Source organism: Arvicanthis niloticus, unplaced genomic scaffold (assembly GCF_011762505.2).
Source record: "Arvicanthis niloticus isolate mArvNil1 unplaced genomic scaffold, mArvNil1.pat.X pat_scaffold_452_arrow_ctg1, whole genome shotgun sequence".
Taxonomy (NCBI): domain Eukaryota; kingdom Metazoa; phylum Chordata; class Mammalia; order Rodentia; family Muridae; genus Arvicanthis; species Arvicanthis niloticus.
The window spans coordinates 20,001-75,440 of record NW_023046090.1 but is presented as its reverse complement, the minus strand read 5'-3'; the positions used below and the strand labels follow the sequence as shown (position 1 = coordinate 75,440).

The window sequence follows — 55,440 nt, the reverse complement described above, 5'->3', positions numbered from 1 at the left end:
GGTACCATTTATCCGCCCAGGGGGTTTTTCTCTTAAAATCTATTAAAACTGTTCTCAAGTTTCCCTTTAAAAAATGAACCACTACATTTATATCTTGAATTATAAAATCTTCAATTTCACATTCATATGTATATGTTTTAAATAAAATTATAATTTTGAATATGAATTAATTTAAATATATATTTAAATTTATATTTATTATAGAAATTTATATTAAATTTAAATATATATTTGTCTCAACATTAGCGCCACATCTTTAGAATAGTCGGTAGGATCTACTAAGTGGATATAAGCCATGGCATGCATGTGACCCTTTCAATGAACATTTTATATATATATATATATCCATAAACATGGTTCTGTGTAATATCGATGCTTTATTCAAGGACAGCTTCTATGTTTCATTTTTGTGCCTTTAAATTATTAAAAATTACAAACAAAACTCTCAGCTGCCTTTGTTGGCTTTATAGTATGTAATAAATAGATAATACATTCTCATACAGACATATAATCAATATAAAAACATGAAGCAACAGCAGAAAAGATTACAGAATATCAAAGGGTAACAGAGTAGGGACCCAAGTAATAAGTAAATGAAAAGGGAGAACTCTGTATACAAAGTCACAGGGATTTTTAATTCAAGATTCACTTCTTTCCTAGTACCTAAATAGAAAACAAACACTTCAAACACAACTTATTAATTAGAAATATATCATTCATTACTATTCAACATTAAATCCTGAGACTTAATGTACTTAATAACTTTAAGATACTCTAAAACAATTAAAATATTCATTGAAGTATTTCTTTTGCTTGTGTACATTTGACTCAGTAGTATGAAAACTCCCTCACAATACAAAGTCTAAAGAAAACTTACCTTCATATATTTGTAAAGTATGTCTGAAACTTTTGAAAAGGGAAGAAAAATCACAGAAATATTCTGTTCTGTCAATTCATGTTACTGTGCTCAATTTGTGAAGGTCAGGTTTTCTAATAAATCATTTGAAAATATTTTCATCTTTTATTTAATTTTTAAAATCAATATCTTATTCCTAGGTTGATCATGAACATTCTATGTACTTGAGGTTGACCTTAACTGTCTGCAACTTCTACCTAAATTCTGGAATTAAAAGTATGACCGTATCACAATGTCCCATTTCCTTGGTGCTGCAGATAAAACAAGGAACACTGAGAATACTAGGCAACATTTTACTGACTGGGCTATATTCCAGCCAGTAATTTTCGTCTTTTGGAATTGAAAAGTACTTACAGCAGATACAAGACTAAGAAATTCATATTATCTTTATGGTAACTTCATTTTCCTTTATGAAGCTATGACAAAATTTGAAGCAACTTTTTAATGTAAATGGTGAAAGACATTCAAGGAGAAAGCAAAAAGCAGGGTTACTAGACAATAATATTGCTCAAGTGTGCTGTTGTGTGAAGATGATGATGAGGCTCCCTGTACACTGAAATGCTGCAGTGTAAAGAGCACTGTGCTCAGGAGCTGGAGAGATGGCTCAGTGGTTAAGAACACTGACTGCTCTTCCAGAGGTGCTGAGTTCAATTCCCAGCAACCACATGATAGCTCACTACCATCTGTAATGGGAGACAGCATCCGTGTAATCATATACATAAAATTAAAAAAGTAAATCTCTGCTCAGGGGCAGAAAGGAGGCTTCAGATGGGCAGGGCCACATTAGCCACTGCTGCATCATTTTATTGTTGGTAATGAAATCTGTTGACCATGACCAAGATGGGAAAAACTTTTTCTACAAAAAATAGATGATTTAATTAAAGGCCACCACAACATAAACTATCTCATTACTCTTCTCAACTGTGAGAAAGAAGAGGCTTAGACTTTTGGGTCAAGGTACAAGATATGTTCCATTTAGGATTGATGTTTGGATCCGTAAGTTGGAATTAGAAATGGATTATTGTACTCTTTTTATGAGCCTTTCTAAAAACAATTTTTGATAAGATGTCTACAATTTGATGATAAAATAAGACCAATACACACACACACACACATATATATGTATACACACACACATATATATGTATACACACACACACACACATATATATATACACACACACAATGAAATAATTCTATTAAGACAATATTAATTTCAATAAACAGTTTCAAATAAAAGGTTTAAGTATTTAGAAAGAATGTAATACTTCATGGTCCTAATAGTAAATACAAGGGAGCACTTACCATTTTTATCCATGGAATTTGGTTCTGATTGTTTCTTGCCAATATCAGCAAAAGATCGGACGATAGGAATCCTGTTAGTGAGTTTTTTCTGATTCTGGTGGTGATGCTGCTTCATCAGTGCCTCATGGACCCTGTGGCGTACATCTTCATTCAGCTGGCCTGAGCTGACCTGCTGGTCAAGGACCATATCTGAAGACAGGAAAAAGATAAGGAGCACAGCTTTTCTGTTTAAAATGGAGACTCTGAGTATTAATCATATTAAAACAGGAAGCAATTCCTTTGACAAATTCAATGGAAGATGTTTTAAATAAAAGTTTATCTTTTATAGGACTGCTACAAGGAAATGTGAATTTTTATTATAAATCACTTAATTTTAACAATAACTTATTTTTCTAAACATATTCAATGTATTAAGCAAAAACTTATGTTATTTATCAAATGGATTCATATGATCATAATAAAGTTGCATTATAGTCTGTATCCCTGTCTCTGTCTGTCTTTGTCTCTCTGTGTCTATCTCTGTCTCTGTCTCTCTCTCTCTCTCTCTCTCTCTCACATACACACACACACCATTTCCATTATATAGAGCATAGGTTTTTTTTTTTTTTTTTTTTTTAAATTTGTGGAATCTTCTTACACTCAAAGTTTATAACAGTATCAACTAGTTACAAAGTTCGGTTTACACTTTTCAGTAACAGAAAATGCAAATCACCCTAACTAAACTGAGTCCCTCTTTGCAACCCAGGTGAACTTCAAACTTACATTACAAATTTCTCAACCACCCAAGAACACAAATTATAGATGTGCACGAGCCACACACTTGACATTATACATTATATTTTAAGGTGTTTTTTAATGACTTTCTGGTGAAGAATAATTTTTTTTTGATGTTCTAAGTGGTGCTAGGAGCTATCCAGCTCTCTATCCCCCACCATTTACAGAGTAAACAAGCATTTCAGTTGTTACAAATTCATCTCTTTCTCCAACAGTACCCTTAGAACTTTTTTGATAACAAAGAACTATAACTTTTAAATGTAGAAGGAAAGATTTCAGAAAATTAAACTGAGTACACCGATATTTGTCATTCATAGTATCAAGCGTGCCAGTCAATTAAATAACAGGTAAGGGCCATTGAAGTTTCTTAATAATATAATATCACTGCACCGAGCATCAGTATTACTAGTCTGCTTTCAGAATGTCAAACATTAACTTTGTTTTGGGGGAGTACAAATTATATAAGGCAGATCCCAGTGAACTGTCTCCTGATGACATATTCAGTACACTGCAGGCATCAGCATTAGCAAACTTCCCCCTTATAAAACTCAGTGTTCTGTTTGCACGAAAAGGAAATGGACGATGGAGATGAGCTTGGATCACTTGGTAACATTCTAGCTGTGTGACCTTGCAAAGCTAAGTGCAGTATTATCACTTGAATGGTGGGAATAACAATGTAAGCATTGTATTTGCAGCTGGAATAATAATCTAAGACCCTTAAAGCACTGATGAGCAAGCTGAGGCCAATCAGCAAGTAGCTTCCCAGTAGATGGTTTTCTTTGCAATTTTCATTAAGTAGATTTCTCTGAAATCTGTGAAGTCTTCAATATTCTGCAGTTTATAGTTATAACAGTATCAACTAGATATTAAGTTGGGTTTGTCAATAACAGAAAGTGCAAATCAACTTAGTTAAACTGACTCATATGACTGGCTTGCAGAGGAGAAAACTCAAAATGAGGCTGCTCTTCATTCCATTTCTCTGTGATGCTCTATGCTTCCTCTTGAGAAGGTGCACTTTGGGCACAGTCTCGTTTCCTTTATATAATGTGGCTGCCAGGAGTAACAGGAAATATCTTTGTTCTTATCCAGTAGGTAATAAATTAGCTTTTGTCACTTTCTTTTATAAGAGGTTCATTTTTCACCTGGCATCGAAAAATTCTACTTGTGACTGACATGAACCAATCACTGTCAGCAGAGATGGGATTCCTACAGCTTTTTGGACAGAACAAAAATTGAATTAATTAGCCTCAATTTTCCTGCCATGAGCCAGATAATAAATGATTTCTGTCACAACTTACCCAACTCTGCCTTTGAACTACATTAAAGCTTCCTAAAGATTACTGAAATTTGAGTTTGATACAATTTTTATACTATAAAAGCTTTTTCTTTTTTCATTTTCAGTCATGTGAAGTGTCCCAAATCACAGCTTAAAAGGCCTACAAGACTAGGCAGCGGGCCATAGTTAAAACAAGGAATATAATTTGCTCTGTCACTTTCTGTTCACAATGAGAAAGAGTTAAAAATGAGTATTTGGGAGTTGGCAACGATGCATGCAGAGTACTTAGAAGTCATCCATTGCATTGAACGATGAAATGTAAATTCATATTTCAGTTCTTTGGAGATCAGTAATTATGACATCTTTGAATTAAAAAAATAAAGGAACTGAAGAACTGTCATCCTATTATGCTACTTTGAAAATTTGCTGTGACCACAAATGTATATAAAGTATGTATTTACATAAAATAGACATTATAAGAAAGTTATTAAAACACTAATATAAGAAAATTTCAAGGAAGATACAGAAATAGGATATTAAGACTCCCCTATTCAGTATGCTAAACAGAACCTAAACTGATCATATAAAAACCATATATTTAATATTATTACTAAAATTCTCCTGAGCCACAATCACAGAAGCACTACAAATTCCCCTAATGTCTACCTTTATACTTACATAGAGATAAGACATGTATTTCAGACAAATACATAGAGAAAGTAAATAGGGTTTAAAAAGTACTCATCTGCACAGTAGCCACAGAAACACAGTCCACACATCTAAGGCACGAGCACATTACAGACTGCATTAGTGAACAAGGAAGGCTAATCTTCTTGTTTAAGAATAAAGCATACTGGTGTGAAGCTTAAGCACCGAAGGTACGGACATGACTCAGTCATCACCCACATTGTTCTCTTCACCACAATCACACTTATCAGTATTAACTAGAAACGTAGAAAGGAATAATGAGCCATGGTGGCTTTAGGCCCAAAGTCGAGCCTTCACAACTCAGCAGGCAATGGTGCCTAACATAGTGAGCTTGCCAAAGCCCTATGCCAAGATCTTGTTAAGAAAAGAAGCAAGAAGGAAAAAGATAAATAGAGCACATTGTTCTGACTTCAAGCACTCTACAAAGCCTATCAGTGCTGTGTAAAAAGGCTTGAAGACGGAAGAGTCATTTTTTTCATCATACTTAGGTAATTGCTTTAGTATAATCAACTCATCATGATCACAAACTATCCTAAGAAGCCATACGTTTTGCAAAAACTATATAAATCTCTGCCTTCTTCAAATTTCCCATGCAAATGCTCTAAAAACTCATGGCCTTAACTTTCAAAGAGAAGATGCAGGAGTAAAAAAATATGAAGTGATAGGTTCTTCTTGGCTGCCAACACTAACTGCATACAAAGCAGAACACTTAATCTTGTACACTAAGGGTTACCATAATATTAACCTGGTTTTATGGCTTTGTTTTGTTTTTAACAGGGTATCAGCATGCATCTCTGGCTGGCCTGGAACTTACTGTGTAGGCCAGGTTGGCCTCAAACTCACAGAAACCTGACTGCCTACACTTAGATTAAAGGTGGATGCCATCACCCCTGGCATGAACCTGATTTCAAATAATGCATTCTCATACCAGTCTTAAGTTTGTATTCTGTGAAACAGGCTATTAAATTTATTCTTCAGTAAAAAAGTTAAAGTGACAAAAGTTGCTTCAATGAGTTGTGAACTATGATTGATTATTTGTCCATGATACTAACTTTAGCTTGATTTTAATTTCTTTCTAACTTTCATTGACAGAATCAGGGTAAAGTATTCACACTTCAAAGAGAATATTTCCATTTTTAATCTCTATAATGCTGAGTTTTAAAGAGATTAGCACAGACCATAAATTGTCTACAATGTATATGAATGTAAGTAGGAAACACTTTCAACATAATTAATCTCTGCATTAGAATAAATCATGGTAAGAAATTTTATACCTAGAGATTTGTGGATTTGAAAAGGTTAAGTAATATTCTGAGGGATAGAGATTAGATTTATTGAGTTCCCTAAAACATGGGGAAATAGATATGTTTTAAATTAACTTCATCCAAAAGAAAATCCTACTTTAATTATACCAGAAATTCTTGACAGACCTGCCAGATACAAATGGGATTTTCTGCTACTAAATCTAACAAAATCTCTTTAAGGAATTATGAGAGTCTGTTAAAAAAAATATCAAAAATCTGATGAAAAAAAAACAAAACAGAAAAATAATGACATAAAATATTTTACCACTCCAAAACAATATCTGGCTCCTTTACAAAGAAATGTCCAGAAAGCACTAATTCTACAGATTTTATACATTCCAGAAATGTCAGCTTTGGAATCCTTAAGAACAAACAAATATTTTTTTTTTTTTTTTTTTTTTTTAGAAAACAGGCACTAGCTATTACATATGTACCTAGCTTTTGATTTCCTAAAATAGAGAAATAATTGATGATTGGAAAAATTACTAGTCTTTAAAACATCATAATCATGAGCAAAACCGACTTTATGATTACAGGTTAATTCAAAGAAATTATTTTCTTATCTGCAAATATCACCTTTAAGACATTAGTTCTATACATCTGTTTTTAATAGGAGAAAATAGCCTCCATCTTACAGTTAAATACTGCTATAACAATAAGATAAAATGGTAGATAAGAACAAACTGCAAAGTTTAGAAGACTTAAATATATAAAGCATATATAGTTATCAAATATAATAAATTACATGATCATAACATGAATAAACAGAAAAGAAAATAAGGTATTTTAATGAAATTTTAATGAAGGCTGAAGTAAGTATCTTTTATATTAAACTCAAGTTGCAATTAATAAATCTTTTATTTACAACTAAAAAGGAAATGAGGCAAAAGTAGTCAACACAATTATGTCCAGAACCTGTAATTTCTGTATACTATTAGCTCTAAACTACTGTTATATCCTGAATGATACTGTACAAGCTGGTCTACACTGAAAATAGAACATTCAAGTGGGACTACTTTGAGTCAAACAAAAGACACAGACTGACCAGAGAATCACAAAGAAGAATAAAAAGCTATTTGGGGTATTGGGCCTACTGAACTATGTTCATTGAAAGAATAGATTCAGAAAGCATAATTGTGAAAAACTAGATTGAACACAGCTTGCTGTCCCTTAGTCTACTGAGCTGAGCAAAAGAAAGGCACCAGAGATAGGAAAATAGGCAATTAAATCTATAAAAAGTTAACTTACTAGACATTTCCTGCTCAGAGTAACTTCCTAATGAAAACATTAGAAATCACATTCTTTAAGAAAGGGAAATGAAATGATTAAAGGTGTGTTTTGGGGTCAGTGTTGTATGCCTGCGAAACTTGGCATAGAGCAACTACAAAACTTACTCTAACTAATCAATTATCAAAGCTAATTCAGTCACTTAATTCAGATAAACAAATTCCTTAGGGGAAATCTTTAACTATGTAAAGATTAGTTTCTATGTGTGTGGTCTAAATATGCTCATGAAAATAGTAAATATTCTTGGAGATTTGACTATTCTCCTGTTACAGATCATTATTTAGGAGTGAGATGAGGTTTATTTCATATTCAATTTATTTTATTTAAAATAAAGCGATAGAAGAAAATTATTTTAATGTTCCTTACACAGACCATGAGAACTTGTTTTTCACTGTTCATACATATATGGAATTGTCAGGAAAAAGAATAATAAAAGTCAAATGAACTTGTCAGTATTAAATAGACCAAGTTAACAAATGGCTTACCTGCAATTTCTTCTAAAGTGTTGGCATGCATGTCCAGTAGCACAGTTCCATTCAGAATGCAGCTTCTTAACTCAAACAAGCTATGTAATGAAAGCGTGGCCACGTAGGGTTTACTCCATCTTTCTCCTCCGTCTTCCACATCTTCTTCAAATTTCAACCACCTATATAAATAGATACTCTTGTAAATATATTAAGTACTCCAATGTTGAAGAATTATTCCATATCATAAAAAAGTTATAAAAAGAAAAGTCTCCAAATTGATACTTGTTTCCATGGGTTTGGGGAAATAAGAAAAAGGTAATCCATTTTACTCAGTTACTTTCTCTTTAAATTCTATTAAATAAGCATTTTTAGTGTAATAGATTAGTAAAAACAAAGATTTAGTTTTCATTAATTTATCTAGCCTTGCAGAAATGTTTTTAATGAAAATTTGCCAGTGGTCACTATTGTAGTACTAATTAAAAAAAAAAATTTTCCTTTGTGGAAAAACATTTGTAGCTGGATAAAAAAAATGGTGAAAGAATATTTAATTTTTTCTTTGTAGTTGAAACTCTTAAATTTCAGATTTTAGATGACAATTTCTCCAATACATCTTTAGGATACTTATGCAATTTGGCACTTATTTTGTAGGGAAAATTCTTGTTATTTTTGCATGGAAGAAAGCTATTCATGACAGTCAGTGGTAAGACCTGGATACACAAAAATTGGTCTTGGACATGATTCCATGGGTAGTCTGGCCAAGAATGAAACAAGAACTCTGAATCCAAGTGGAAACCACTGCCTTCTTAGTGTAAAGAAACACTCAGCAATGTGTGCAACCTTTTGTAATTAAGACAAATAGGAAAGATAAGGAAAGTCAATGATTTTACTACTCTGGCATCAACCATTCAATGATTTAGGGGCTTGATCTCTAGTCTTAACAGAGGACCTGTTTAATTCCAGCACTTTGATGAACTATAACCTAAATAGCCTTTCCTACTCTATTTCTCAAAACTCTGTCCTTATCACTTTTGGCCATATTTCCTCTTTCCAAATGGAAATACACACACACAGAGAGAGAGAGAGAGAGAGAGAGAGAGAGAGAGAGAGAGAGCCCCCTATCTGGTATTGCTGTTTATGTAATAAAAGACTCAACTTCAATGGAAGTAAACCCATGTGAGAAACTAGACAAAGAATCAAATGTATTAGCAGATAGTAACCAAGAGTTTGTTAGAAAGTACAGAGTCAAAATGAGTGTCAAGAAAGTCATGGATCTGTTCTAATGTTCAAGAAGCAAAATACTCTTCAGGGTATCATTATACACAGTGGGGAAAGTTATGCTTATAGAGATCTCACAAGGAATCAAAGCTCACATTTCATCACCAAATCAATCATTGACAATATCTCTTCAAAGAATGCTTTGTCAACATGGTTTTTCTATTTCCTTGTTTAATTGTATTTTTTTTTAATTCTATGATGTTGACCCTTGGTTTGCTTTGATGCTTATTGTAGCTGGCAGAGAAGGCTGTGGGAGTTATAGCAGAAGAAAGGGTTCCAAAATGCAGCCCACGATAGCCTTCCTTCCCGCTACTTCCCAAGTGCTGAAACTTTAGGTGTAGACAAACCCACCCAGCTAAAGAGTTCTTTCTATTAGTGTATGTGCATGTGTGTGTGTGTGTGTGTGTATGTATTGATATGCACAGAATCTCACATTTGGATTTGGTATTCACTGATGGGGCTAAACTGCCAGGCCTGTAAGTCTAAGGGATTCTCCCGTTTCTGCCTGTCCAGAGCTGGAATTATAGGCACATACTAGTCTGTCTAGCTTTTTATTTGAGTGTTGGGGATTGAACTCAGACGGTCTTAATGTTACTTGGCAAGTGCTTTACCAGCTGTGCTATATCCCAAACTCTTCTTTAATTTTTTTTATATGAGTGATTCTTAAAATTTTTTTGCCCTTTACAGATCCTTAATACCTCATACCCAACTGATGATTATTAGGGTTGGTTGTTTGGGGAGAATGGGACATTAGTAGTTGGTATCCTTTAAATTATATGAGTCCATGTGAATATAACTTATTCTAGTCCATGAGTTCATAGAATACATTATGTGTATCACTCCCAGGACTTGGCAGCACTTAACTGCCAAAATGTGACTACCCTGATCATTCTTTTTCTATGAGATAGGAACCAATAATTTCCAAGACAAAGACTGTTCTTGTACCAAAGTCTATAACAACAAACATATGGACCAGGTCAAGTAAAAATGAATATGATGATTTTTAGACACTTAATTATTATTTCTTGATATATATATATATATATATATATATATATATATATATATATATATATATAGCAAGAAATATATATATTATATATATAGCAAGAAATAATATGTATTATATATATATGACATATACTATATAATCAGTGTGTGTGTGTGTGTGTGTACACATGCCCACACAAGTGAAAAGCCACAATCACACTAAGTGGTAAAATCACAAAAATTGCTTCCTTAGTAGTCTATGTGAGACAGATTCTATTAAAGAATGTCCCTTGACATAGTTGAGAATAAGAAATCTGAACTTTATTTGCAACATACACATAAACTAAAGTGTTACCAAGGTAAAGTCTATACAAATGCTCTTGGTGTTTTTCATATGAGTAAACATGAAACAAATCAGCATGTTAATAAATTGATGAGACCTCCTGGCCAACAGTCTTTTTAAATCCAACTTGCTTTAACTTCATTTTCTCTGCTTAGCACTGTAAATCTCCCCAGTTTCATTTTGGCCAATTTTCAGCCTGAAATTTATATGTTAATATAAACCTATAGCAGAAAATTCAAAGCAACAACAAAAATTGATATGTTTAATTTTCAACCATGACTAAAAACAATCTCATCATGAAAAATGCTCTGATCCCTTTCCTTTTTATACTATTTATATGTTTTTAAACTGTCAATTGTGCAAGATAAAAATGATTCTTAGTAACAAAACAGCTTTTATTAAATCTCATGTTATTTTGTATGCTACTCACATTTAATGTGGTTTTCAAACAATAGGAGAAAGAAGGAAGGGGAGAGAGGAGGAAGGAAGTAACAAAGAAAGGACTGGAGAAGAAAGAAGAGGGGGAAGGAGAAGAGGAAGACTATGACAACTTCAGCAATACATGGGCTGGCACAATTTTCATGTTAGATTTAAAGACATTGGATTATACGGAGGTTTAATAGTTTCTGTGGGAAAACGGATGTTTCTTCCACATAAAATATTGTGACTTATGGTTTTGGAAGCTGTAGTTTTTTTTTTCTATCACACATACAGTTTTTTAATTACTTGATTATAACTGTACTAATTAAACAATAAAAAGTTTATAAAGTATAACTCAAATTCATTTTTAAAATAGAGGTTGTTATTTCTATATAATATAATCAAACTCCATTTAAAACAATACTTAGTACTGAAAGAAGAGACTTAGGCTTTAAGCAAAAGCAAAAGGGTAGTGGGCTTGATTATGGCTGGTATAAAAGCTTTAATTACATTAATTGCTAGCACCATTGCTTCTGTAATTGCTTTGACACAAAAAGGTAAGACAACTACTTTTGTTAATCATTTAGCCAAAAAAAAAAAAGGTTACTAATGTGTTGAGTATTCAAGAGGATTTAGATAGGCATTTGGAACATCAAATTGATGCTCTTTATCCTATTCAAATTATTGGAAGAAGGTTCAGAGTTTAAGAGTAAGGAACCATCTTGAGTGTCATGCAAAATATCAATCGAGTTGTGTTCTAAAATTTACAATGATAGTCATTATAATTAGGAAAAAGTTTAAAGACACTTGCAGGGTGTCTGGCATAAGTCTAACACCTTTCTGGATGTTTTAACTTTGCATAGTGAGATTATGAATTTAAAGAATGCTGCTCTGCTGAGCTTTGATGCTATAGATAATGCTGATAAAATTACCCATGGCTTGAGGTCTGTATTTCCATTTTTGTCAAGCTTCAAGAATAGCATATATAGCTTGATCAAGCTAGCCTCTTTGTCCTGGGAATACATTTATTCCTGCCCATTGTGTGAAAGCCTGGCTTTAACAACATCAACATGTTGACAGCCAAAGTACATGACTTGAAACTGAGTTATTAATTTAACAGGGTGGCAATCTAAAGACTGGTAAGATTCTGCACAGAGCCTTACCAACCTAAGACATAAGTGCACTGCTTTTGATAATGCAAATTTCATAACAGGTAAGGAAGGCATTCTTGTCAGAATGACCAAAGACATGCTCAGTTTTGTATATAAAAATAAAAAAGGGGGAAATGTGGAGAGCTTTGGGGGCTGCTTGCCAGGAATCTGACATGGGTCAAGGACAAGGAAATGGGCTACTTGGCAGGAATCTGACATTGGCCAAGGACAAGGAAATGGGCTTCAGGCAGGAATCTAAATCTTAGGCTAGAACAAAGAAGTAATTTCAGGCAGGAATCTGACCTTAGGCTAGAACAAAGAAGTAACTTCAGGCAGGAATCTAAATCTTAGGCTAAAACAAGGAAATAGGCTTCAGACATGAAAATGTCTTTGGGCTAGAAAAGGGAACTAGGCTCAGATATATTGGTCATCCTGATAAGCCCTTAGAAACAGTGATCATGGGAGTGATCACAGGCCTTTGTTTATTGTCTTGCTTGTTTTTTGACTATTTGTGTTTATTGTCTGGCTTGTTCTTTGATTATTTGCATCTATTGTATGGCTAGTTCCTCAACCTACAACTGACCTTTAATATTTGCATGCAATTAAAATGGTACAAAAGCAAAAAGGGGGAGGGGAGATGGGATGGGGGCTTTGGGGTGGGGAAATGGGTAAAGGGATGACATTTGAAATGTAAATAAACAAAATATCCAACAAAAATACTTATAGATACCAGTGAAAATAGGTGACTATGCTTGTATATTATTGGGTCATTTTTTAAAGTAAAATTTTTAATTAATGTTTTTTTATTCTTTTGAGATAATAAAGTTACATAATTTTCTCCTTCCCTTCTCTTTCTCTTACAATCCACAGTTCCCCCCCCCCTTTTTTTTATGGTGTGTAAGTGTGTATGCCTGTGTGTGTGCCTGTGTGTGTGACATGTTTGAGAATACTGGTAAAATATATGATTTGTGTGTTTTTATCCTTCCTGTGGATTCATGTCATTTCTGTCACAGAAAAGGTTCAGACCTGCTCCAGAATCACAGAATGAATCCCTGTGCCACATTTTTATATTCTCAACCTTCGCTTAGTCTCTGTGCTCTGACAATCACTAGACTGCTGTTGTGTCATTTCAAGAATACATAACAATGAAGTTGGAAAGTTTTTACACTTGGCTGGTTTTCACTTGAGACTCATCAACATTGTTGCATGTTTCAATACTTTATTCCATTTTTCTGCTGAGTAATATTCTTTGTATGGATGAATAAACAGTGTTTATTTAAGGGACTGTACTGTTCATATGGTTTTTGATTACAAACAAACCTTCTATGTAGAATTCATGTAGAAATTTAGGTGCAAACAAGAGTTTTCATTTATATGTAACAAAATGCCTAAGAGTACAACCGCTGTGTTAAATATTAAATATGAGCTTAATTGTATAAAAACTACCACAGTGTTTTACAGTGTTTTTCTAGCAATTACACTCACAGGTGGAAAGTATGAGAAGTCTAGTTGCTCTATATTTTTAACAGCATCTTTTATTTGCCAATGTTTTATGTTAACTGTTTTAGTGGTTATATAGTGACATGTCACTGAATATTTAATTTACCTTTCCCTAAGTATTAATGATGGTGAATATTTTTAAGCCATTTGCCACGCATCTGTCACACACACACACACACACACTCACAGAGAGAGAGAGAGAGAGAGAGAGAGAGAGAGAGAAATATATATGTATATATATTTCTGTGCGTGTGCATGTGAGATAGAGATAGAGATGGATATATTTTTGTGTTCGTGTGTGTGTGTGTGTGTGTGTGTGTGTGTCTATGTCCTCTATCTCCTACCATAACATTTACAGAAACCATGATTGACTCAAGCCATCCATGCATGTAATAGAACCTGGTGTGTTCTGAGACCTCCCGATTTTTATATTTTAATTTTTAAATGTAATCATTAAATATAAATTTGTAGCCGGGTGGTGGTGGCACATGCCTTTAATCCCAGCACTTGGGAGGCAGAGGCAGGCGGATTTCTGAGTTTGAGACCAGTCTGTTCTACAGAGTGCGTTCCAGGATAGCCAGGACTACACAGAGAAACCCTGTCTCGAAAAAAAAATAATAAATTTGTATGAATGTTTATATAATGCACACACATATATATGTATACTATTTTGCATATATATGCCATACAAATTCTTTGTGAAAAAATTTGTTGTGACTTCTACACATTTTTTTAATTTATTTTTATGTTTTTGAGCATCAATAGTTCCTTCTTTCATTTTATAACTTTTGCATATTTTCAAAAACCAGCTAGCCACACGTAAGTCTGTTTTTTAGTTCTTGATTATGATCCACATATCTATGTACTATATAAAATGACATTTTAAATACAAATCCACATGATACATTTTTTTCATTTATAATAAGTACTTCAAGTTGAGTGCTTGTTTCTGTTAGAAAAGAATGGAGTCTTGAAAGTTCTAAGCAGTTTAATAGCTAAAAATGATCAAATGTAAGATACATGCATGGATGGTTTGATGTACCTATAGGTTTTTTGAAAATTGTGGGAAAAGAAATAAGGTACTTTCCATAAAAGAAGGCTACAAGTTACAAATACCAAGTTACTAAGAATACCACACATTTTAAGATCCAGTGCTTTATGCCAACTCCAGAATTATGCCAAAAGCATTAAGATGCACTTAAGAGAATTTTTAAGAAGACTGTATTAAAAAAATAATACATATCATGTAAGTATTACTTTGTTTTTTGTGTTTCAATCCAATTTCATCATTTAAATATATAAATAAAGAGGTTTATAACATTGTACATCCTGTTAAACAACTTTTAGCCATGAGTATATGGTTAAGTTACAAAATGTTTCATTACAGTTAATGATCTACTGGGCCACAATTTGTTTCAGTTTTCAAATAAACTCTGTTGACATTTATTATAATAGTAAACCTAAGCAAATAAGTGTCTTAAATCATGAAGTCCATCTGATGGATAATACAAAAAATAAAATATATAATCCATAGGCCAAATAGATGAAATTTTGTATATGGTTACCCTCTGAGCAGATTGTTTTCATCCCCTCAGTCTGTCTGGATCTGTTTTGACCCATGATTAGCACATTGAATTCTCTTTTTACTAAATAACATTAAATAGGTGTTTCATGAATTCTTTGAGGATTAAGATGATGAAAATGTACCTTACTTGTATTAAAATACGTGGAGCAATTTTTTTTTTTTGCCATTTAACAACAGATATTTTCTACAGAAACTAACACTGCATATATTATTTAACACTAACTCAGCTTAACATTTTTTAGGAAGTTTTACTCTTTGATTTTGTCAAATACAAAGAATCTCCATAGCTCCACAATTATGGTTTTGAAGAAGGCAAGATACCCCCCAGGTCAAGCTTCTGCTTTTAAGAGAGTTGAAACAGAACTAGGAAATATCTTCTGTAAAGCAATTCTTAAGGGAGAAAGAAACTATCAAACCCAATGTCTAATGGCTCTAATTATTTTTTTCTCTCAACACTTTCTTTGATTTTTGAGATTATAATATAATTGCCTCATTTTCCTATTGAAATTCGTGGTCTGTTTATTCTCCATATATATATATATATATATATATATCTTCTATATCTAAAACTTTGCTCAAGTTTTACTTGTCAAAAATAATAAAAATTTCATTTTTATTTTTACTATTAGAGTAGAAAGTTACTACTCCCACATAAATACTAACAAGAGAAAGAAGCAGTGAAAAGTATATGCCAATTATTTATTAGAATTAAATTGCATTTGAAAAATTGGATAGATTAATTAATTAACCCAAATTACTGTTAGATGAACAATGGCAAGAAAACCAAAGCCACTTGTGTCACTTTAAAACTCACTAAAATTTAAATCTCCAATAACTGCATTCTGTTTTCTGTGAAATATTGCATCTCAGTTAAAATGTACCTACCTTTCTCTTAAATGTTTATTTTGATTGTTCATCAAATGTCTCTATAAACTTCAAACAGCTGTGCCATGCTTAAGACTCTAAAAGTATAGCAATAAATATGAGTCCTAGCTAGCATTAACAGAAGATGCTAATAATTAACCAGATAATATCTTTTATTCTTTATGGATGAACAGAGCAACACATTCTGGTCATTTAGAGTGAGCACATTATTCAAGTCATTTTATTAGAGCATGTTGACATTCTATGTGCTTAACTCTGACAGAGTGAAAGATGTTCCTAATATTCCTTCTGCCACTTCTTAGCTCTCTGAGACTTGGAAATTTATATTTCTAAATCGAAGGATCATTATATGATCTACAAAGTGGAAAATTCTAAGAATGATGTGGTACTCAAGACAAAAAATAGATTTAAATTTCAATTCTCATTTCTATTATAAAGGTTGAAAGCAATGATTCTAATAGACAATAACCCTACAAGTGTACTAGTGTCATGCATACATTGGCAGTAACCAAGAGCTTTTGAATTAGAATTAAGACTTTCTCAAAAGGAGAAAAACTGTGCTTGGTACTGGAAACTTAGCCAACTAATCAGTACTAGTGGAGTGAAATCATAGCTCTTGGAGGGGAACCTACACCCACTATTTAGTAAACAACCACTTCTTACAAACAGTTGAAGCATTTGTCCTTAGATCCACAGATAAGTATAATTTTCATGCCTCATTTGAGGAAACTTTTCTTTGGAACAGAGGGAAGCCACTACAGAAAGTCACAACCACTCAAAATGCAAAGCTGTGGAGTCCAGTCCTAATGGATCCATCTACAAACACTCATGCACCTAAGGCTCAGGGAACATTGTTGGATAGAAGGGGGTAAGATCATAAAAGACAAAATCTGTGAGATTATGTCTACTAATGACATCAGAAACTATTCATACAGTCTTACTAACGTGACTAGCAAAACATGAACAGATGCCACCAATGAATATGCAACATGGAAGGGGGAAAGTCCATGAGGCCTCAAACCTACACAAAGAACTACAGGCAGCTAAGAAATGCTAAGAGAGAGAGAAATAACAGTAGTTTCCAAGTATAAATAAGTGGTTATCCAATAACAAATGGAATCCCTGAAAACATATATATATATATATATATATATATATATATATATATATATTCAGTGTATTGTATTTAAGAATATATGTGCATATGCATATACATGTGCAATAACATTAAATGGAGAAAAATGAGGTCCTGAATTTGAAAGAGAGCAAGGAGGTATATATAAAAAGGTTTAGAGCAGTGGTTCTTAACTTGATGTTTACATTATGATTCAAAACAGAAGCGTACAAAGTAGCAATGAAACAATTTTATGGTTGGGGGTCAACACAATGTGGGGAATTGTATTAAGAGTTTGCAGCATTAGGAAGGTGCAGAACCACTGATTTAGAGGGAGGAAAGTGAATGAAGAAATGTTATAATTATATTATAATCTTATAACTAAAACCCAATCTCACAAAGGAGTGCTTCTTGGCAGTAAATGAAAGAGATTTATTTCAAGTAATTCAGTAATTCACAGCACAGTTACCTCATCTACCAGTCCTCCCTTCATGCCAACCAGGAACATGTCTCCTGTAACCTAGAGAGGACAGAAGATTCTGCCACTTAAAAGGGATGTGTGCACTTTTATTCCATTATCAGAGTTATAAACATAAAAGAGCAAAAGTCATGCCACAGTCTTGTGGAGATGGTCTTATAATACTTTTCTGCTGCTAAATAAAGATGATCACATGTAATTTTGAAAACTCTGAGGTGGATAGCCCTGGTGCTGTTTGTATTTTGATGCTAATTCAGCTTCCCCAAGAGGGGCTGTCTGGGATAAGGAGTGAATCATGTACTCAGGACTTCATGTGACCTTTCTAGTGAATAAAGAAACCAATCACTGGGGGAGTATGTGGGACTTCTGGGTTGGACACAAGGATGGCTGAAAAATAGAGAAGAGCAGGCTGGAGGATGGGAGCATGGAGGCAAAAATGTAGGTAGTCGGAGACCCTGCTTTAGGTGGTAGATCCATCCACCTGAATCTGCTACTAGAAGATTTAAATTAGAATGGCTTATAAATTAGGATGTTAGTTGGTGTGCCTAACAATTGAGTAACCATTGATTCTGAACTAAGGTTGTGTGGTTTTCCTTCATGCAGTGGCTCAATTGGGTTTCAGAGAAAAAAGTACAGTGGCAAAGTGTGGGTTTGCAAGAAGTGCATCCCAAAAAGCCATGGAAATTTGAAAGCATGAGGCTGGTGTGGCAGTGACCTGTAGTGGGAATTTAGTAAGTCAGGTGTCAAGATTTCAGAGCTTCAGGAGAGAAAACTACGGAGATGGGCAAGAAATAATCTTAATAACTCAGGGCTGAAATCAACCAAGTAGAAACAGAAAAAACTATACAAAATATCAACCAAGCCAGGAGCTGGTTCTTTGAGAAAATCAACAAGATATATAAACCCTTAGCCAGACTAACAGAGGGCACAGAGACCAAATCAAAATTAATAAAATCAGAACTAAAAGGGAGACAGAACAACAGAAACTGAGGAAATTAAAAAATTTACCAGATCCTACTACAAAAGCCTATACTCAACAAAACTGGAAAAATCTGCATGAAATGGACAATTTTCTAAACAGATACCAGTTACCAAAGTTAAATCAGGCTCAGATAAACCATCTAAACAGTCCCATAACCTCGAAAGAAATAGAAGCAGTCATAAAAGTCTACCCACCAAAAAAGCCCAGGATCAGATGGTCTTAGTGCAGAATTCTATCAGATGTTCAAAGAAGATGTAATACCAATTCTCTTTCAATTATATTCCACAAAATAAAAACAGAAGGAACACTACATAATTCATTCTATGAAGCCACAATTACACTCAAACCCAAACCACACAAAGACCCAACAAAGAAAGAGAACTTCAGACCAATCTCTTTTTATGAATATCGATGCAAAAATTCTCAATAAAATTCTTACAAACTGAATCCAAGAACACATCAAACCAATCATCCATCATGATCAAATAGGCTTTCTCCCAGGAATGCAGGAATGATTCAATATGAGAAAATCTGTCAACGTAATCCACTATATAAACAAACTCAAAAGAAAAAGAAAAATATCATCATCTCACTTGATGCTGAGAAAGCATTTGACAAAATTCAACACCCCTTCATGGTAAAAGTCTTGCAAAGATCAGAAATCCAAGTCCTATACCTAAACATAGTAAAAAGCAATATATAGCATACCAGTAGCCAACATCAAACTAAATGGAGAGAAACTTGACGTATCCCACTAAAATCTGGGACTAGACAAGGCTGCCCACTCTCTCCCTACCTACTCAAGTAGAAGTCCTAGCCAGAGCAATTAGGCAACAAAAAGAGGTCAAAGGGATACAAATTGGAAAGGAAGAAGTCAAATTTCACTATCTGCAGTTGATATGATAGTGACTCCCAAAACTTCAGCCAAAGAGCTCGTAAACTTGATAAACAACTTCATTAAAGTGGCTGAACATAAAATCAACTCAATAGCCTTTCAAAAATCAAATCAGTAGCCTTTCTTTACTCAAAGGATAAACAGGCTGAGAAAGAAATTAGGGAAATGATACCCTCCACAATAGTCACAAATAATATAAAATACCTTGGTGTGAATCTAACCAAGCAAGTGATAGATCTGTATGACAAGAACTTCAAATCCCTTAAGAAAGAAGTCAAAGAAGGTCTCAGAAGATAGAAAGATTTTTCCATGCTCATGTGTTGGCAATGTTAATATAGTAAAAATGGCCATCTTGCTGAAAGCAATCTACAGATTCAATGCAATACTCATAAAAATTCCAACTCAATTCCTTAAGAGTTAGAAAGAGCAATTTGAAAATTCATTTGGAATAACAACAACAAAAAACAGGATAGTGAAAACTCTTCTCAACAATAAAAGAACTTCTGGAGAAATCACTATCCTCGATCTCAAGCTGTACTACAGAGCAATAGTGATAAAAACTTCATGGTATTGGTACAGAGACAGGCAGGAAGATCAATAGAATAGAATTGAAGACCCAGAAATGAAACCACACACTTATGGTCATTTGATCTTTGACAAAGGAGCTAAAACCATCCAGTGGGGAAAAAAAGACAGCATTTTCAACATATGGTGCTGTTTCAACTGGAGGTCAGCATGTTGAAGAAGGCAAATCAATCCATTGTTACCTCCTTGTACAAAGCTCAAGTCCAAGTGGATCAAGGACCTCTGTATAAAACCAGATACACTGAAACTAATCGAAGAGAAAGTGGGGAAAAGCCTCGAACACATGGGCACAGGAAAAAAGTTCCTGAACAGAACACCAATGGCTTATGCTCTAAGCTCAAGAATTGACAAATAGGACCTCATAAAATTGCAAAGCTTCTGTAAGGCAAAGGACACTGTCAATAGGACAAAATGGCAACCAACAAATTGGGAAAAGATCGTTACCAATCCTACATCTGATAGAGGGCTAATATTCAATGTATAAAAAAAACACAAGGAATTCAACTTCAGACCATCAAATAACCCTATTTAAAATGTGACACAGAGCTAAAGAAAGAATTCTCAACTGAGGAAACTTGAATGTTTGAAAAGCACCTGAAGAAATGTTCAACATCCTTAATCATCAGGGAAATGATAATCAAAACAACCCTGAGATTCCACCTTACACCAGTCAGAATGGCTAAGAAGGTAATAGCAGATGCTGGCAAGGATGTGGAGAAAGAGGAACACTCCTCCATTGTTGGTGGGATTATAAGCTGGTACAACCACTCTGGAAAGCAGTCTTTCCAGAGTAGTTCCTCTGAAAATTGGACATAGTATTACCTAAGGACCCAGCTACACCACTCCTGGGCATATACCCAAAAGATAACAAGGACACATGCTCCACTATGTTCACAGCCGCCTTATTTATAGTAGGCAGAAGCTGGAAATAAAACAGATGTCCTTCAACAGAGAAATGAATACAGAAAATGTGGTATATTTACACAATGGAATACTATTCTGCTATTAAAAACAAGGACTTCCTGAATTCTTAGGCAAATGGATGGAACTAGAAAATACAATCCTGAGTGAGGCAAACCAACCACAAAAGAACACACATGGTCTGCACTCATTGATAAGTGGATATTAGCCCCAAATCTCACAAAACCCAAGATACAACTCACAGACTACATGAAGCTCAAGAAGAAGGAAGACCAAAGTGTAGATTCTTCAGTCCTTCTTAGAAGGGGTAACAAAATACTCATGGGAGCAAGCAAGGAGACAAAATGTGAAGCAGAGACTGGAGGAGGGACTCTCTGGAGAATGCCCCACCTGCAGATCTATTCCATGTACAGTCACCAAATGCAAACACTGTTGTAGATGCCAAGAAGTGCATGCTGACAAGTGGATGATATACCTGTCTCCTGAGATGCTATGCCAGAGCCTGAGATATACAGAAACAGATGCTCACGGCTAACTATTGAACTGATCATGGGGCCCCAAACGGAGGAGTTATAAGAAGACTGAAGGATTTGAAGGGGCTGCGACCCCATAAGGAGAGATAGAATACCAACCAACCAGAGCTCCCAGGGTCTAAACCACCCTGGGAACACTCATGGAGGGACCCTTGGATCCAGCTGTATATGTAGTTGTGGATGGCCTTGTTGTTGGGCATCAGTGGGAGAGGAGGGCCTTGGTCTCGTGAAGCCTTGATGCCCCATTGTAGAGTAATTAGGGAGTGGAGAGACGGGAATGGGTAGGGGTACAACCTCATAGAAGTAAGAGGAGGGGGGATAGGATAAGGGGTTTCTTGGGGGGATGGTGAAAGGGGATAATATCTGAAATGTAAATCTATAAAATATCCAATAATTAAATAAAAAATCAGATAATAAAACTGGCTATTGCAGTCAAGCATTTGAGAATTTTTATCAACAATTTAATGGAACTTTAAAACAATATTTTCATAAGATAAAAAAGGGGAGGTATATCCCCGTACACAACAAATTTATTTAAATCATGTTCTTTTTATTTTAAATTTTTAAAAATATTTGGGTGCCCAGGGTCTTTCTGCTAAGTGTCTATGGTATCCTACAACTAGGCATAATTATGTCTAGGTGAAAAGAAATGATCCATTTCCTGGCATATGTCATGATCCCGATCAGGTATCTAATATTGGGAAGAGGACATGTTTGTGTTTTTTCTGCAGGATGCTGAAGGAGCATGGTGACTGCCAGAGAGATTTGTGAGACATGCTGGTACTGGGACAAGGAATGATGCTGACATGTGAGCTTGCTGAGTGCCCTGACAATGGTGACTGGTAAGCTGCATTGGACATATGTTCCTGACCCTCCTTTGCTTTCCTATATCTCAGATAGGACAAGCTGCCTTGCTTCAAGTTTTTAGACCTTGTGGGACAGAGAATCAAAAAAAGAAGTTATAATGACTCTTATTTTTCTTAAATTTGTCCAGTTATTTGGATTCAATCATATACTGGTCTAGAAATCAATCCAATATTGGAAATAACAGTCTTCATTAGGAAGACTGAATCTGGACATTTTCAGAGACATATTTGGAAGTTAGCTGAAGTTCAGTTCTCTATGATATTATGTTAGCAAGAAATAAAGTTGGGGACAGGATCTGGATTTCAAACAAGTATTAGTCCATGTAATAAGGCTCTTTTAATTGTCCAGTTAAAATTACTTTTGTTTCTTCTACAGTATTTATTGTAAGTTGCATTGATTATACACTTTTTAATTGTGTTAGTATGTTGAAAGCTGGCTTGTCTGTTATGGGGGGGTCTATCAACCAGCTGTTGTTTTATTGCCCTAAGTATTAAAGAACCTTGGTTTTCTGAAAAAAAGCTTACAAGTACTGAAAGAAGGGAATCGGGCTTTAAGTAGAAGCAAGAGGGCAGTGGGCTTGATTATTGCTAGTATAACAGTTTTAATTACATTAATGAAGCACCACTGCTTCTGCAATTGCTGTGACATAAGAAGGAAAGGCAGTTACTTTTGTTAATGATTTAGCAAAAAAATAAGTGTTACTAATATGTTGAGCATACAAGAGAATTTAAATTGGCACTTGGAACATCGGATTGATGCTCTTTATCCTATTCAAATTATTGGAAAGAAGTTCAGAGTTTTGGAGTAAGGAGCCATCTTGAGTGTCATGCCAAATTCCAATGGAGTTGTGTTACATCTAAAATTTTCAATGATAGTCATTATAATTAGGAAAAAGTTTAGACACTTGCAGGGTATTTGTCATAATTCTAACACCTCTCTGGATGTTTTAACTTTGCATAGTGAGATTATGAATTCAACGAATGCTGCTTTGCTGAGCTTTGATGCTGCAGATAATGCTGATAAAATTATCCATGGCTTGAGGTCTGTATTCCCATTTTTGTCAAGCTTCAAGAATGGTATACATAGCTTGATCAGGCTAGCCCTTTTTGTCCTGTGAATACTTTTATTCTTGTCCATCATGTGAAAGCTTGTGTTTAACAACATCAACATGTCGGTAGCCAGAGTACATGATTTGGAACTGGAAACAGACCCCCAGACAGAGTTATTAAATTAACAGGCTAGAAAGCCAAGGATTGGTAAGATTCTGCACAGAGGCTTACCAACCTAAGACATAAGTGCACTGCTTTTGATAATGCATATTTCATGACAGGTAAGGAAGGCATTCTTGTCAGAATGACCTAAGATAGGCTCAATCTTGTATATAAAATAAAAAAGGGGGCAATGTGGAGAGCTTTGGGGGCTGCTTGGCAGGAATCTGACATTGGCCAAGGACAAGGAAATGAGCTTCAGGCAGGAATCTAAATCTTAGGCTAGAACAAAGAAGTAATTACAGGCAGGAATCTAAATCTTAGGCTAGAACAAAGAAGTAGGCTTCAGGCATGAAAATGACTTGGGCTAGGATAGGGAAGTAGGCTCAGATATTTTGGTCATCCCGATAAGCCCTTAGAAACAGTCATCACGGGAGTGATCACCAAACTTTGTTTATTGTCTTGCTTGTTCTTTGACTATTTGTGTTTATTGTCTTGCTTTTTCCTTGACTATTTACATCTATTGTATTACTAGTTCCTCAACCTAGAACTAACCTTAACACTTGCATGTAATTAAAATGGTATAAAGGCAGAAAGGAGGAGAGGAAATGGGATGGGGTTTCAGGGGAGGAATTGGGAAAGGGGATGACATTGGAAATGTCAATAAATAAAATATCTAATAAAAATTTTGCATGGCTAATAGCGAAAAATATAAGTATATAAAGTGAAAAACAAGGTAAATAATATAAAATATAAACTAAAAGGAAAAATAATTTGTATTAAATTTGGTGGGGGTCAAAGATTCATAACTCTTAATAGTGATACCCCTTAAAGAAGGAAGTATAAATCAAGATAGAAAAATGATTTTGTCTACCATTTCATACTTTTTGAATTTTCCAATATTATTAGCAGGTTTTGGTTTTTGCCTTGTTGCTTATTTATTTGTTATGTTAACAAGAATTACCTAGAAATTTTTTTCCTTTAAATTAATTCATTATAGCCATGTGTGTTGATACACACCTTTAAACTCAGACTTTGGAGGGACAGTCAGGTGAATCTCTGAGTTTGAGGCCAGCTTGGCCTACAAAATGTATTCCATGACAGTCACAGAGAAACCCTGCCTCAAAAAATAAATTAGTTCAGTATTTTAATGTAGCTGAATATTTTACAATAAACTCTGTAATGTGGGAGGAGTTGGGAGAAGCGAAGAAAGGAAGGAGAAGGAGGAGGTGGAGCTAAGAGTCAGAGATGTTGGAGCCATGGAGGTCCACCTATGTACTGGGAGCAGTCATGGGTAACAACTTATATCATAAGGTTAGATATTGGAAACACCTCTAATTGTGTGAGCATCTTGTTAATTGAGCATTACCAAACATATAAAGCCTTTGGATAATCTTTAAGCATTAGAGTCTAATTTTTACTGGGTACCGCATAGATAACGGGATCATCTGGGCTCAGCCCAACCTTGTGGAGACAGCATAGGAGATTTGCAGAGTCAATCTCTTATGCCAGCATCTCGTGGGTGCCAGGGCTGGTGATTCTGGTTGGCTGTCTCTAGCTATGCCGCATGTGGCACAAAACATGGCGGCAGAGCTAAGCAGAGCCCGTCACTTAGACAGTCAGCCCAAGAAAACACTGTTTTAAATGTTAACTGTAACATTTTAAAATAAAATTATCTACATAGGCTACTCAAAAATATTCAATAAGCGAGACTGGTCTGAAGTTCTCTTTCTTTGTATGGGTTTTGTGATGTTTAGGCATCAGAGTAACTGTGAATGTGTTTCAGGCTTCCATGTGAGCTTCTAAACACAGACCTCTAACAACACAGAGTTCTGATGATAATGAATACCCACATGGTTATAAATCCATGCTTGGTCACCAATACCTGTTAGGAAAAAGGGAACACAACAATATGAATGATATTCGTAGGTTTCAATGTATAGCAGCTCTGTGGTTAAAATAAATCAGGCAACCTTGCATCCCTGGGATGAAGCCCACTTGGTTGTGGTAAATGATGGTTTTGATGTGTTCTTGGATTCGGTTTTTGAAAACTTTGTAGAGTATTTTTGCATTGATATTCATAAGGGAAATTGGACTGAAGTCTCCTTGTTTTGGATCCTTGTGTAGTTTAAGTATCAGAGTAAGTGTGGCTTCATAGAATGAATTAGGTAGTGTTCCTTCTGTTTCTATGGAATTGTTTGAGGTGTATTGGTATTAGTGCTTCTTTGAAGGTCTGGTAGAATTCAGCAGTAAAGCCATCTGGGCTTTCTCTTTTTCTCTTTCTTTCTTTTGGTTGGGGCTTTTAAATGACTTCTTCTAGTTCCTTGGGGGATATGGGCTTGTTTAAATAGTTTATCTGCTCTTGGTTTAACTTTGGTACATTGTATCTCTCAGGAAAATCATCCATCTCATTTAGATTTTCCAGTTTTATAGAGTATAGGTTTTTGTAGTAGGCTCTGGTGATTATTTTTAATTTTCTCAGTTTCTGTTGTTATGTTTCCCTGTTCATTTCTGATTTTGTTAATTTTGATACTGTCTCTGTGCCCTTTAGTTAGTTTGGCTAAGGGTTTATCTATATTGTTGATTTTCTCAAAGAACCAGCTCTTGGTTTTGTTAATTCTTTATATAGTTCTCTTTGTTTTTAACTGGTTGGTTTCAGCCATGAGTTTGACCCTTTCCCGCCTTCTACTCTTCTTAGGTGTATTTGCTTTTTTCTGTTCTAGAGTTTTCAGGTGTGCTGTAAAGTTGCTTGTATGGGATCTCTCCAATATCATCCTGAGTGAGGTAACTCAAGCCCAAAAGGACATGCATGGTATGCACTCTCTGATAAGTGGATATTAGACAAAGAGTACAGAATACCTAGGTTAGAACCTACAGACCATAAGAAGTGTAACAAGCAGAAATGCCCAAGTGATAAGGCTTCAATCTCACTTAGAAGGGGGAAAGAAATAATCATGGGAGGCAGAGAGAGGGAGGGACCTGGATAGGAGAGGAGAGGGTGAAAGTAAAAGGGGAACAGGATCAGATATGGGTGGAAGGGGACAGGAAAACAGCCTAGAGGGCCAAGAGAATGAATGAAAATAAGTAGTCTGGGGGACTGGAAAGTTGGGGAACCCTCTAGAAAGTACCAGAGACCCAGGAGATGAGACACTCTCAGGACTCATTGGGGGTGACCTTAGCCAGAATTCCCAACATTGGGGAGAGGGAACTCAAACAGTCCACCTCTAGTAGATAGACAAGGACTCAAGTGGAAGTACTAACTCACAGTCAAAATTCCTGACCTAGAATTCTTCCTGTCTAAAAGAACTGCAGGGACAAAAATGGAGAAGTGATAGATAGATAGATAGATAGATAGATAGATAGAAAGAAAGGAGGTCCAATGACCGGCCCAGCTTGGGATCCATCTCATGGGGGGGACACCAAATGTTGGCACTACTATGCTCTGATGTGCTTACAGACAGGAGCCTGGCATGGCTGTACTCTGAGAGCTCCTACCAGCAGTTGAGTGAGACAAAAGCAAATACACCCAATCGTTAGACTGAAGTACTCCTTTGGTGAATTAGAGGAAGGATTGAAACTAAAAGGGAGAATGAACCCATAGGAAGACCAATAGTCTCAACTAAACCAGATAGCAGGAATCCCAGAGACTGAGCCACCAACCAGGAGCATACATGGGCTGTTCCCAGGCCCCTGGCACATAAGTACCAGATGTCTGCCTGGTCTGGCCTCAGTGAGAGAAGATGTAAATAATCCTCTAGAGACATGAGGCCCCAGGGAAGGGGGAGGACTGATTGGGGAGAGTACAGTCTCAGAGATAAAGAGGAGGAATAGGATGAGGAACTATTGGTGGGAGGACTGAGGGGAGGCAACAACTGGAATGTAAATAAATAAACCAATTTTTTAAAAATATCCAATAAGCATTAAATGGACCAGTATTGCTCCTTTACCATTCATTCATCAATAACATGGTTAAACATTTAACACTAACTCTGTTAGATAGAATTAAGACAAACTACTACAGCCTTAAGTTTAATATTCAATTAAGTGTTATGGGTCTCAGAATTCTGTTTCACCATGAGGCCCCAAAGGAGTATCTCAACATCAAAAGCAATCTGACTAGAGCTGTCTTACTATGTGAAATACAAAGATTAACAAAATGGTAATCTCTGAATTGTATACTTCAGCACATCCTCTCCCTCTACTGAGCATACTAAGCCCTCTACTTTTGTGTTTGACTAACTCCCAACTCAATTATCAAGAGTCAGCTCAGAAGCATACAGCTCAGCTTTATGGAAATCTATTTTCATTTAAAAATCATGACTTTTTTGAGATATATATATATATTTCTCCTTATTCCCTTTTGTCTTAGTTACTATTCTATTGCTGTGAAAAAAAAAAAAAAAAACATGACCAAGACCACTCTTATAGAAGAAAGCATTTAATTAGAGGCTAAACAAGAGTTTTAGAGGCTTAGTCCATGATCATCATGGTGGGAATCGGCAACATGCCACTAGAGCTGTAGCTGAGAGCATTATGTCCTGTTGCAGAGGCAACAAGCAGAGAGTGAACCACTAGGCCTGGTGTGAGCTTTTGAAAGCTCAAAACCCACCCACAGTGACACATCTCCTCCAATAAAGCCACACCTCTTAACCCCTTTCACACAGTTCCACTAACTGAGAACCTAACATACATGAGCCTATTGGGGAATAATTTTCATCCAAACTACCACACTTTTCCTCCCTCTGGAGCCTCTGAAATACCCTCTTTGTTCTCTGTCCAATTCATGGATTCTTTCATATTGTTGTTATATACATTATAATTAACATTATACAGACTGATCAGCTTGTACATATATATATATATATATATATATATATATATATATATATATATGAATATACTGTAGTGTGTGGGGTGGTATGATTCTGAGAGAGAGGAGAAGACAAGGGAAAAACTGGAAAGGAAAGAGGGGTGATAATAATATAAATACAAGACCCATGTATGAAAATCTCAAAATATATTAAATTAAAAGTAAAAAAAAAAAAAAAAAAAAGAATCAGATCAGAAATCACTTGTCCAGAAATCACTGACCCTTGTGGAAATTTTTCTTGCTATTGAGAATGTGGCCCTCAAATTAGAAGTCTTTGACATACCATCAAATGGAAGCTGGATTTAAAAACTGATCATTATAGCACTTTTTATTGGAGAAGAACCCTGGATTTTGATCAAGATTGGCTAAATAAAGTTGTTATATAGCAATTATGTAATTTAAATGATTGCATAAATTTATGTTGCTGATACAAAAATACAAAACTTAAGACTGTATGACTAATATATACTAAATCTACATTTTTAGATAGATCCCAGGTAAGTCATATTCATATAAAAATTTGAATCACAGTAGACCAAGGACAACCCTAGGTCATTACAATTACTCTACATACCGTAGTCATAGTAGTCATTATACAACATTTACGACTATGTGGTTTTGTCTAGACTATAGATTATTGAAGGCAAGATCTAATGATTTTGCTGCTGCTGTTTCTACGTATCATTTAATTGGTACTGCATAAATGATTATTAAATCAATGAATAAATGTAAATAAGCACAAATCAGTGAAAGGTAAAATTTAATTTACTTTATAGTAATTTATATTTATATGGCACAACTAAAATATTAATTATAAATGATAGAATATATTTGTAAAAGATATTTTTAAAACACCCAACTTAATGAATTCTTATGCTAGAAAAACAACATAAAATATTTTTATTCCTTACCAAACACTAAATTAAATTGAGAACTATAGCAAAATTCTCTTTCTGTTTTTTCTTTTTTCAAAAAAGCCCACAGTAAAATTACCACATGATAACACCAATCTGGGTATATGTCAGCAGCTGAAAAGATAGAAACAAATTACTTTTGATTTCCATTGTTTTGTTGCTGGTACACAAATCATGTTACTGTTTCTCTTTAAGGCTGCAGCTGTAGCTGGCTCTGCATCACTGTTTAATTACTGCCTTCAGATTTCATTCTGACCTATATACCATTATAGGATCTACCCAGGCCGGATGAGCAAATTCAGAAAGCTGAGAAAACCCTAGATGTTTGCAGAATCGATGCACTGGGACTCTATTCTTCTAATGACCTAGATAAAATAAAACTATTCTTTCACCCTTCAGCCCGAATTTTTACCTGGCTGTTTCTCTCCACTCGGCATCTTCCCCTTCCCGCCAGCAAATCTCATCCAGTTCTGTGAAAAGGTCGTGGGGAATGTGCTCCTCGTCATCATCCTCAGTTCCAAGAATAAACTGCACCCTCTGTGATGGGGTATCTGTAGAAATCATATAGAAGGACATCTGTTTATCATAGCTACAGGCTTTAGATGTCCCAGCCAATGCTTTGGCACAATGCCAATAACACATTCCTTGTGTTCTTCACCTGAGCATCCAACCAATCTTAGCATAATACTGTCTAATATAACTTTGAACCATATATATATATATATACCTGCGTAGGAAGAAAAATTATATAATAGATGACATGATTTATCTACAAAGAAAATATCCCATAATACCCAAAAAGAAAGAAAAGAACTAGAGACATATTATCGCCAGGTTACAGGGTATAAGTTTATACTCAGATCATTGTTATACACTATAATATATAATTTCACAATAAGAAAAACCACAATGACTCCAACATATTGAATAATGAGACATAAATTTATGGACACAAATGAAGGCATGTATAAAATCTCACAAAACAAATGATACAAACTAAATAAGTGTTAAAGCTCCATTTCCAAAGCCTTGGAACCCATGGTGAAAATAAGAAGGTAAGGAGGAAGAGAGCAAAGCCAAATTGATAAACCTGCATATAGAAGTCTTAAGATGGGATCAGCGGATCATTACATGAAACTACAGTAAACAAGAAATAACCAGTATGTGATTGCTTGAATTAGAAAAGACCATAAAAGAGGAATGAAAGACTGATCACCGCAAAGCTCATGAGGACTGGTGCAGAGGAAGCAAGCAGCTGAGCAAACCAACTAACTAGCCATTCCTCCTGGAAACAAAGGCTGCCTTACTCGAGGCAAAGTGAGGGGCAGCATTCTTTGATATAGTGGCTCATACAAGCCATTAAGGACACTTGTTTATCTCCTTCTGAAACCCCTATGAACAGCCACCATATGATAAAATACAAACATTACTGAGAGACACTAGGCGTTGGGAGACGGTGTTGCTGCCTGGTTCAAGAGAAAAGGCAAATATTACTGAATAAAACAAATATGATTGAGGCAATGTTTGATGACCATTTCAAGAGCAAAGAAAGGCATTACTGAGAAAACTAGGTATGCAAAGGCTGTGTCTGAATCAATAGGCCATATAAGACTGGATTCACAAGAGAGTTAAGAAAAAGGTTGATCCATCAGCGATGTTGGAACTAATACGGAACTTTAGTGGCTTTGCTGAGCCCTGTGGAGGGACATGATCTCTATGTAAGAAAGGCTTTGACAGACTAGCACCACAAAAATGGTGCAGAAGTTCTAAAGCATATGCCTAATGTTAACAAAAGAAAAGAGCAGACACAGCAGACTATCCAGCCTGCAAGGAAGAAAATGTGACAAGATCTGTGCTCAGTAGTTCTCAAGAACAATAACAGAAAGGCTAAACATTCCATTAGTGAGTTTTTGGAAGGCTTTAAACCCTGAGCAAAAAGTTGGTAGAAGAAAAGGTGAAGAGGTGAAGAGCTAATCCCCTAGCATACATAGTGGGAACTGTACTGAGGATGACATGTTTTGTTTGGCCTACAACCCTTTCAGAATCCAGCTGCAGCTGATGGGAAAACAAACACCACAGTGCTGATCAAACGTCTACTATAGTTAAGATCCTAGCAGCAGCCATGGAGGACTAAAGTGAGTCCTTGGATCCCAAGACAAGCCAAGAGCAGTAGCCAGCCCTCCCAAGACTTCATAGGGAAATGCTGAGGAGTACCCCAGAATGAAACTGTTTGCTCATGGGAAATGTCAATGAATATACCTGCTGTATTGTTCTTTTGTTTAACTATGTAATTATATAGGGGCTCCTAAACATTCCTTAACTGGCACTGTAATACTTATAATGGATGTCAGAGGCATTCGGGGGGTCTTTTCCATCCTTGGTAAAAAGTTGCCAATCTATAGTGTAAACCCTAAGCATCTTACATGTTTGTAAAAGCCTTTGGAAGAACAATAAAAACCACAGTGAAACAATGTATACAAAGGCATCTTGCAAGATCGAAAAGGGCATAAGATGTTGTTGAATGGAAACCCTATACCTCCCTCTGATTCTAGAAAAGTGAGGCGGGCTAGAAATAGAGACATTGGTGGCTCTTAACTAGTGAAGTTCTATTACAGTGGTTGTGTAGTGATTTAAATGAGAAATGTCTCCCATAGGCTCATATATTTGAAAACTTGGTCCCTGGTTGGTGGCACTATTTGGAGAGGTTATAAACTTTTAGGAGGTGGAGTCTTAATGGAAGAAGCACTTCACTGTAGGTGGGTTTTGAGAGTTTACAGCCTTGCCCACTCACTTCCAGACTGCACTGTGGGTTTTATTTGCCTTTGAGGATGTGAATGTTCAACCTCCTGCTCTGATCATCTGCTGCCACCTCACTCATACCATTATGAAGACAAGATACAATTTACTCTAGCAAGGCACTTTCAGCCATGGTGCTTTAACACAGCAAAAAAGTAACTAATGCAGGGTTGATAATTCAAAAATCGAAGAATGGAGACAGAAGACATTTTAACATTGGGAGAATGAACAGAGAAAAGGAATAATTTGGGAGCAAAAAAGGGAATTTTTAAAAAATTTGATGGACATTAGATAGTAGAATTGATGTTGAGCAAATACATAATGAGTGTCTTTCTCTTTATAGATCCCATTCTATACAGTAAATTAGAGAAATAGAAGAGAAAAATCTCTGCCTTCTTACAGTTTCCATCTAGTAGGAAAAATGGTATAATGGAATAAAGCAGAAGAGAATTCAGAAACAAGTGAGACATCAGAAATGCAGATGGCTGAATGGTCAATGGTTAGGGTATACATAGCTTCTAATTGTAAGACAGGGATCTAAAAAGGTAGATGTTACTTTTTATAATGATAACTAATCAAATAACCTCTCTCCACTTGTAATATAAACTGAATTTTCAGAAAAATGATTAGCTGTAAAAAGTCAATTTAGATAATTTCACCATTTAAATCATAACTAGAAATTTTATTAGCAAACTCATAACTAGATTATTTCCCGTGCTCTTCCTGTTTCCTTATCATTCATATACTAGTTAGACAGCTTCTTACAAACATTGGTTCTAAACCTCAGTGAACATATTCTTGTTTGTATACCCAATGATCATTCTGTATTTTTGGGCCCTTTCTGAAGAGTTGTCAAAAATATATTGATAAACATATTTCTTGTGTCAGCATAGCAAGTGTAACAGTACAGGTGAGTTGGTAATTTACCATTTTAATGTGTAATTTTATTGCTAAGAAGTATATACTTTACTGACTAGAGTAGTTGATGATTTAAGGAAGAGATCCACAAACAGTTTATTTACCATGATGAATCTCAGTATTACAGAAATTTTCATCTTCTTTCTCCTTGCCATGCATAAAAGTTGTCAATATTCAGATAATCCATCTTTTGATGTAATAAAATAATAAGATTGACAATTATTCTTCAAATTCATGTCTTCAGGCTCCCCCAGACTTAACAATATTTTTATTTTGGTTGAATCTTAACAGTTTCTCATATTATTTGAGTATAATACAACTGAACAAGAAAGATTACTTACTACTAATGTTAATTCATAATTATGGGTAATAAGGTGATACAATGAATTTTCAACTAAACCACCAAAAACTGACAGATATTTCTCACCAAGCAAGTTGTAAGAGAATATTAAGGATTTACAAACTGTGTCCCTGAAAATTTAGTTAAGAATTGCTGCTGAAGCAGATTGATGATTCAACCTTTAGAAAGAATTTGGATAGGCATTGCTAATAAAGTTAAGTTATGATGTTTTGTTAGTGGCTTTGATGTAGAAGTTCTTGGGGAACAATTTAAAATTCAGAAAGGCACACTCTTCATAGTTGAGAGAGGGATTTTCTAAGGTCTGGGAACAATAACAATAGCAGCCCAACTAGCACTAGCTGATTTGCCTTTCTTGTTAAAGCTGAGTTGATGATTAATTTCTTGTGCTCATTTTTACTCTTGGTTTCCTGATATGATTTAATAAAAAATTGTTAATGAGTAGGTGTGTGCCCAGAGGATTTAAAGTAGAAATGAGGAGGTTTTTTACATAAAATTTTAGATTTGTTATTCTTTTAAGATTTTCTTTTTAAGATTACCTTTTAAGATAAATAATAAAACAATTGATCCTTTCTTTGTAACTGCAAATTTTTAAGCTTGCCAGTAAGATACCTAGCTGAGAAAACTACATTGCTTGCTTATACTTTGTTAATCTATAACAAGTTACTTAAACACATATTTACCTTAATCCTTGGGTATAATTTGCTTTTTCATCTATTATACATAAATTGTTTAATCATGTAAAGGAATTGAGGAAAATGCTGTTTTTCACTTGTAATTATTGTAATTATTCACTTAAAAATATAATGTAATCACATTCTAATTTTTAAACTGTTTGAGAGGTTTTGCTGGGAGATATAAGCTATGGAAGGAAAATAAAGGTGTTAGAGCCTTGCTCGATCCACCAAGTGTGTGTGTGTGTGTGTGTGTGTGTGTGTGTGTGTGTGTGTGTGTGTGTATGTTCACCCCTTTTCACTGTTCCCAGAGAATTAAGTTTTGCTCCCTCAGATTAAATTCTGCTGAGTGATTAGCTGCCAATAGCATACATCCCCCTCAGTACATGATCTGTCGAAGTTGGCCTTTTGTAAATTATGGTGACATATTCTCTAAGAAAGAATGCACAATCTCAGTTTTTTTCTTTTACCTAAACCTAGAAAATGTGGCATCATTTTATAACAATTCAGTTTAGAAAGAACATCACTGCTACTTCGTTCCCATGGACTGGATTCATTTCATACCCTACAAATCTACGGGAATCAAAAACTGGTGGGAAGATGATAGAGTATTTGAAGTAAGCAAAGGTTGTTCAAGGTAGGGAAATTATAAAGCATCTTCTCTTTCTTCAACTTTAATAGGCTCTTACCTACACAAACTCTAGCTATAGAAAGGGAGACAACTTCACAGTCAAACCAAGTTCAGACTATACTTTCTGATTCTGTTACATGAGACTAGACTTTCTGATTCCTACGTTAGTCTTCCAGGCATTGGAATTATAGATGTTACCATTACATGTAGCTCAGGGTTCCCCCATATTCATGAAACATTAGTCTTTAAACTTTTTATATTTCATTGAATATAGTAGTTGCTTATACTAATTCTATAAAGTGAAAAGAGATAAAACTGATTTGAATGTATAAATTTCTGTGGGTCACATATATTCAAATTCTATCTCTTATATGAGTCATAGTATAGTCAATAAAGCACTGATATTAATTGGTGTTAAACAACGCAGATCACAAGAATACTACAAAAGATTCATATCTTTTTTAAGTGCTCATTATTCTCAGGAAGATTCAGCAATATGTCATATACAATATTACATGTTCAATATATTACAAGTTAGAAAAAGAAATTACATTTACATTACATTTTAGTTTTGAACATTGGACAGGTATTTTATTTTTAGAAATCAATAATACTGCTAAATATTACTAGCAAATATTTTTTTTGGAATCTGGTTGGTTGGTATTGTTGCCCTCCTCATGGGGCCACAAACCCTTTCAGCTCCTTCAGTCTTCTCTCTAATTCCTCCATTGGGAACCCCTTGATCAGTTCAATGGTTAGCTGTGAGCATCCACCTCTGAATATGTCAGACTCTGGCAGACTTCTAAGGAGACAGCTGTATCAGGCTCCTGTCAGCATGCACTTCCTGACATCCACATCAGCATATACCTTTGGTGAATGCACATGGGATGGATACTCAGGTGGAATGGTCTCCAGACGGCCCCTCCTTCAGTTTCTGTCCCAAACTTTGTCTCCATATTTGCTCCCTTAGAAGGAATATTTTGTTACTCCTAAGTAGGACCGAGGCACCCACACTTGTTCTTCCTTCTTCATGAGCTTCATGTGGTCTATGAAAAAGTTTGGGCTAACATCCAGTTATCAGTGAGTGCATACCATGTGTGTTCTTTTATGTTGTACTAGCAAATATTTTTAAACAATCTGTCAAACTACATTATAAGTAAGATGAGCAATGATTGAGTCAATGGCTAAATCTCATGATTCGCTACTTCAAAAGAAGATGCTAACTTAGTCAATAAAGCATGTTTCTAAAAAACAAGACTGACAAATTCCTTTTAAAAAGAAAAAAAAGGAAAGATAATGGTGTGCCACATGAATATCTTAACTACTTTATCTGAGATAAGGACCTGGTGCTATCTTATCCTTGAAGCATACTATCTCAGAGATAGTTATCTTATATTTTCAAACCTGATCTCACCAAGTACATTATTTCTAGTTGGTTTTCTACTTCTTGTTGCTTTAGAATAAACAATATAGTGAGTAACTATAAATATAACATAAATTGTAATTCCATGGTTATACTGAGAAATGAGGCCAAGACTTCCATGGGATATGTGTAAGTATGTGACACAGCTGGTTTTGTTTGTATAGAGGAGCCTGTTCAACCTTCCAGTTAGTTGCTTGTCATGCACCATACCTCACAGCAGGCATACCTTAAACTGCCACAATCCCAATAACTTTAAACCTTTTTCCTTTAGTATTTTTTATCCCAGCATACTATTTATCTACAATTTGGGTAGATTAATAATATGCATGTATCTACAGTTAAAAATTCAATTTGCTGAATACATGAGACTTGAACTTGAGAATTCTTCATGTTTCCCCTTATAAAGCATCAAAATGAGCCATACACATCCAAAGTACAAATCACAAAATAACAAAATAGAAATAAAAACCTCATATGATTGAATAAAGAGGATTTTCGAGTATAAAATAGTAGATCAGGTATTCAAAAGACTTGTCTAAGATACAATAAAAATAACAATAGCATAAAATATCAATATATAATCTATTTTATTAATAGAGCATTTACTTGGGTTCAAAATAACATATGCCTTCTTGTCTCTGCTTTTAATTCTAAAACATGAAAATGGGTATCATGTGCTATTCATCAAAGTCATTTCATGAATACCCAGCAATATTATAACATCTTTAAAAGAATTTAGATTAAGTTCCAATAGAAATTCTAACTGTATTGTACAATGCGTGTTAGTATCTGCTGAAACTATATACTTTAAAATAGCATACTATACATTATATAAATCATACTACTATCAGAAAAAGAAAAAAATCTCAATTGATATAAATATTTTTCCTTAAATGATTGGTATTTTTTTCATTTTTTGGTAGCCTCTCATGTCATAGGCTACTAAAATATAAACTGCAGCCACAAATATAGCATAAATAAGATATAAAATACAGTATAAATAAGATTAAAAATCTGTGTTTATATTGACTAAAACATGCAGTGAAAGTAAACAAGATAACACAGAGAAATCTGTCTAAAAAATAAGATTTTATCCTCTGAGTAGTCTTTCACGGAATCTGGAGACAAGTCATTAAGAGAATTAAAATAGGCAACCAAGGTACCCCTGGCCCCTTCATTGCTGTCTCTTCAAATGCATTCTTTGTCTTACTGTAGCTTGCCTGTAGGACCCCTCCTCCCATCCTACTTTCATTTCTTTGGGACTCAGTATCTTGCTAGAGACCCAATGTAGCTCTTTCCAAAGACCTCATCAGCCTTCTCTTCTAGTCCATCTCTATTCCTTTGTGTCAGCCACCAATATGAAGAAACACTTTCTGCAAGAGACACCCCACCCCCAAATGGTTGCACTGGACAGGGAGTCAAAAAAGCTCTCTACCAGGGACCCAACAGCCACCACATTTTTCTAGAATCCAGAGACTGGCAACAGAAAGCAAAGAAGGGAAAACACATCCACCTTACAGGAAAAAAGAACAGATAAATATACAAAGACACACCTTAAACATTCTAACTCCAGATGTCAGACAGCAGTGCAAAAACAAGAATGTAAAAAGCAAGACAATATCCCTCCATTAGAAGTCTTTTGAATACCTGATCTACTATTTTATACTTGAAAATCCTCTTTATTCAATCATATGAGGTTTTTATTTCTCAGTTATTTTGTGATTTGTACTTTGGATGTGTATGGCTCATTTTGATGCTTTATAAGGGGAAACATGAAGAATTCTCAAGTTCAAGTCTCATGGGCCTGAGAAGTTTAATATAGGTAAAATCACAAGACAAGGACTTCAAGACTGAAATTATGAATATGTTAAAGGACACCAAATAAATGCCTTAATGTATGAAATAATGAAAACAATTCAAGATACAAAAGTAGAACTTAACAATAAATAGAATCACTAAAGAAAATCCAAACTGAAATAAAACTAGACACAAAAATCTTAGAATTTCAAACATAAGAGGCAAGAGGCTTACTCTGAGGGAAGCCTCACAAACACATAAAAAGAAATAGAAGAGAAAAATCTCTGTTATTGAAAAAAAACATATAAGAAATGGATAGCTCAATCAAACATAATGTTAAATCTAAAAAAATCTGGGCACAAAGCATCTATATAGACATCTATACACAAATCTATAACATCATGAAAAATAAATAAACCTACAAACAATAGGGATAGAAGAAAAAGCCTGAGAAAAGCACATATATTTTTAACAAAATCCTAGAATAAAACCTCACCAATCTGAAGGAATTGCCTATCAAATTACAGTAATCACAGAAAGCACAAAGTAAACAGGACCAGAAAATATATTTCCTATGACATAAAACAATCAAATCACTAAATGTTCAGAACAAAGAAACAGTATTAAAAGCTGCAAGAGAAAAGCCATGCAACATATAAACATAGACCCTTTGGGATAATACATATTTTCTCAGTGGGGACAGAAAGCCAGAGGGCCTGGATGGATGAATGTTATATAAGCTTTGAGAAACCACAGATGCCAGACCAGAATACTACACTCAGCAAATCTATCAATCACAATCAACAGGGAAAGAAAATTCCACAAGAAAACCAATTTTATGCAACTTCTATCTAGTAATCCAACTCTACAGGAGGTGCTAAAAGGAAACTTTCAGTCAGAAGAGGTGAGGCACATACAAGAAGACACAAACAATAGATAACCTCTCCCAAAACTGTAAATCAAAAAATGGTGCAAAGCCACAATATAGCAAGAAAGTAACAGACATCAATACACACTACTTGCCAATAATTCTCTATACTAAAAGTTTTAATTCCCCAATGAAGAGACATAGACTAATAGACTGGATTTGAAAACAGGATCCATCTTTCTGCTGCATCCATGAAACACATTTCACTATCAAGGCTACATATCAACTCAGGATAAAAGAATGGAGAAAGATATTCTAAAGATATTCTAAGCAAATAGACCTAAAAAAAACAAGCAGGTGAGGCCATTCTAATATGTGATTAAATAGACTTCAAGCCAAAACTAATCAGAAGTGATAGAGGACATTATATACTTATAAAAAGTCCACCAAGAGAATAATTCAATTCTCATCATTTATGAACAAAACACAATAGCATCCAAATTCATAAAACAAACAAGCAAAACAACAAAGACCACTAGCACAGCTAAACTCACATGTTGACTCTCACATAGTGATAGGGAATTACTTCAATAACCCACTCACCAATAGACAGATCATTTAGACAAAAACTAAACAGAGAACTGCTATAGTTAAATACATCTTTCATAAATTAAATAGAACTTCAGACATCTAGTTCATCCAAACACCCAAGAATATAAATTCTTCTTAGCAGTTACTGGAATGCTCTCCAAAATTGACCACATTCTTGGACACAAAGCAAATCACTTATGAAATAACCCTTTCCGTCCTCTTTGACCAAGGATTAGAGTTGGATATTAACAACAATAGAAACAACAGCAAGTTTACAAACTCATGAAAACTGAACAATTCACAATTGAAAGAAAGGAAGATCAAGACAGAAATAAAGAACTTTTTAGAACTTTTTAGAACTGGATGAAAATGAAAACAACATACCCAAACCTATGGGGCATAATGAAGGCAGTTCTCAGATGCAAGTTCATAGCACTAATGTCTGCATAAAATTGGAGCGAGCTCATTAGAACTATAAGAAATAACACCCAAAAGAGAAATAATCAAAAAACAAGCAAGAAATAAAACTGACAAATGAAATCAGTGAAAGAGACACAAACAGAACAAAAAACAAAAAAGCAAGTAAATAGTTAATTAAATAAAGAGTTGGTTCTTCAAAAACTCAACAGGAAAAACACTCCATTTAGGAAGACAGGCCATCACACCTTCATAGAAGAATAAGGATAGTGAACTTGCAAAGGCAGAGGGGATTTTGGGATTAGGTCAGATGGCTGATGAATTCAGCTAAGCCTAGAAAAGTCCTCTATCTAATTTTAAGGTCATGCTAATATATACAATATCTTTGTGTACTATATTTTAAATAACTAATAGGGTTTTTATATTTATTTCTACTGCTTATAAATTAGACAGTGTTGCGGCCCCAGCTGCCCCACACTTGGGCATCAAAAATGTTGAGAATTGCTCTAGCCCACGCTTGGGGGACCAAAATGTCTCGGATCGCTCTGTCAGTGTTTGAACCCGCGCTGCCAAAAGCCTTGGGGACTAACTTGTGAGCCCGCACTGCCCCAAGCAGCTCTGGTCTGTGGGTTGGGGTTCAGCAAGAGAGAAAGTGAGGACGGATGCGAGGAATGGAGACCAGACAGAGTGTGATTCAATCCCGTTTATTCTTCAGTCTCTCTTCCTAGTCCAAGTCCCAAGTCTTGAGTTCCTAGTCCCTAGTGCCTCCAAGTTCCAAGTTATTTCTTCCAAGTGCTAAGTGCCTAATGTCTACTACCTAATGCCTAATAAGTAACCAAGTTGTACTGTAAGTTGTACTCCAAGTTGTACTCTAAGTTGTACTCCAAGTTGTACTCTAAGTTGTACTCCTCCGAGTGTCTAATGTCTACTCCTACTCCAAGTGGTACTCTCTGAAGTGTCTGATTCTCAGTTCCTCCAAATTGTTCTGAACTCTCCTGTCTGCCTCTCGCCTTTTATATGTCTCACTTCTAAGCCACGCCTCTAAGTCACACTTTTAATCATGCCCTTAGGTCTTGTCTCTAAATCTGATCTCTAAGTCACACCCTTAAGTCACACACCCAAGGGAAGATCCTGGGTATCTAAAGCAAGATGTTATCAGAGTGTGCTCAGCTGTTGTAGGCTATTGTAATCAAATCTCTTATCAGGGTATATGGCTCAAGATGGCTGCAAGGATGATATCTGCCTTCTGTCGGCTCCCCACAAGCCAGTAGTAACTAACATAATTCTTGTCATATTTCTTGTAACATTCTTTGAGAGGCTGAAGTGGAAAAATCAATTTTTCTGAATTTCTCTCACTGTCATTCATATTTTCACTGACTATAAGTTCATGCTTCGAACTGGTCATTCTAAAATACTCGTTACTATTCCCACTTAAAGATAAAAGTTTAAAGTCTACAAAGTGAGCAAAGGATGATAGTCAACATAGTGAGGCACAAAACTGTGCAGCTTCCATTCATTACAGTAGAGAGAAGGATTAAATGTGATTACAGCTTCAGGAAAACTACTGTATTTGTTGATTATAATATCAGACATAAGGGGGAAAGGAATTTGGTAGTCAGTAAGCTGTCCGTTGAGCAAGCACAGAAACCGAAATTCAAATCCCTAGCAGCTCCATAGAGCTGGCAACACATGTCTGAAGCCTAGCACCTTAGGAAAGTAGAGAGAAGAGGGTCCCTGGTGCTTACTAGCCAGCCAGTCAACTGACTCAGCGAAGCTCCCTAGGAGGCCCTGACAAGAAAGAAAAAAGAAAGAAAGAAAGAAGGAAGGAAGGAAGGAAGGAAAGAAAGAAAGAAAGAAAGAAAGAAAGAAAGAAAGAAAGAGGAAGGGAGGGATGGATGGATGAAGGTGATAGCAACTAAGGAAAGTATCTGATGTCAACTTCTGGCCCCAACATATACACACATACATGTATATGTACCCATATGGATTCACATACAAACATGTACATACACACATAAAACTTAAAGTAATTAAAGTAATGTAACATCATTTGTTTTTATAAAAGATCTTTATATAGTCAAATATCCTCACTGCAACCACTATACAAGCAAACCAAATCACATTCCAATGTCTAGCTCTGGTGAACTGAAGCCAGTCGTCACTTCCTTGTGACACAAGCATAATCACCTTTAGCTATATAGAAGGCTTTTCCTTTTAGAACAGTTAGGATCTTAAAACCCATATTACATAATATGTAGCATCATGTCTGATAGTGTGGACCATATACTGGAGTGAGAGAATTCTTAAGAGTATTAAACATCAAATGCTTCTCCATGCTGACATAGAAATTTTAGCTTAAATTATTCCAGGTTTCACTGACCTGTATCCCACTATAATGATGTGAAATACCCATATTCCCAGCAGACAAACCTCCTGTTCCTTAGAATTTTTCTTGATTTATTCTACACATCTTTGGAAAGTATATTCTGAACAATTTTGAAGCACTTGCAATAATGTCTTATAATATATTCATTGAACTTCTTCCAAGCAAGAAAAATATTTAAGTCATTGGGATATTTCTTTGACGCTTTCCTTCAGCATAGAAATACCACATATCTTCACGATACAGAATATCAAATCTCAAATTGAGTATGATGACGTTTAGAAAATGACATAAATTTCAGCATGTGACTGAGTATTTAATTTGAGCCATTGTAGAATGAAATTAAAAGTAAAGGATTGGTCCGACTAAAGAAACAGACAAAATGATGTATGGGAAATTACATCACTTAGAGACTGCCCAGGAACCAATGTGGTCCCAGTGATGTATACCTTAGGTTTACACATCAGTAAAGATACTCAAAGAATATCTTTATATTTATAAGAAGGGAGTAGGTGGCATCAAATCAGTGGTTGATGCATTGAGGGAATAATCTATTTAAAACATGCTTACCAAAAGAAGGTGACTCTCTTCCATCCTCTAGTCCCGAATCTCTCTCTCTGTCCCTCTTTCTGTGCTTATGACCACGATGCCTGTGACGACGATGGCTTTTTCTTCCACCCAGGGGAACATGAACACCAATAAATAATGTTCGATGACCTTCATTAAAAAAAATGCACAAAAACTCTCATTTAGTCCAGAAGGCAGGAAATGATGATTTATATGTTAAAAGAATCTCAGTTTAATTCAACTCAGTAAATTGTTTTTGAATGTTTATGGTGCATAAAGCTTAGGGTTTGATATTGTATTTTAGCATCGTAGTTTTAAAAATATACTTAGTTAAATGTACCACAGATGTAAAATCAAATACTATTAATGTTAGATTTTTGCTGTATTTTTACAACTATCTTTATTAGTAACTCTCTTAATAATTTCTCTGTTATTACCACATTACAATTACAATTATACTCTTCATTAAAAATTCTGCCTTCTCCCTACACATAATTGTTTTATTTAACAAAATATCTACTACTATTTATTAAAAGATTACAATGAAGTCCCTACTCATGGTTGTTTTTTGTTTGTTTTTTTGTCATTTTCTTTTTTTGTGCTTAATTTCATTCATATTATTGTCTTTGTTGATTAGTCTTTTATTTACTCATGAAAGTTGTCCATGTCATTGTTAATTCTTGCTACACACACGTGCGCGTGCGCAAAACACACACACACACACACACACACTAGGCTCTAAAATATACACTTTGATGTCAGACTTCTCTCTTGAACTGACAATCTACATGTTGTCTTATCTACCAGACATATTCACCTAAAGAACCTTCTTAGAGGCATGTCAATTTCGACAAGTTTATAAAACTCATATTGTTCTTTTGCTTCAAGTATGAACTATCTAGCATCTATATAGTGAATATACCACCTATTGTTTCATCTCTTACTGCCCTCAGTGACCAACCACTACTGTCTTGGATTGGACTCTCATTGACTTTCCTCACGATTATCAGAACATCTTTATGTTTACATGTAGGTCTACAGACCATCTTAAGGTAATTTTATAGAAAGTTTAAATTCTTGTTCTAGATGACATTAAAATAACCATTGTATCTATACTCTAACCTCAATATCCTAAAGATCTAAAATTTACTTTGAATATCAAATTAACTCATTGCATTTTACCTAAATTCTTTGATATTTATATACAAAGAAAAAGTTGCACATAAATATCTATAGTAACTTCAGTCACAGCTACACATGTCATTTAATAGTAAGTAATAAAGATATGTATTATTAGAAAATAAAATATAAGAAATTAAGAGGATATTTGTGATAAGCAAGTAAAGTACAGCTTTTAAAAGGTGCAATTGTATGACTGCCTAGGAAAATATAATATTTTAACCCTAAAACTTTCACAAATCAATATAGTGCATATGCATAATACCAATACCTGGGGGGGGGGGGGGGGGGGGGGGGGGGGGGGGGGGGGGGGGGGGGGGGGGGGGGGGGGGGGGGGGGGGGGGGGGGGGGGGGGGGGGGGGGGGGGGGGGGGGGGGGGGGGGGGGGGGGGGGGGGGGGGGTGGGGGGGGGGGGGTGGGGGGGGGGGGGGGGGGGGGGGGGGGGGGGGGGGGGGGGGGGGGGGGGGGGGGGGGGGGGGGGGGGGGGGGGGGGGGGGGGGGGGGGGGGGGGGGGGGGGGGGGGGGGGGGGGGGGGGGGGGGGGGGGGGGGGGGGGGGGGGGGGGGGGGGGGGGGGGGGGGGGGGGGGGGGGGGGGGGGGGGGGGGGGGGGGGGGGGGGGGGGGGGGGGGGGGGGGGGGGGGGGGGGGGGGGGGGGGGGGGGGGGGGGGGGGGGGGGGGGGGGGGGGGGGGGGGGGGGGGGGGGGGGGGGGGGGGGGGGGGGGGGGGGGGGGGGGGGGGGGGGGGGGGGGGGGGGGGGGGGGGGGGGGGGGGGGGGGGGGGGGGGGGGGGGGGGGGGGGGGGGGGGGGGGGGGGGGGGGGGGGGGGGGGGGGGGGGGGGGGGGGGGGGGGGGGGGGGGGGGGGGGGGGGGGGGGGGGGGGGGGGGGGGGGGGGGGGGGGGGGGGGGGGGGGGGGGGGGGGGGGGGGGGGGGGGGGGGGGGGGGGGGGGGGGGGGGGGGGGGGGGGGGGGGGGGGGGGGGGGGGGGGGGGGGGGGGGGGGGGGGGGGGGGGGGGGTGGGGGGGGGGGGGGGGGGGGGGGGGGGGGGGGGGGGGGGGGGGGGGGGGGGGGGGGGGGGGGGGGGGGGGGGGGGGGGGGGGGGGGGGGGGGGGGGGGGGGGGGGGGGGGGGGGGGGGGGGGGGGGGGGGGGGGGGGGGGGGGGGGGGGTGGGGGGGGGGGGGGGGGGGGGGGGGGGGGGGGGGGGGGGGGGGGGGGGGGGGGGGGGGGGGGGGGGGGGGGGGGGGGGGGGGGGGGGGGGGGGGGGGGGGGGGGGGGGGGGGGGGGGGGGGGGGGGGGGGGGGGGGGGGGGGGGGGGGGGGGGGGGGGGGGGGGGGGGGGGGGGGGGGGGGGGGGGGGGGGGGGGGGGGGGGGGGGGGGGGGGGGGGGGGGGGGGGGGGGGGGGGGGGGGGGGGGGGGGGGGGGGGGGGGGGGGGGGGGGGGGGGGGGGGGGGGGGGGGGGGGGGGGGGGGGGGGGGGGGGGGGGGGGGGGGGGGGGGGGGGGGGGGGGGGGGGGGGGGGGGGGGGGGGGGGGGGGGGGGGGGGGGGGGGGGGGGGGGGGGGGGGGGGGGGGGGGGGGGGGGGGGGGGGGGGGGGGGGGGGGGGGGGGGGGGGGGTGGGGGGGGGGGGGGGGGGGGGGGGGGGGGGGGGGGGGGGGGGGGGGGGGGGGGGGGGGGGGGGGGGGGGGGGGGGGGGGGGGGGGGGGGGGGGGGGGGGGGGGGGGGGGGGGGGGGGGGGGGGGGGGGGGGGGGGGGGGGGGGGGGGGGGGGGGGGGGGGGGGGGGGGGGGGGGGGGGGGGGGGGGGGGGGGGGGTGGGGGGGGGGGGGGGGGGGGGGGGGGGGGGGGGGGGGGGGGGGGGGGGGGGGGGGGGGGGGGGGGGGGGGGGGGGGGGGGGGGGGGGGGGGGGGGGGGGGGGGGGGGGGGGGGGGGGGGGGGGGGGGGGGGGGGGGGGGGGGGGGGGGGGGGGTGGGGGGGGGGGGGGGGGGGGGGGGGGGGGGGGGGGGGGGGGGGGGGGGGGGGGGGGGGGGGGGGGGGGGGGGGGGGGGGGGGGGGGGGGGGTGGGGGGGGGGGGGGGGGGGGGGGGGGGGGGGGGGGGGGGGGGGGGGGGGGGGGGGGGGGGGGGGGGGGGGGGGGGGGGGGGGGGGGGGGGGGGGGGGGGGGGGGGGGGGGGGGGGGGGGGGGGGGGGGGGGGGGGGGGGGGGGGGGGGGGGGGGGGGGGGGGGGGGGGGGGGGTGGGGGGGGGGGGGGGGGGGGGGGGGGGGGGGGGGGGGGGGGGGGGGGGGGGGGGGGGGGGGGGGGGGGGGGGGGGGGGGGGGGGGGGGGGGGGGGGGGGGGGGGGGGGGGGGGGGGGGGGGGGGGGGGGGGGGGGGGGGGGGGGGGGGGGGGGGGGGGGGGGGGGGGGGGGGGGGGGGGGGGGGGGGGGGGGGGGGGGGGGGGGGGGGGGGGGGGGGGGGGGGGGGGGGGGGGGGGGGGGGGGGGGGGGGGGGGGGGGGGGGGGGGGGGGGGGGGGGGGGGGGGGGGGGGGGGGGGGGGGGGGGGGGGGGGGGGGGGGGGGGGGGGGGGGGGGGGGGGGGGGGGGGGGGGGGGGGGGGGGGTGGGGGGGGGGGGGGGGGGGGGGGGGGGGGGGGGGGGGGGGGGGGGGGGGGGGGGGGGGGGGGGGGGGGGGGGGGGGGGGGGGGGGGGGGGGGGGGGGGGGGGGGGGGGGGGGGGGGGGGGGGGGGGGGGGGGGGGGGGGGGGGGGGGGGGGGGGGGGGGGGGGGGGGGGGGGGGGGGGGGGGGGGGGGGGGGGGGGTGGGGGGGGGGGGGGGGGGGGGGGGGGGGGGGGGGGGGGGGGGGGGGGGGGGGGGGGGGGGGGGGGGGGTGGGGGGGGGGGGGGGGGGGGGGGGGGGGGGGGGGGGGGGGGGGGGGGGGGGGGGGGGGGGGGGGGGGGGGGGGGGGGGGGGGGGGGGGGGGGGGGGGGGGGGGGGGGGGGGGGGGGGGGGGGGGGGGGGGGGGGGGGGGGGGGGGGGGGGGGGGGGGGGGGGGGGGGGGGGGGGGGGGGGGGGGGGGGGGGGGGGGGGGGGGGGGGGGGGGGGGGGGGGGGGGGGGGGGGGGGGGGGGGGGGGGGGGGGGGGGGGGGGGGGGGGGGGGGGGGGGGGGGGGGGGGGGGGGGGGGGGGGGGGGGGGGGGGGGGGGGGGGGGGGGGGGGGGGGGGGGGGGGGGGGGGGGGGGGGGGGGGGGGGGGGGGGGGGGGGGGGGGGGGGGGGGGGGGGGGGGGGGGGGGGGGGGGGGGGGGGGGGGGGGGTGGGGGGGGGGGGGGGGGGGGGGGGGGGGGGGGGGGGGGGGGGGGGGGGGGGGGGGGGGGGGGGGGGGGGGGGGGGGGGGGGGGGGGGGGGGGGGGGGGGGGTGGGGGGGGGGGGGGGGGGTGGGGGGGGGGGGGGGGGGGGGGGGGGGTGGGGGGGGGGGGGGGGGGGGGGGGGGGGGGGGGGGGGGGGGGGGGGGGGGGGGGGGGGGGGGGGGGGGGGGGGGGGGGGGGGGGGGGGGGGGGGGGGGGGGGGGGGGGGGGGGGGGGGGGGGGGGGGGGGGGGGGGGGGGGGGGGGGGGGGGGGGTGGGGGGGGGGGGGGGGGGGGGGGGGGGGGGGGGGGGGGGGGGGGGGGGGGGGGGGGGGGGGGGGGGGGGGGGGGGGGGGGGGGGGGGGGGGGGGGGGGGGGGGGGGGGGGGGGGGGGGGGGGGGGGGGGGGGGGGGGGGGGGGGGGGGGGGGGGGGGGGGGGGGGGGGGGGGGGGGGGGGGGGGGGGGGGGGGGGGGGGGGGGGGGGGGGGGGGGGGGGGGGGGGGGGGGGGGGGGGGGGGGGGGGGTGGGGGGGGGGGGGGGGGGGGGGGGGGGGGGGGGGGGGGGGGGGGGGGGGGGGGGGGGGGGGGGGGGGGGGGGGGGGGGGGGGGGGGGGGGGGGGGGGGGGGGGGGGGGGGGGGGGGGGGGGGGGGGGGGGGGGGGGGGGGGGGGGGGGGGGGGGGGGGGGGGGGGGGGGGGGGGGGGGGGGGGGGGGGGGGGGGGGGGGGGGGGGGGGGGGGGGGGGGGGGGGGGGGGGGGGGGGGGGGGGGGGGGGGGGGGGGGGGGGGGGGGGGGGGGGGGGGGGGGGGGGGGGGGGGGGGGGGGGGGGGGGGGGGGGGGGGGGGGGGGGGGGGGGGGGGGGGGGGGGGGGGGGGGGGGGGGGGGGGGGGGGGGGGGGGGGGGGGGGGGGGGGGGGGGGGGGGGGGGGGGGGGGGGGGGGGGGGGGGGGGGGGGGGGGGGGGGGGGGGGGGGGGGGGGGGGGGGGGGGGGGGGGGGGGGGGGGGGGGGGGGGGGGGGGGGGGGGGGGGGGGGGGGGGGGGGGGGGGGGGGGGGGGGGTGGGGGGGGGGGGGGGGGGGGGGGGGGGGGGGGGGGGGGGGGGGGGGGGGGGGGGGGGGGGGGGGGGGGGGGGGGGGGGGGGGGGGGGGGGGGGGGGGGGGGGGGGGGGGGGGGGGGGGGGGGGGGGGGGGGGGGGGGGGGGGGGGGGGGGGGGGGGGGGGGGGGGGGGGGGGGGGGGGGGGGGGGGGGGGGGGGGGGGGGGGGGGGGGGGGGGGGGGGGGGGGGGGGGGGGGGGGGGGGGGGGGGGGGGGGGGGGGGGGGGGGGGGGGGGGGGGGGGGGGGGGGGGGGGGGGGGGGGGGGGGGGGGGGGGGGGGGGGGGGGGGGGGGGGGGGGGGGGGGGGGGGGGGGGGGGGGGGGGGGGGGGGGGGGGGGGGGGGGGGGGGGGGGGGGGGGGGGGGGGGGGGGGGGGGGGGGGGGGGGGGGGGGGGGGGGGGGGGGGGGGGGGGGGGGGGGGGGGGGGGGGGGGGGGGGGGGGGGGGGGGGGGGGGGGGGGGGGGGGGGGGGGGGGGGGGGGGGGGGGGGGGGGGGGGGGGGGGGGGGGGGGGGGGGGGGGGGGGGGGGGGGGGGGGGGGGGGGGGGGGGGGGGGGGGGGGGGGGGGGGGGGGGGGGGGGGGGGGGGGGGGGGGGGGGGGGTGGGGGGGGGGGGGGGGGGGGGGGGGGGGGGGGGGGGGGGGGGGGGGGGGGGGGGGGGGGGGGGGGGGGGGGGGGGGGGGGGGGGGGGGGGGGGGGGGGGGGGGGGGGGGGGGGGGGGGGGGGGGGGGGGGGGGGGGGGGGGGGGGGGGGGGGGGGGGGGGGGGGGGGGGGGGGGGGGGGGGGGGGGGGGGGGGGGGGGGGGGGGGGGGGGGGGGGGGGGGGGGGGGGGGGGGGGGGGGGGGGGGGGGGGGGGGGGGGGGGGGGGGGGGGGGGGGGGGGGGGGGGGGGGGGGGGGGGGGGGGGGGGGGGGGGGGGGGGGGGGGGGGGGGGGGGGGGGGGGGGGGGGGGGGGGGGGGGGGGGGGGGGGGGGGGGGGGGGGGGGGGGGGGGGGGGGGGGGGGGGGGGGGGGGGGGGGGGGGGGGGGGGGGGGGGGGGGGGGGGGGGGGGGGGGGGGGGGGGGGGGGGGGGGGGGGGGGGGGGGGGGGGGGGGGGGGGGGGGGGGGGGGGGGGGGGGGGGGGGGGGGGGGGGGGGGGGGGGGGGGGGGGGGGGGGGGGGGGGGGGGGGGGGGGGGGGGGGGGGGGGGGGGGGGGGGGGGGGGGGGGGGGGGGGGGGGGGGGGGGGGGGGGGGGGGGGGGGGGGGGGGGGGGGGGGGGGGGGGGGGGGGGGGGGGGGGGGGGGGGGGGGGGGGGGGGGGGGGGGGGGGGGGGGGGGGGGGGGGGGGGGGGGGGGGGGGGGGGGGGGGGGGGGGGGGGGGGGGGGGGGGGGGGGGGGGGGGGGGGGGGGGGGGGGGGGGGGGGGGGGGGGGGGGGGGGGGGGGGGGGGGGGGGGGGGGGGGGGGGGGGGGGGGGGGGGGGGGGGGGGGGGGGGGGGGGGGGGGGGGGGGGGGGGGGGGGGGGGGGGGGGGGGGGGGGGGGGGGGGGGGGGGGGGGGGGGGGGGGGGGGGGGGGGGGGGGGGGGGGGGGGGGGGGGGGGGGGGGGGGGGGGGGGGGGGGGGGGGGGGGGGGGGGGGGGGGGGGGGGGGGGGGGGGGGGGGGGGGGGGGGGGGGGGGGGGGGGGGGGGGGGGGGGGGGGGGGGGGGGGGGGGGGGGGGGGGGGGGGGGGGGGGGGGGGGGGGGGGGGGGGGGGGGGGGGGGGGGGGGGGGGGGGGGGGGGGGGGGGGGGGGGGGGGGGGGGGGGGGGGGGGGGGGGGGGGGGGGGGGGGGGGGGGGGGGGGGGGGGGGGGGGGGGGGGGGGGGGGGGGGGGGGGGGGGGGGGGGGGGGGGGGGGGGGGGGGGGGGGGGGGGGGGGGGGGGGGGGGGGGGGGGGGGGGGGGGGGGGGGGGGGGGGGGGGGGGGGGGGGGGGGGGGGGGGGGGGGGGGGGGGGGGGGGGGGGGGGGGGGGGGGGGGGGGGGGGGGGGGGGGGGGGGGGGGGGGGGGGGGGGGGGGGGGGGGGGGGGGGGGGGGGGGGGGGGGGGGGGGGGGGGGGGGGGGGGGGGGGGGGGGGGGGGGGGGGGGGGGGGGGGGGGGGGGGGGGGGGGGGGGGGGGGGGGGGGGGGGGGGGGGGGGGGGGGGGGGGGGGGGGGGGGGGGGGGGGGGGGGGGGGGGGGGGGGGGGGGGGGGGGGGGGGGGGGGGGGGGGGGGGGGGGGGGGGGGGGGGGGGGGGGGGGGGGGGGGGGGGGGGGGGGGGGGGGGGGGGGGGGGGGGGGGGGGGGGGGGGGGGGGGGGGGGGGGGGGGGGGGGGGGGGGGGGGGGGGGGGGGGGGGGGGGGGGGGGGGGGGGGGGGGGGGGGGGGGGGGGGGGGGGGGGGGGGGGGGGGGGGGGGGGGGGGGGGGGGGGGGGGGGGGGGGGGGGGGGGGGGGGGGGGGGGGGGGGGGGGGGGGGGGGGGGGGGGGGGGGGGGGGGGGGGGGGGGGGGGTGGGGGGGGGGGGGGGGGGGGGGGGGGGGGGGGGGGGGGGGGGGGGGGGGGGGGGGGGGGGGGGGGGGGGGGGGGGGGGGGGGGGGGGGGGGGGGGGGGGGGGGGGGGGGGGGGGGGGGGGGGGGGGGGGGGGGGGGGGGGGGGGGGGGGGGGGGGGGGGGGGGGGGGGGGGGGGGGGGGGGGGGGGGGGGGGGGGGGGGGGGGGGGGGGGGGGGGGGGGGGGGGGGGGGGGGGGGGGGGGGGGGGGGGGGGGGGGGGGGGGGGGGGGGGGGGGGGGGGGGGGGGGGGGGGGGGGGGGGGGGGGGGGGGGGGGGGGGGGGGGGGGGGGGGGGGGGGGGGGGGGGGGGGGGGGGGGGGGGGGGGGGGGGGGGGGGGGGGGGGGGGGGGGGGGGGGGGGGGGGGGGGGGGGGGGGGGGGGGGGGGGGGGGGGGGGGGGGGGGGGGGGGGGGGGGGGGGGGGGGGGGGGGGGGGGGGGGGGGGGGGGGGGGGGGGGGGGGGGGGGGGGGGGGGGGGGGGGGGGGGGGGGGGGGGGGGGGGGGGGGGGGGGGGGGGGGGGGGGGGGGGGGGGGGGGGGGGGGGGGGGGGGGGGGGGGGGGGGGGGGGGGGGGGGGGGGGGGGGGGGGGGGGGGGGGGGGGGGGGGGGGGGGGGGGGGGGGGGGGGGGGGGGGGGGGGGGGGGGGGGGGGGGGGGGGGGGGGGGGGGGGGGGGGGGGGGGGGGGGGGGGGGGGGGGGGGGGGGGGGGGGGGGGGGGGGGGGGGGGGGGGGGGGGGGGGGGGGGGGGGGGGGGGGGGGGGGGGGGGGGGGGGGGGGGGGGGGGGGGGGGGGGGGGGGGGGGGGGGGGGGGGGGGGGGGGGGGGGGGGGGGGGGGGGGGGGGGGGGGGGGGGGGGGGGGGGGGGGGGGGGGGGGGGGGGGGGGGGGGGGGGGGGGGGGGGGGGGGGGGGGGGGGGGGGGGGGGGGGGGGGGGGGGGGGGGGGGGGGGGGGGGGGGGGGGGGGGGGGGGGGGGGGGGGGGGGGGGGGGGGGGGGGGGGGGGGGGGGGGGGGGGGGGGGGGGGGGGGGGGGGGGGGGGGGGGGGGGGGGGGGGGGGGGGGGGGGGGGGGGGGGGGGGGGGGGGGGGGGGGGGGGGGGGGGGGGGGGGGGGGGGGGGGGGGGGGGGGGGGGGGGGGGGGGGGGGGGGGGGGGGGGGGGGGGGGGGGGGGGGGGGGGGGGGGGGGGGGGGGGGGGGGGGGGGGGGGGGGGGGGGGGGGGGGGGGGGGGGGGGGGGGGGGGGGGGGGGGGGGGGGGGGGGGGGGGGGGGGGGGGGGGGGGGGGGGGGGGGGGGGGGGGGGGGGGGGGGGGGGGGGGGGGGGGGGGGGGGGGGGGGGGGGGGGGGGGGGGGGGGGGGGGGGGGGGGGGGGGGGGGGGGGGGGGGGGGGGGGGGGGGGGGGGGGGGGGGGGGGGGGGGGGGGGGGGGGGGGGGGGGGGGGGGGGGGGGGGGGGGGGGGGGGGGGGGGGGGGGGGGGGGGGGGGGGGGGGGGGGGGGGGGGGGGGGGGGGGGGGGGGGGGGGGGGGGGGGGGGGGGGGGGGGGGGGGGGGGGGGGGGGGGGGGGGGGGGGGGGGGGGGGGGGGGGGGGGGGGGGGGGGGGGGGGGGGGGGGGGGGGGGGGGGGGGGGGGGGGGGGGGGGGGGGGGGGGGGGGGGGGGGGGGGGGGGGGGGGGGGGGGGGGGGGGGGGGGGGGGGGGGGGGGGGGGGGGGGGGGGGGGGGGGGGGGGGGGGGGGGGGGGGGGGGGGGGGGGGGGGGGGGGGGGGGGGGGGGGGGGGGGGGGGGGGGGGGGGGGGGGGGGGGGGGGGGGGGGGGGGGGGGGGGGGGGGGGGGGGGGGGGGGGGGGGGGGGGGGGGGGGGGGGGGGGGGGGGGGGGGGGGGGGGGGGGGGGGGGGGGGGGGGGGGGGGGGGGGGGGGGGGGGGGGGGGGGGGGGGGGGGGGGGGGGGGGGGGGGGGGGGGGGGGGGGGGGGGGGGGGGGGGGGGGGGGGGGGGGGGGGGGGGGGGGGGGGGGGGGGGGGGGGGGGGGGGGGGGGGGGGGGGGGGGGGGGGGGGGGGGGGGGGGGGGGGGGGGGGGGGGGGGGGGGGGGGGGGGGGGGGGGGGGGGGGGGGGGGGGGGGGGGGGGGGGGGGGGGGGGGGGGGGGGGGGGGGGGGGGGGGGGGGGGGGGGGGGGGGGGGGGGGGGGGGGGGGGGGGGGGGGGGGGGGGGGGGGGGGGGGGGGGGGGGGGGGGGGGGGGGGGGGGGGGGGGGGGGGGGGGGGGGGGGGGGGGGGGGGGGGGGGGGGGGGGGGGGGGGGGGGGGGGGGGGGGGGGGGGGGGGGGGGGGGGGGGGGGGGGGGGGGGGGGGGGGGGGGGGGGGGGGGGGGGGGGGGGGGGGGGGGGGGGGGGGGGGGGGGGGGGGGGGGGGGGGGGGGGGGGGGGGGGGGGGGGGGGGGGGGGGGGGGGGGGGGGGGGGGGGGGGGGGGGGGGGGGGGGGGGGGGGGGGGGGGGGGGGGGGGGGGGGGGGTGGGGGGGGGGGGGGGGGGGGGGGGGGGGGGGGGGGGGGGGGGGGGGGGGGGGGGGGGGGGGGGGGGGGGGGGGGGGGGGGGGGGGGGGGGGGGGGGGGGGGGGGGGGGGGGGGGGGGGGGGGGGGGGGGGGGGGGGGGGGGGGGGGGGGGGGGGGGGGGGGGGGGGGGGGGGGGGGGGGGGGGGGGGGGGGGGGGGGGGGGGGGGGGGGGGGGGGGGGGGGGGGGGGGGGGGGGGGGGGGGGGGGGGGGGGGGGGGGGGGGGGGGGGGGGGGGGGGGGGGGGGGGGGGGGGGGGGGGGGGGGGGGGGGGGGGGGGGGGGGGGGGGGGGGGGGGGGGGGGGGGGGGGGGGGGGGGGGGGGGGGGGGGGGGGGGGGGGGGGGGGGGGGGGGGGGGGGGGGGGGGGGGGGGGGGGGGGGGGGGGGGGGGGGGGGGGGGGGGGGGGGGGGGGGGGGGGGGGGGGGGGGGGGGGGGGGGGGGGGGGGGGGGGGGGGGGGGGGGGGGGGGGGGGGGGGGGGGGGGGGGGGGGGGGGGGGGGGGGGGGGGGGGGGGGGGGGGGGGGGGGGGGGGGGGGGGGGGGGGGGGGGGGGGGGGGGGGGGGGGGGGGGGGGGGGGGGGGGGGGGGGGGGGGGGGGGGGGGGGGGGGGGGGGGGGGGGGGGGGGGGGGGGGGGGGGGGGGGGGGGGGGGGGGGGGGGGGGGGGGGGGGGGGGGGGGGGGGGGGGGGGGGGGGGGGGGGGGGGGGGGGGGGGGGGGGGGGGGGGGGGGGGGGGGGGGGGGGGGGGGGGGGGGGGGGGGGGGGGGGGGGGGGGGGGGGGGGGGGGGGGGGGGGGGGGGGGGGGGGGGGGGGGGGGGGGGGGGGGGGGGGGGGGGGGGGGGGGGGGGGGGGGGGGGGGGGGGGGGGGGGGGGGGGGGGGGGGGGGGGGGGGGGGGGGGGGGGGGGGGGGGGGGGGGGGGGGGGGGGGGGGGGGGGGGGGGGGGGGGGGGGGGGGGGGGGGGGGGGGGGGGGGGGGGGGGGGGGGGGGGGGGGGGGGGGGGGGGGGGGGGGGGGGGGGGGGGGGGGGGGGGGGGGGGGGGGGGGGGGGGGGGGGGGGGGGGGGGGGGGGGGGGGGGGGGGGGGGGGGGGGGGGGGGGGGGGGGGGGGGGGGGGGGGGGGGGGGGGGGGGGGGGGGGGGGGGGGGGGGGGGGGGGGGGGGGGGGGGGGGGGGGGGGGGGGGGGGGGGGGGGGGGGGGGGGGGGGGGGGGGGGGGGGGGGGGGGGGGGGGGGGGGGGGGGGGGGGGGGGGGGGGGGGGGGGGGGGGGGGGGGGGGGGGGGGGGGGGGGGGGGGGGGGGGGGGGGGGGGGGGGGGGGGGGGGGGGGGGGGTGGGGGGGGGGGGGGGGGGGGGGGGGGGGGGGGGGGGGGGGGGGGGGGGGGGGGGGGGGGGGGGGGGGGGGGGGGGGGGGGGGGGGGGGGGGGGGGGGGGGGGGGGGGGGGGGGGGGGGGGGGGGGGGGGGGGGGGGGGGGGGGGGGGGGGGGGGGGGGGGGGGGGGGGGGGGGGGGGGGGGGGGGGGGGGGGGGGGGGGGGGGGGGGGGGGGGGGGGGGGGGGGGGGGGGGGGGGGGGGGGGGGGGGGGGGGGGGGGGGGGGGGGGGGGGGGGGGGGGGGGGGGGGGGGGGGGGGGGGGGGGGGGGGGGGGGGGGGGGGGGGGGGGGGGGGGGGGGGGGGGGGGGGGGGGGGGGGGGGGGGGGGGGGGGGGGGGGGGGGGGGGGGGGGGGGGGGGGGGGGGGGGGGGGGGGGGGGGGGGGGGGGGGGGGGGGGGGGGGGGGGGGGGGGGGGGGGGGGGGGGGGGGGGGGGGGGGGGGGGGGGGGGGGGGGGGGGGGGGGGGGGGGGGGGGG

At 47.8% G+C, this 55,440-nt stretch overlaps 1 long non-coding RNA gene across 1 annotated transcript; it reads right to left on the bottom strand.

The window, feature by feature from the left end:
* Window positions 1-2,203: 2,203 nt before the first annotated feature.
* On the bottom strand, window positions 2,204-43,130 carry LOC117702101 (uncharacterized). The gene is made up of 4 exons (XR_013108328.1): window positions 42,980-43,130; window positions 29,966-30,104; window positions 8,056-8,216; window positions 2,204-2,410 (listed from the first exon to the last, which is right to left on the bottom strand). It is a non-coding gene; the product is annotated as an uncharacterized LOC117702101 (long non-coding RNA).
* Window positions 43,131-55,440: the final 12,310 nt, after the last annotated feature.